This window comes from Budorcas taxicolor, chromosome 19 (assembly GCF_023091745.1).
Source record: "Budorcas taxicolor isolate Tak-1 chromosome 19, Takin1.1, whole genome shotgun sequence".
Taxonomy (NCBI): domain Eukaryota; kingdom Metazoa; phylum Chordata; class Mammalia; order Artiodactyla; family Bovidae; genus Budorcas; species Budorcas taxicolor.
In genome coordinates, this window is record NC_068928.1 from 21,538,013 (window position 1) to 21,609,169 (window position 71,157).

Below are 71,157 nucleotides of genomic sequence, written 5' to 3' on the forward strand. Positions count from 1 at the left end.
GTGTGACCCAGGTCGGGTGTCTGAACCTCTCTGAGCCTTGGTTTACCAGCCTGAACCCCAAGATAACACTAGTGACTCCCTCAGATGGCCATGTGGATTCATCAGGGTTTGCAAAATGTCCAGCACAGCCTCCTGACCTCCTCTTCAACTCCTGAGGTCTTTGTCCAGAAGGAACAGCCAAGGAAAGACCAGCACTCCCTGGAGAACTAAGTCTAGGCGAGGGCAAATGGCTTGCGCAAGGGAATGCTTCATGCCAGCAACAGAGCCCCTGGATTGCCAGGCTCCCCAGTGCCCCCCAACTTGTTTGGAGCCCCTTGAGCCCAGCAGCACAAACACACAGGTCCTTGATGGGCAGTCAGCTTTATTTCTTTCCATGCAGAGAAATACAGAGACGAGAACTGGTAAGTGGGGGCTGGTGGGGGGTGGGGCTTGCTGTTCCCTAGGGGGCCTGGGCAGGGGCTGGTTCAGCACCACAAGCCAGGGGACCACGGTGTTCATGCAGCCAGTGCTGGACCCACGATGGAGCTGGGAGGCAGGGCCACTGTCCCTTCGTCTTCACCAAGGCCTGGGGGTGTCAGGTGCCCTGTGGGTGAGGGGCAATGAGGAGCTTCTCTCCCAGTCTTACTTTCGAAGGGTTTCCTGTCCTCAGATCCTTGGCTCCTCTTTGCCAGAAGGGCCAGCCTCTTGGGGCCTCTGAGCTACACTCTTGGTATGAGTAGAAAACTCGAGTCATTCTTGCCCAAATGGAAGGGTGCTCCTGCAGCTGTCTGCAGCGGCTTCTCTCTTTCTCTCCTATTCTGGGTTTGGAGGAGGAGCCAGTGAGGGTCTGCTTTCATGGGTGTGAGTATGGACAGCGGGACAGGGTGTGTGTGAAGGTCCCGGAGCACACAGAGGCCACAGCCCTGCCTCTGCCCATGAGACCACTCCTAAACAGTCTCGTTCACTGCTGTTGTCTCCCTGGCGGGCTGAAGCTGGGGACCCCTTGGGGCCTACCAGGAGACACTCACTCATGACCCCTCCTTCCAGAGCTGGGGCCTGTGAATGTCAGATTCACAGACCACCTAACTCCCCTAGCCTGAACTTGAAAGTGACACAAAGACTCTGGGCTCATCCCTGTCCTTCCCCAACAAACAGGGGCATCTCTGTTTTGGCTTAAAAGGTCCCATGAAGCAGATCCAGCAGGCCCCTCCTTTAGGGGCGAGAGAGGCTGGGGTTATTCCCAGGTGGGGCACTGATGCAGGAATGCCAGCCCCAGAGGGATCTACACAGTACTCCTGGGCCCTGAACCCGCCCTTCAATTCCCCTCCATCACACAGGCCCTCCTAGAAGGCTCAGAGCGGCACCCAGGACCCAGAGCTCTCCCCAGAAGACAGAGCCTCTAACAGTCTCCCTCCCCAGGAACCTCTGAGGAGGGTGGGGGAGACAGGCAGGAGCCCTAAAAGGAGGCATGAGGGTGCTGATCAGGTGCAGAGAAAACATGCTCAGCCAACTTGGAGCCAATCTGCCCTCCCAGCCTCCTGGAACCCTGGCTGCTAGGCAGGGCATCCTGGGGTGGGGGAGCCCAGAGCACCACATTACCCAGGGCTTGGGGGCTGCAGTCAGCTGGGAAAGTGGGAGCAGGAAAGACCCAGGGGGAAGTCTGAGGGGCCCTGCTTCACTCCGGTGTCCCATTAGGTCCTGAGACACAGGCCACGGTGTCCAGGCCCCTGATTCTGGGCATGTGTGTTCTCAAGCCCAGGTTCCTGAAGACAGGACCCTTCAGCCAGGCTCTTCCCTCTCTCTTGAAATTCTCTAGAACCAGCAAACAACAAACCTTCATAAAAACTCTTGGACCCACATCCCTAAAGGAGGCAGAGACATCCCTAAGGGCCTGGGAGGCTATAGGAATTTCCCCCAGGGGTGGTCCCAGGGCTGGCTCCGGGGAAAGCCTTTGCTGTTAGTGGCTGGTCAGGGGCGCAGAGTGAGGCGTAGCGCATCAGGGGCAGTTGGTGTGGGAGCTGGGAGCCATGCCCCGCCTGAGCCACTCTGCATGAGGACCTTCAGCCCCTGTGCACAGGGACCCTGAGCCCCTCCGCATGGAACACTGAGTTTGTGCTCCAACCAGGTGGTCCCCGAATGTGAGCTCAGGCCTGAGTTCCTCTTCACTAGCCAACCTGGAGATGGAGTCAGGGCCCCGGGAGTTCTTGATTGGTGCCCCAGACTGCAGCCCAGGTCGGGAACAAGAGGCAGACTTGGGTCATACTGGGAGATGTTCTGGGACCAGGCTTCTCAACCGAGATGCTCCTGAGGCTGAAATGTTTGAGAAGAGGTCCATGGGTCATGCTGTTCCCATTTCTGTCTCTACCAACACTCCTGGTGGTGCCCTCATCCTGCGATGAAGGATTTAAGGGTGGCTGTTGCCTCTCTCTAGGACAGCTACATGTCCCATGTGTCCGAGGGGTTCCAGGGCAGGTGCTAAGCAGCAGTTCAGCCTCTGAGCTCAGGACACCGGCTGGGATCGTTGCAGGCATGTGGCACAAGGCATGCAGACCGTCTTTTTTTCATCCCACCTCAAGAAAAATAGAAAAGATAAAGTCTGTGTCTTTGCTCTTGGTCATCAGACACACAGGGACTCTCTCCCCACTGTGGTCTCGCTGGCGGGAGTGGTTTATTCTCACTCTGGCAGTATATGCCTGCTTGGCCAGTCCCAGGAAACCACGGGGATGAGAAACCAACCAGAACCCCGGGGGTTAAAATACCGGGACGTGCCCAGGAGACTGGACCACATTATTCATCTGTTTCAGAGTCCTTTCCTTTCCTTTCTTCCTCTCATTTTCCGCCATTTGATGTGGGCTAGCAATGGGGGGACTTGGGGTTTTCCCTCCAAGTTTGTGCTTTTCGAGCTGGGGGATCATCCTGTCCTCTGTGAGGCGTGTGGGTGGAGCTCTTCAAAGGGCTGGAGCCGCCTCTGCTAGCACCGCTCCCTAGTTAGTTTCATTTCTTCGGAACTGTAAAGAAAAGAACAGTGATAGCAGGACGGAGCTCAGAACACGGGGTCACCCGGTCCCTTTTTGGAGGATTTGGGTTTTTGATTCCCAGGGGAAGTGGTAACAGTGGTGATTCGGTTTGAGGTTCCGGGTGGAAGTAAACTCCTGCCAAGGAGAGGACTGGAGTCTCAGTGATTGTTTCACAAGTGGGCCCAGTGACCCCTGAGGCTAGACCCACTCCTGCTTGAATGTTTTAGTGAACGCTAAACAGTCCCCTTGCAAATTTGAGTTCAGCAGTTGTTACTTGCCATGGAATGTAACACAGGCTTCCCTGGTGCCTCAGATGGTAAAGAATCCACCTGCCAATACAGGAGACCCAGGTTTGATCCCTGGGTCTGGAAGATCTCCCGGAGAAGGGAATGGCAACCCTCTCCAGTGTTCTTCCCTGGAGAACCCCATGGACTACAGTGGGCTTACCGTTTCTGTGTCTGCAGAGTCAGACACAATTGAGTGTCTAACACTAACACACATGGAAAAGGTCATGGGTCAGCTTCAAGCGGAGCAAGACAGGGAGACTGAGGCACTGGAAAGCGATGCTGAGGCTCGTGCCCTGGGCTAGTGGGCTCCCGCCTCGCAGGGACCTGCATACCTCTCAAACTTTGTGGAACATGCTTCTGCTCAAACAGGTGAAGGAGGGGACCGGTATTTTTGAACCCAGGCCAGCTGATTACAAACCTGAACTCTTCCGTCTCATATGAAGCCATGACCCTACAGCCAAATCCCAGGATTTCTGCCCCAAGATGAACACTATATTCTAGGCCAGTACCTCCCAAACTTTAATGATGGGGTTGGGAATCTTACTACAGTGCAGATTTTTATTCGGAGGGTCTGGGTGGGGAATGAAATTCTATATTTACAACCTGTTCCCAGTATCAGCAGCCAAGCTTCTGGTCCATAGAGCACAGGTGGTGGCGCAAGGTCTTTAGGGGAAAAGCGTAGGTTGGTCACTAGAGGGGCAGAGATGGTTGGAGGCTTCCAATACAAGTGTGTGATTAGAGGGAAATGGACAATACTGACCTGCAGAGCCCAGAAATTCTCAAAGCTGCTGGGCTTTGTGAGTAACACATCTGTAAAGGTTGGTCACCTTGCTTGGATAGCTTGCCTGGACCACCTTTGGGTGTTCCCGAAAGTCTCACTTCCTGACTTCCAGCACAGGCACGGTTTACTTCCAGTAAGACCTGACTGTCTCAGCAGGGATGCTGTGTGGCAAGCCCCCGGGTTACAAGTCAGAGTCACTTGCGCTATCTCAGGTGATGCTCACAAAAGCCTCTGTGCTGGAGGTGTCTTCCTCCCACTTTCGACATAAAAACCCCAAGGCTCAACCAGGCAGACCCTGGTGCAGGACCATCAGAGCCAAGACTGGAACTTGTGGCCTCTGCCTCCTGGGCCTGTGCTCTTCCCATGACCTTTCCTGGTGATCTACTCTCCGGCCATTGGAGAGTCAGAAAGCCAGTCCCACTCAGCCGGTCCCTGCAGGAGACTGGAGAGCTTGCTTTTCTGGGGTGTGAGGTGAAGGCTGTGGCGCCCACAAGCTCTTACCCTTCTCCCTACCACCACCCCTGTCCCGGGTGGTCCTCACACCAAGGGAGCCGGGGTGCCGCTGGGCCTCACCTGCAAAGTTGACAGTCACAGCCACGATGATGATGATGATCCCCATGATGATGAAGGTGATGCTGAGCATCCCGGCCAGGCGGCCCAGCCTCCGGGCCCCGTCCAGGTCCCCCTGTTGCACGCTACTTCGAGACTGCAGAGAGAGGGTGGTAGAAACCCTGTCCTCAGCAGCCTTGCAGGGGGCCCCTTGCCTGAGCCACCGAACACATCCCGGTTCAGCTGGGGACAGCTGGAAACATAACCGAGCAATGCTGGGCATTATCTCAGGATCTTAGTTCCCCAACCAGAGATGGAACCCATGCCCCCTGCAGTGGAAGCACGGAGTCTTAACCACTGGACTGCCAGGGAAGTCCCCAGGGTGTTATCTCAGGACAGGGATGGGCAGGATGGTACAGTAGAGACTGCGGGCCTGGGAGGGTGAACCATGTCCAGGCCATGCTGAGCTGGTGGGAAAGATAAGCCAGGCCCCCTTGAGCCCCCGCCCAAGGCTCACTCCTGTAGCTGCACTAAGGCAGCCTCTGTGACTTTTTCTACGGCCCAACATACCTGCCTCCTTTCCTCTGTGAGCCCCCTCTTCCCATAAAAGGAAAGAAATCACTGGTCCTCCCTCCCCCAATTTCCCGCCCACATCACAAGCCCACTTCCCAGATCACACTGGAAAGGTAAGGTGTCTTGAGTTTGAACCAGGAAGGCTGGGGCAGGGGTGGAGCCATGCACGGCTTCACAGGGACTGTATCTGATTATTATTATCCTCAGTGAGCTCAGCTTCTCTGGGGCCTATTTGGTTGGGTTAAATCAGGTGGGTACAAGGAGGGGGATGAACAGAGGATGTAGAGACAGAGGGTATCCCGAGGGGCCTGGGAGTGGCTCAGTAGGAGGTATGTCCCAAGCTTGTCCCTGGAGACCCCTCACCACTGCCCAGGGCTGGCTGGTGACCTCTAGATTCCTCCAGCTCTAGAACTTGGACCACTAGAACAGAAACAGGAAGGAGTCCACTAAAGGTGGTGACTGCTTTCACATCTTGGTTTTTTTTACTATTAATTTATTTAGCTGCACCAAGTCTTAATTGTGGGATGCAGGATCATTTTTAGTTGTAGCACGTGGGATCTTGTTCCCTGACCAGGAATCGAACGTAGGCTCTCTGCTTTTGGAGCACTGAGTCTGAGCCACTGGACCAGTGAGGAAGTCCCAATTTGGTTATTTTATGTTCTGATTATTGGAAGCTCCTGAGTTCAGCATGGAAGGGTCAGGTACCTTGATGATGATGGTGAACAACGATGATGAAGCCTTATTGAGCCCTTGTTTTGTGTCACGTAGCTTGTTAACGCCTGTGCCTAAATTACCTCGTTTAGGCTCTGAATCATCCTGTGAGATTGGCGGTGTTGCCCACTTTTGAAGAAGCTGAAGTTCAGAGCAGCAACCCTCCCATCTGTGTTCTCTTCAGTGGTGCACCTGGGTCCTACCTTCATCTCTCAGAATTCTAACTGATCCCTCAGCCCCACCCCCTGGTTCCCTCTGCCAAGCTCCTTCCAGGCCAGCACCACCTGCCCGCTGCAGCATGCCCTCACTCCCTTTGCCCCAAACCACAGCTTCCTACTTCCCAGATCTGCTCCTTGCCTAGTTCTCCTCCTTCCTCTTGCTTAAGCCCCAATTATTATAAACAGCCTAGAGTTCTCCCACTGAGTCATAGCTCCCCTCCCACCCCAACATAGTAATTAATTTCCTCCCCTAGTCAATTCCATTGCAACTGTCCTCTGGAGCTTTGCTGCACCTGCCTTAGTTCCAGGTGCCACTTGTCACTCAAGCCAAGGCAACAGCCTCATGAATATGCCCCCTTGGCTCCAAGCTCTCTTCCTCTCCTTTCTACCCCCCACACCACCAGTCCATCCTGCAGAAACTCATGCCAGGCCTGGTGTTAGGACCCTGGGAGGCAGCAGTGAACGAGCGAGCCCCCAGCTGTTATGCTCATGGAGCTTGCATCCCAGTGGGGGTGGCAGGGCACCATCATGACCCCACAAAAGTAAAATTGCAACTGTGGGTAGTGTCTCAAAGAAGAGGTGCCTGGTGCTATGAGAGTTTGTAAAAGGGGAGATTCGGGCAACATTTCCTAAAGGGAGGATATTTGGATTGACATATGAGATTGGAAAGATGCTAAAGCTGAAGCTTCAGTACTTTGGCTACCTGATGCAAAGAGCCGACTCATTGGAAAAGACCCTGATGCTGGGAAAGATTGAGGGCAGGAGAAGGGGGTGACAGGGGACAAGATGGTTGGATGGCATCATCAGCTCAATGGACATGAGTTTGAGCAAACTCCAGGAGATGGTGAAGGATGGGGAAGCCTGGTGTGCTGCAGTCCACGGGGTTGCAGAGTCAGACACGACTGAGCAACTGAACAACAAGACGAGAGATGAGTCAGAATTAAGTATATTTTTTTCAAAAGGAAGAAGAGTATTCTGGGCAGAGAGAATAGCATGTGCAAAGGCCCTGGGGGAGGCCCTACATGGCAAATATGTAGATGATCAATAAATTGTTATTGACCTAAGGGAGCAGGCGGGACTAGACAAAGGCCAGTGTGGCTGGAGACAGTGAGGAAGAGGAGGCTGCAGAGGTGGGCAAGGCCAGGCCAGGTAGGGCTCTGCCCACACAGGAAGGAGGCTGGTCCTTATCCCAGAACAATGAGAGCCCGTGAAGATGGAAACGTAGGGGCAGAGGATGGTAGGACTGGATACAAGTTTCCAAAAGACCTCTACCCCTGCCATACCCCAGCTGTTGTGGGGGATCCGAAGAGAGTTAAGAGCTGATATAAAAGCTCAGCGAGATAATGGTGGCTGAGGCAATCACTCTTCCTCAGTATCTCCCGTGGCCTCCCATTGTCTGCCGAACAAAGTCCAAACTCAGGTTAGCCTTGTATTTCCTGGTTTGAGCCTCTGCTATTCTCTTCCACGACCTCTGGACCTGAGCTACTCAGGGTATGAGCACTGACTTGCTTTTGCTCATGCTATTTCTTCCGCCTGCATTCCCGCTCCCCCATAACACCACACGTTCAAATCTTCTCCATCCTTCAATGGTGGGCTCCAATTCCACCTCCTCTGTGAAGCCCACCAAGATACCTCCACTCTAATGGTCATCCTTAGCATCGTCTGAACATTTACCTCATGTCAGGAACTATGCAAGCTCAAGTCCAGACCTCAGTCTCTCTCTGCTCCCCAGGGACATTAGGGCACCAGCTCTCCTTGGTCTTCCCACCCTCTCCTTCTTAACTGTATCTTTTTCTCTCCTGTCTTGAAGAAATCCTCTCTTTATCTCACCCAGTTGTAAGCTCCCTGCTGCCCACAGGACCAAATCCAAGTTCCATATTGTGACAGGTGGCCCCCTCCTGATTTGGCCTGTCTCCACTTCTGCAGCTGCTTCTCACACCACACCTGCATGGTGGTCTGGGCTCCAGCTCCGCATCTGTAAAGCCTCCTAATGACAATCCCTGCCTCATAGGAGTGGTAGAGGATAAAAGGCTCTAACAGCTGGCAGCTCAGGTCACTGAACTCAGGACATCAACACCAAATCAACAATGGGAGAGAAAGGGAGCAACATGCAGAAAGACTTCTGGGATTTCTAGGAAGTTCAAGTTCTGAAATCCAGGAGCTACCTTGAATCATAATCAAGGGACTCATTGTCGGCTGTAAGTATGGCCTTGGTGGGGGGAAGGGCAGAGGCTTTGAGATGTGTCCTGCACCCCCCAACCCCCATTTTTCAGAAAAACAGTTGTCTGTGCAGCAATGGTTCAGGACCATGGAGAGAGGCACACGTGTAGCTTCTTGGGTATGAGAGGTGAGGAGGAAAGGTGAGAGAGATGTTTTTTCAGTTACACTGAACCCAGTCGCACTTCTTTAACCACAGAGTGATCAATGATACATGCCTTCAAGCATGAGAGGTGCCATTAAGGAGACACCCTGGAAATGGCCAGATGGATCAGAGCAAACCTAATTGTGGCTGCTTTGTGGTGTCAGGCACGTTATACATTCTGTCCAATGTAAATATCACAACTATTCTGTAAATCTTGGCTTTCAGATCTGTAAAATGGAGGGAAAGTAATTGCCTCTAAGTATGCAGCCCTATCTTTATTATTATTATTATTTTGGCCATACCACATGGCATGCAAGATCTTAGTGCTCCCACCAGGGATCGAACTTGTGCCCCTTGCAGTGGAAGCACAGAATCCTAACCGCTGGACCGCCAGGGAAGTCTGGAGCCCTGCTTCTACCCGAGAAGTTCTCCACTGCTAGCTGGCCCTCATTTCTGAAGTTCCTCCCCACCCCCCATGAGTTACCAAATGAAGGATCTGTAAGAAAACCCTCATTTCTCTTTTTGAGTAGATTACCAGCTGTTCTCCATCCCTATCAGCTGCATCATCTTCCTCTTACACAAAACAGCTCAAGTTGAAGGCACAATATAATAATTGCAGTAACAGTCTTAATGACTGAATTAATAGATTGTTTGTGATCACAGGGGTTGTGGGAATGGTGAGTGAGAAAACGATTTATGAACTCAGGTTAATACATCAGTGAGGAAAGACGCTGAAAACAAGCGTGAATATGGGGAAAGGATGGTGGGGGCGGGGAGGATGGGGTGAAGAGGATGCTGAGGACAACTGCCAGAGGCTGAAACCAGCCAGAGGAAGGAGGCTACAGATCTCAGGAAAGAGCTTCCTCCACCTATGAGGCTCAGACCAAGGCCCAGCAGACCGCAAGAGAAGAGGCAAGATGTGCCAGGATCCAGGGCCCACGGTTAAGACTCTGTGCTTCCACTGCAGGGGGCAGGGGTTCAATCCCCACTTGGGGAAGTAAGATCCCACAAGCCGCACAGCGCGGCCAAAAACAAACAGAAAGGACGTGCCAGGACTGATCAGTTATCAGCCCTTCCACAGAGATCAAGCACCTCCCAGCTTCTGAAAGCCGAAAGGTGCGCTTCTCCGTGCCTTCTTTGCATCATTCTCTCTGCAAACGTGCAATTCATCCTGAAAGGCCCCTGCTGGGCTGTAGCATGCTTAGCCATGTCCGACTCTTTGCAACCCCATGGACTGTACTCCGCCAGGCTCCTCTGTCCAGGGGGAGTCTCCAGGCAAGAACACTGGGGTAGGTAGCCATGCTCTCCTCCAGGGTATCTTCCCAACCCACGGATTGAACCCAGGCCTCCCGCATTGCAGGCGGATTCTTTACTGCCTGAATCACCAAGAAACCCTGAAATGCCCTGACTACAGGTTAACTCCTCCATTGCTTGAGAGAAGGGACAGATTGGTGGGGGGAGCGCCCTAGGGGAGGAGTCAGGGTGGCTGCAATGGTGGATGGGAGCAGCTGGGGAGATTTAGGGGCTTGAGACAGCAGCAGTTTACCAGCGGTTTCAGAAGTCTGTTAATATCTTAAGCTATATGCCTGCATGCCAGCTGACTATCAGCCCTGGTCAGGGCGTAGCACTCTCATTGAGGAAAGGGATAAATCATAAATGAATGAAAATGAGCCTGCAACATATCAGGTAAATAATTAACTTGTCAAAAATGCCTAAGTAAGGCAGCGATGAAGCCACTCTGGATCTCCGCATCGCTCCCACATGCTGTGGGAGCAACTTCCAGAGAGGCTGCCACCAAAACCACAGGCAGGGCTGCCCACCTCCTCTGGGGATGTAATGAGGGGTGAGACTCCATTATGTCCAATTTGCTAAAAGCCGCGTTTGCCTGAAAGCCAGATAATCTCTGGGATCTAATGGCTGATGATCTGAGGTAGAGCTGATGTAATAACAATAGAAATATACACAATAATAATAACAGAATGCACTTGAATCATCCTGAAACCATCCCCCACCCCCTGGTCCATGGAAAAGTTGTCTTCCATGAAACCAGTCTCTGGTGCCAAAAAGGTTGGGGACCACAGCTCTGGGGGTTCGCTCTTTCCTCTGACATTGCAGTTTCATTCAGCATTAATAATAACAGCAACCACTTCCATTTATTAAGCATTTACTATGTGCCAGGCTCTGGCACACTCATTAGCTCATTTAATTCTCCCAACAGCCCTAGGAGGTAGATGGTTTTATTACACATATTTTATGGATGAGGAAACTGGAGCTAAGGAAGGAAGCTGAGTGGTTTGGATATGGTCATGTGCCTTAAAAGGGATAGAGATGTGATACACACCCAAGTGTGTCTGATGCTTGCTTGATCAGCAACTGAAGGCTCACTGCTTGGGGTCCAGCATCTCTCATTGACAGGAGTCCTTGCTGGATCAGGAAGCATGGTTATTTCTCAGCTTGACCCGGAAATAAAATGGATGAAGCCAGCCTTGCCCTGACTATCCCAGGAGGCTTATGGGAGGTTGTGGGGCTGAGCAGGGCCAGGTCTGGACACCTGTGATCACAGCTCCTGAGATAGAGCCCCTGGTCCCAGCCCTGGTCTCAGCTGGCCCCTGTCAAAGCCACAGTGGGAAGAATGCTTGGTGATCCATTAGTCTTCCACTGATGGAGTGAGTGACAGGGAGGAGGCCACTGGGAGGCAGGGGAGAAAAAGAGAGAAGGGGAGTATCCCCTCCCTGCACAAATGCCCAGATCTGGCTTCCCTGGGAGAGACATGCCGTCCTTGTTGCAGAGGTAGATGCAGGGTGGGGCAGGTGAAGAGAACGCTGGATCAGGAGCCAGCTGATGCGCCTCTTGCCAGTTGTGTGAGCAAAGGCAAGGCACTGCTCTGCATGCCTCAGTTGCCTCATCTGTTAAATGGGAATGATCAGCCAGACTCTGCCAGCCTCATGTTACAACATGCTCTGCGGACAGTGAGCTCTAGCCAGGGTGTCAGAGCTGCAGGTCTCCTTCCTCCCTGGGGTCAAGGGCTTGATCTTTCACTTGGTAACCAGTGAGGAGACATCAGATGAGGAGCTTTGAAGTCTGTTGCCAGACCTGGAGACACCAGCATAGAGACTTAACTCTCTTTCCTCACTTTCTGGCTCTCCTTCACCCCTGTTGCTATCTGAGTGGGACCACATGTTTCAACTCTAAATAAATATCTGACCCCCTCCCTCCCTGGGGCATGGGAGTGTCCTATGAACTAGAAAAGTGAATATCACAACAAAGCTACTCACACAAATGTTTTGGTTTCTCAGTGTATATAAAAGTTACATTTATACCTTACTGTAGTCTATTAAGCATGCAATAACATTATGTGTAAAAAACAATGTATCGACCTCAATTTTAAAATCTTGCTTAAAAATGCTAACCCTTGGGACTTCCCTGGGAATCTGGTGGTTAAAACTTTGCCTTCCAATGCAGGGGTTTCCTGTTCAATCCCTGGTCAGTGAACTAAAATCCCACATGACTGGAGGCCAAACAACCAAAACATAAAAACAGAAGCAATGTTGTAACAAATTCAGTACAGACTTTAAAAACACGTGCATGCTATGTCGCTTCAGTCTTGTCCAACTCTTTGGACCCGATGGACTGTAGCCCGCCAGGCTCCTCTGTCCATGGGGATTCTTCAGGCAAGAATACTGGAGCGGGTTGCCATTTCCTCCTCCAGGGGATCTTCCCAGCCCAGGGACTGAACCTGCATTCCTGTATTGGCAGGCAGATTCTTTTCCACTAGTGCCACCTGGGAAGCCCCGAATGGTATGCTATGTGAATTTTATTTCAAAGCTCTAAAAGAAAAAACCCAACACCAGGGAGACACTGGCCTAGTTTTCTGCCTCCACGTCCTAGCGCTTACTATGTGCTGGGTGCTTTCGCACTTTGCATGGCTCACAGCGGTGTGCTTTAGGCGCTCAGTCATGTCCGACTCTGTGACCCTTTGGACTGTAGCCCGCCAGGCTCCTCCGTCCATGGGCTTTTTCAGGCAAGAATACTGGAGTGGGTTGCCATTTCCTTCTCCAGGGGATCTTCCCGACTCAGGGATCGAACCTGCATCACCTGTGTCTCCTGCATTGGAGGCCGATTCTTTATCACTGCGCCATTGGGAAAGCCCCTTGTGTGGCTCATACAACTCTATAGTTTAGGTATTATGTTGACACCCATTTTGCAGATGGGAATACTGAGAATAGAGGTTTGAGTGACTTGCCTGAGGTCGCACAATACCTTGTGGTTTTGTCTAGCATGGGCACTTCTTGCAATGTGTTGTTAGGATCTGTTTACAGATTTCTCCCCACTGGACAGGAGGCTTGTGGGAATTGGTGATGGTGTCTGGTTTAGCACCGTATTCCCTGCCCCAGGCCTGGCAACCATCAGACCTGATTCAAGAACCCAAGATGGATGTAGAAATGCACCAGGGGTAGGTTCAGTGGTCCCACAGCTGTGGGCCCAGGTTTCCTTTGACAAAGGCACCTTTTACCCAGCTCACACTCTGCCACCCCCACCAGAAGATGGATTTTAGCAACAGTTTTCTCCTGGACCCTTGTCTGCTTTCCCTCCCCAAAGCTGGTCTCCCGCATGGGGTTTCTCCCAGTAACCAAGAGCTTGTCCTTACCCAGAGCCACTGGCGGCGATCCCTGTGGCCCAGCTCCGCCTCCATCTGCCCCCCAAGAGCCGCAGGCAGCACAGGAATTTCCTCAAAGGCCTTGCCCAGCCCTGGCTCTTGTTCCCACGCAAATTAGCCAATTGCTGGGACCTGAGAATGTTGTCAGTTTCCCCCTAAAGCCCTGGCAGGTAGTGCTGGGGATTGGGGAAGGTGCCCTTGGCTGGAAACTGGGCCTCCGTGAAGTGGAGAGAGATGTATAAGGAAATAAGTGTTTTCTCAGTGGACAGTGTGGCAGCAGGAAAGACCACATCTCCTGGGGACTGGATGACGGATAACTCAATAGTGGAGTCCCTCCAGGGACAAGCAGTCACTGTCTCCCCTCTCAGTGTAACATCCCCTGCTCCTAACCTCATTCTGAAAGTTATTCCCTGCCAGCCTCTCTCTCTGTCTGTCTCTCTCAACTTCCTGAAATATGAAATTCACTTGCCAATAGCTACCAACATTTCCTGGGGCTCCTCTGCCAGCAGCCCGATCCCAACAGCTTGGATTGGAGACGATCAAAGGTTATGTACTCAAAACCCTACAACACAAGCATGGGAGACGCAAAGATGAGCCCCCATGCCCCTCCCTGGCCAGGCCAGCCGTGCCCTCTGATACACATGCGTTCCCACCTGTGGCCCAGACCACCCCTCCCGCCCCTGCAGGAAGACAGATATTGAAATCAGTACAAAGGCAAGGCCCAGAGGGCCCTAGCAAGAAGTTCCCCCCAGAGGAGCAGCCCTGGCAGGGCTGGCCCCTGGGGCCCGCAGTCCATGGCAGGGAAGTTACTGCTCGCTCTTGGAAACCAGAGTTGCCAGAAGCTGTTAGAACACCCAGGAGGCCCTGGGGATGGGGTGGGGTGGGGAGGTGATGCCTGGCTCCCCTCCTGAGAACACAGGGCCCTGATACCCCATATTGGCTGCAATCTCTGCTGATTCACAGCCCCACTCAGGAATGACTCCTTGCGACAAAGCCCCCGGCCCCTGCAAAGGCCAGACCCCCAAGCTGGCTGTCCTTTCCGGGCAGAATTTAGCTCCGGGCATCTCTCTGGGATCCCCTTCCCAGCAGGGATGTGTGCAAAGTCAAGCTGTGATGTCCAGGAGCAGAGATGAAGGAGGACAGGAAACTGAAGCTCTGGGGGCGCTGGACCCCTCTCCAAGGGGGAGTAATAGGCCGGCTAAGATGGGGAGTCTCCCCTCCCCACCCCCCGGGATCCCAGTTTTTCTCTCAACACCCTAGGTAGGGTGACTGGTGCCTGCCAGGGAAGCATGGCTGCTGACCAAAACCAGCCCCCACCCTGCGATGAAGAGCAGCACTTACCATGATGGAAAAGATGAGGGGCATGAGGTTGAGGGGCCAGACGGGGCAGAAGCAGGAGGCGATGGCAAGGATGAGATAATCTTTGGGAACTTCTCCGTCCTGGGCATAAGAGGTGGTGGCCGTGGAGGACGCCCGCCTGGAGCTGGCCCGGGAGGATGAGAGGGGGTGCAAGGCCTCCCGGTGCCCCTCGGATATCACCTTGAAGGGCAGGCTGTGGCCATTCTGCTCCAGGTCCAGAGGCCCCGAGAGGGACTTGGACGGCTTCAGGGGCTTATCATCCTGGCCCCCGACCTGCACAAGGAGCTTCTCCATCTCTGGCAGGTCCAGGGGTGAGGCAGTGCCTGGCTCCCGCGCCGGGGAAAACTGAGGCTGTCCGGGGTTGGCCATGCTGGCCTGGGCCTTGGGCTGCTCCAGCTCCAGGATGGGACGAGGGGCTTCCGAGGGACCTCAGCGCACCATTCCTTGGCCCGGACTGGAGGCCTACAGGTCAGGGGCAGACGTGTCACCCAGGAGAGCCAGGGCCAGCCAGGGGGCTGGGAAGGTCGGCTTCTCCAGGCCAGCTGAACTCAGAGGCGGCGGCCAGCCTGCCACCCCGTGGAGCTCCAGGAAGCCGGAGCCTTCAGCCCCATTCAAGTTTGAGGCCAACCTCGCTGGTGCTGCCGACAGCTCAGATGGGCGGGGAAGGAGCAGAAAGCAGCTTCAGGAGCAGAGAGGAGACTGCTCCTCTCCTGAGTGAGGCTCGGGCTAAGTCAGGGAGGCTGTGTGTGTGTGTGTGTGTGTGTGTGTGTGTGTACACAACACCCAGCCTCCCTCCCTCCCTGCCCTCCTCAGAGATGCTTTTCAATTCACTTCTCCCCAGAGAACCACCCGGCAGCATTCTGCCTCTTCCCCAGCCCAGCCCTGCCCAGGTGGCTTGGACCAGCCTCTGGCTCCCGCTGCGGACCCAGGACCCCTCCTCTGCACTGGGGGCTCTGGATAGGGAAGAAAGGCAAAGTGGGTCCAAATGGGTGTGCCTTCACCTGTCCCGGGAGACTGAGCCCTCGGCTCCTCTTCTCCTGGAGCAGGCTCCTGCTTCTCCTATCTGCTGTGAAACACTGCACTCTGGACCTATTGCATGCCACCTTGAACCTGACCCCTGCAAGCCCCAGAGATGTCCAGACCAGAGCCAGGCTCCAAGCTCTGGAGGGAGGGGTAGAGTGAGTACTCGTGGGGCCCCTGGAGGAGGATTGTGTCTGCACCCTCTGAATGGGTGTCTGAGCAGCTCCCGAGGGGTGGCAGAGGGGCTGTTAGGGAGGAGCGTTGGCCCCATCTCATGGCCCTTAGGGCTTTTCTGAGGTGCTTTTAAAGAGCCAGCAAAGATCCTTCTGCTTCAGGAGCTCCTCGGGGAAGATGCCCGCTTGAAGGGCTACGGTCTTGGCTGCCTGTCCCATCTCTCTCAGTTCTCTCACATCTCCTCCGTTTCTGCCACCTTCTCTATTCTCTGCATCTCTTTCTACATGCCCGATCTCCCGGCTTACGTGGCCTTATAAGGTGACCCGGAACCACCAGGGTTTGTGTGTGCATCTGGATGCTTGTCTGTGGTTTGGAGGAAGGCATAGGTCATGTATTGGGATGGGGTTGAGAAATTAGAGGTGAGAAGGAGTCTCAGAGGTTGTGGAGTTCATCTGAGATCAGAGGTTAGGAAAACGAAACCCAGACTCATTTCAAACTGTATCCCAATTAGGCATGAATCCATCACATCCAGAAACTGGTTTGGAGCAAGATGAGCCATTTTAGCAGAAAAAAGTATCTTTGAATTGTGTATCACACTGGCTTCAGAAATGCTGCTTCCAGCAAGAGCCAAGACAAGGTGGAAGAGGGTGTGATGGGCAGAGAATGGTGAGCTGGCCACAAAGGGGAAGAAGGGACTGGGCAAGGGGAGTGAACTGGGCCCTTCTGCCCAGGAACTTCTAGAAACCTGCTTTTAAAATAAGAGACCTTCAGGAATTCCCTGGCAGTCCAGTGGTTAGGACTCCAAGCTCTCACTGCCGAGGGCCTGGGTTCAATCCCCGGTTGCGGAACTAAGATCCCACAAGCTTTGAGGCAGGGCCCAAAATTAAAAAAACTAAAAAAAATTTTTAAATAAGAGACCTTCTGCAGATGGTGGCAGTTTGGATGCCCAAGGGTCCTAGACTCTAAGTCAGTGTCCAGCTTGGCCAGAATTCCATGTTACAATCTAGAAGCTCACTCTTGGTGGGGAGGACTCAGGCCCTATGGACCTACCACTAAACAGCCTAACCAGGCCAGTTCCATAGCCAGCAGCCAAATCTGGCTATAGAGCCCCTGAAATGTGGCTCATCCACACTGAGATATGCTATACATATAAAACACACACTGGATTTCCAACAGTACCAAAAAAATTTAAAATATCTCATTAACACAGTGTATGTAGACTACATACTGAAATGATAATATTTTTGCTATACTGAGTTACATAAACATTTAAAAAGTTAATGTCACCTGTGTCTCTTTTCTCCTTTTAATATGCCTACCAGAAAATTTAAAACATGGCTTGCATTGTATTTCTATCGGGCAGCACTGGCCTGAAGGATAGAAGAAACCTGACATAAAGAAGCTTTTTTTTACTTAATAAAAACTGGAAGAAACAAGAAAGAGCCAAGAAGTCCCCAGGGTGACCCATAGTAGCAAGACTACCAGGTAAATGGGTTCCCGGACTAGGGAGCCGGGTTTGCTCTGCACTGTGAGATGCTGGGCTTGTGGCGCCATCTAGTGGCCTGGTGCTGATGAGGGGAAGGACCAGAGATGAGAGTGGGGACCAGGGAGGTGGGGGAGAAGCGAGGACAAGGAGCTCCTGGTTTGGGCTCCGGGACTGGTGAGCCCAACGCAGCCAGCTGCTCCGGCTGCAGCCTGGTCCTGCCCCCACCTGCAGGTGCCACCTCCCCTCCACCCCCACCCTCAACTGAAGTCTTCACTGGAAGCCCATGGGCCAGGTCCATCGGGCAAAGTGGGTTTGGTGCGCAACGTGTTTTTTAAAAATCCACTTCACATAAAAACGGGGATTGCAGACTTTCAACGTGAAGATCTGGGAAGCCGGGGCCCACTTTCTGCAGAGCAGCCAGAAGCTAAGCCCATAGCAGCCTTTAGAAGGGAAGGCGCTGAGCTCCCCCCTCCGACTCCGCCTGCAGTCCCGCCGGTGGGCCCCAGGTGCGGGTCTGTGCTATAAGACCCCGTAGCTACACAGGTGGTATCCGCCCTTCTGTTCTGCTGTGGGCTGACCTCCCTGCTCCCTAGTATGGTTGCAGGTCACTGAAGAAAGTCATTCCCCTCTCTCTGCCCCATCCCCAATGGGCTGTGAGGTCTTGGGGAGGGGGCAGGTGTGCCCCCAGCTCCCTCTTCATGCGCTTGGCTCACAGTGACGGCTGACTGGAGGAACCAGAGGAAGATAAAAGCACCAATCAAGTGCCCAGGGTGTCCACACGGCTGCTAAATCCACCTCTACCTGCCTCAACCTGAGTGCATCCTGGGCTTTGAAGAATTCTGAGATGGAAACAATGGTATGGAAAGTGGACCTGGAGTGCGCAGAGACACAAACCTCAGAAGGTTAGGTCAGTTTGAGCCTAATGCAAGGAGAAGAGGTAAAAAGAAAGAAAAACCCTGTAACTGTGACCACAAGCCGTTTTATCCTCAGTATCGCACTGGGTATCGGGAAACCCTGTGGGGCTGACAAGGTAGGAGTAATTAAGCAAATTCCACTTTTCACTGAGGCCCACCTGGGCCCGGCTGCCCTGCTTCAGGCAGCCTTCTGGTGTCTACACACACATACACACATGAGTGCAAAATGTGAGCAAAACTTGATGTGGCCATTCACCTATCAGCAAGCACCCCAGTTTGACATCCAGTGAGGTATGTGTGTGCTAAGTTGCTTCAGTTGTGTCCGACTCTTTGCGACCCTATGGTAGGGACTGTAGCCCACCAGGCTCCTCTGTCCATGGGATTCTCCAGGCAAGAATACTGGAGTGGGTTGCCATGGCCTCCTCCAGGAGATCTTCCTGACCCAAGGATCGAACCCGTGTCTCTTATGCCTCCTGCATTGGCAGGTGAGTTCTTTACCACTAGTGCCACCCTGAGTCCCTCCAAAGGAATCCTTGCTGTCTATGCTCAAAACGTTTCCCCACTCCTCTTTAGAACGTGCCCTGAGCAAACAAAGCTTTCACTTTTAAAAACAATTATCAAGAGCCGAATGGATATTGACCCTGTTTACATCCCCCAAATTCTCTCCAGGTCGCTTCCTGCGCCTACCTGTTGGTCCACACTTAGCAGCAGGCACAGACCAGTTTGATCTGCTTTCCCTGCTACCATTGCTGGCATCCTGTTGCAAATACCTGAGTTTGCTTTGCCCAGGCCTCTCTGGTTAAGTATCTGTGTTGCTTCAAGCCTTTCACTGTTAGATACAGTGCCACTGGGACCTCCTTTTAAAAAAAATTTTTTTGTTTTCCTTTTGAATTACTTTCTTGGTGTATTTTTACTGTGATTTTGCCAAATTGTTCTCTACCAAAAAAAAGAACAGATACACAATACAACTAGAAATCTGTAAATGTGCCCCTTTCTCCACATCTCTGACATTTGGGTCTTAACGATTGTTATTTACTTTTGCTGGCATGTCTCATTCACGATGTAAAAAGTGCTATAATTGTTATTATTCTCTGCCCTTTCCAAGTTAGCCCTTTCTCTCCTTTGAACATTACTTGAGTACTCTGTGGGGATTAATCTTATAGATACATAATTTCTGTCTTTAGGTGTATCAGTCATGCATCTCTTTCAGCCATGGTTTTTACAGCTCTGACTTCTATGTGTGTCTTCTCTTTCCAGAACTTTCCTTTTTATATTCATTTAATACCTATCCTTGTACTATTTTCCACTGCATTTGGATAAACCTATGTGGTCTTGGTTGATAACTTTCATGTCTTCAATAATCAGGGATGTAGCTTCTTTTCACAGCACATCAGTCATCTTGGAGAACGGATATGGTTTTAGGAGGCAAACAAAGAACTCAAGCAAGGGTTCCAGAAAACCTGCTGTTGCTGCTGCTGCTGCTGTTGCTGCTAAGTCGCTTCAGTCATGTTCGACTCTGTGCAACCCCATAGACGGCAACCCACCAGGCTCCCCCGTCCCTGGGATTCTCCAGGCAAGAACACTGGAGTGGATTGCCATTTCCTTCTCCAATGCATGAAAGTGAAAAGTGAAAGTGAAGTCGCTTAGTCGTGCCCAACTCTTAGCGACCCCATGGACTGCAGCCCACCAGGCTCCTCCACCATGGGATTTTCCCGGCAAGAGTACTGGAGTGGGGTGCCATTGCCTTCTCCGCCAGAAAACCTGGAAGGTGCATAATTAAAGATATTCTGGTCTAGCACCCTTTAAAAATCAGGGAGCGGAGGGGGTACCTGTTAGGTCAATAGATACACATGTGCACACACAAAAATTCACATGTCTACACATTTCTGTAAACATGCCAGGCAAATATTTACTTATCATCTTGTAAATATGCAGATATGTGCCCTCAAACAGATAGCCCGGATGAAACAATGTTAATAACTAATGTGTTGCAGACTTTATAAAATACCTTCCCATGCATTCTCTCCATTTAACAGCTCTACAAATGGAATTGGTCTTAATATTAAATACCTTTCATGCAGTGAGTGATTTCGTAGGCCAGGCGCCATGCTAAGTGCCTTAAATGCATTCTCTCTTTTAGTCTGCAGAACAGCCTATGATATAAGGACTTATTTAGTCCATTATACCGGATGTAAACACCTAGGCTCAAAGCCCTTAAGACGATTTGCCAAGGTTACTCAGCTGGTAAGTAAGGAGACAATACTTCCACATCCTCAAACTGCCTTCAGAGTCTGCAGCACACTCCCCATCTCACCTGCAGAGGGTGCCCTCTCCCTTCCAGAGCTGACCGTGCAAGCCAGGGAAGAACCCTCATTTCTTTTAATCCTGGAACTCCGAAAAGCAGGACTTGATGGTCATTTCTATCATGTTTCCAGAGAATACAAACCTGAGGCTGAAGCAAGGTGGAAGCACTGTCCAGGCTTGTCTGTCAGAAAATTATAATATGCAAACACTACCAATTGTGGAACACCTTCTAATTGCCAGATACCGCCTGATGAAAGAAGGTTAATACAGCCATCCTGAGGTGGAGCCACCTGTGTCAGAGGTGAACCCCTCCCGCACCGCCCCGCCCCAGCCTTAGAGAGGTTAAGTGGGCACACATGTATTAAGTGCAGAACAGAGCCTGGATCCCAGGACAGCCTGGCTCTTTCCTTTCTGCTGTCAGACCATGGTACTGCCTCTCCCTGACAGGGGACGCTCAGTGGGCAGGCCTGGGGCCAGGGCCCCACATTTTGCTCCTGGTGGGGCCCCAAGAGCCCACTGCCCCAGAGTCTAAGGCTCTTCTTGATCCGTGACTCGGCCACGCGCCCTGTGAAATGTGGAGCCCTGGGGTCTGTGGGCCTGGGGACCGGATGCCAAGTGTGCCAGCCAGGGTCTCACTTGCAGAAAGCAGAGACACCTGTAATTAGGACGATGAGCCTCATCTCAAGTGCTCTGGGGACCCCTCACTCCTCCCTGGGAGACTATGGGCATCTCTCCAGCCTCTGTGGGGTCCCCCATTCTGAGCTGTGGAACTCCCCCTGCCCCCAACTCTCCAAGGAGACCAGCAAGCCCTCAGGCTTTCCCTGTCATGTCTGGGTCCTCATAGCGAGCAGCACCAGCGATGTGAGCCTGGTCAGTGAGGCTGGACGTGAGCTCGGGGTGCTCATCTTAGAGACAGAGCAGCTGTCCAGCCTTCTCAAGGGGGGCCAGCTGCCGCTCCCTCTTCTGCAGCAGCCTTGGCCCAAGCCCCACTTTCCTGGATTCCAAATCTGCCCCTCATCACAGAGGCACAGTCCACACTCCCACTCTTCCCCGGGAGCCTCATCCGCCCATCGCTTGGGGTACCAGCAGGAGTTGCTGATGCCCCCCAAGTCCTTGGCCCTGCCCCCAGCTTCCCTCCCTGAGAACGGCCCACAGCCTGCTCTTACTGCCACACTCTCTGCGGCTCACGGCAGACAGCAGTTCTGACCACATCGTCAGCCTCCCAGACTCGCTCCTCATCTCCAGATAACGTCCTCTCCCACAGGGCTCCCTCACAGTGCTTGCTCACACCTGGGCTCTTGCAGGAACCAATGTCTCCTAGTTCCTACCTGTGGGCTTCAGGCCAGGGGCCCATCATTCCAGAGTGAGGCCCCAGGCCTCTTGGGGCCTTCCCGCCACCCTGGGTTCCTGGGCCCCGTGGAGTCCTGCTAGCAGACAGAGATGACAGCTCCTCCTTTTTATTTGGCTGCTTCTGATGGCCTCCCCCAGACCACAGACTTGGGGCATCAGCACAGGCAGGGGGAGGGGACCCACGCTGAGTCATCAGACCCCATCAGGTACCTCCCACATAAACCCCCCACTTTGTCCAAAGGTCTTCATTTCTCCTCAAAAAAAATTTTTTTTTGTAAAGCAAGAGACAATAGGACTCAGAGGCACCGAGATGCAAAAGTCACTTTCCAAGGAGAGTTCACGTCCAAAGGTAAGAGCTCAGAAGAATCCGGCTCCTGGCTGGGTTCCCGGGATTCTAGGAGGTGCGGCCCAGTCTCCAGAGTTCCTTCCCACCGACAAAGCGTGTCCTTTCCCCATCAGGCTTCAGCCCATTCGGTTCTGCCAGGGATGGCTTTCTAATCTTCCCGTTCTGTGGTCATCCTGCCGCTGGCTCCTTTCGGGCCCTTCAGTGCGCTCGGTGCCTGGTCAGGAGTGTTGGTGGCCCAGCCCGGGGCCCGCTCGCAGGAGGCCCCGCGGCCAGGCCGAGGGAGCCCCGAGGCTTCGGCGCCAGCTTCCGTGGGAGGCCTGGGCCCAGCCCGGCAGCGCCTCGGCCGCCGCCCTGGGCCGCCCCAGGGGCGTGTGCGGGTGGCACGAGGCGCAGCGCGGCGCGAAGGGCCCGGCAGGCGGCGGCGGCGCCGGCGGGCTGGAGCCCAGGTCTCCTGCGTCCCCTCCGCGCGCGGCCTGCCCATGGCACTCCTGGTGCCCGCAGGGCCAGCGGGGCGCGGGGCTGGCGCGCAGCACGAGGGAGAGCGCGGCGATGCGGTGGATGGCCCTGCGCAGCGTGGCGATCTTGGAGAGCCTCTTGCCGCCCAGGTCGTGCCGCAGCGCGCGGCGCAGCGCGTTGAAGGCCTCGTTGTAGTCCAGGATGCGCCTGCGCTCGCGCACGTTGGCGGCCATGCGCCGCGCCTTGGACCGCACGGGCCGGCTGCGTTTTCTACTCCCGGTCACCTCCTCCACCTCGCCCAGACCTCGGGGGCCGCCGTTCTCTCTCAGCACCCCAAAATCCCTCCCAGCTTCCAGGCAAGAGTTCCCCAAGTCCTGAGGAGAGCCCTCAGCCCCCTTCAGGCCCCTGAGGCCTGGTCCTGGCGCGCCTCGGTGCATGGCCTCCTCCCGGGCCTCGCTGTCCCGGCTCCGGCTCCCAAGGCTGACAGTCCACCTTCTGAGCGTGCACTCCTGCAGCCTGGACACTCCAGGACAGGCCCTCTCTAGCTGGGGCTTTATGGCACCACGTGGCTCTCCGCCCTCCTCATCCATCCATCTCTCTCCTCCTCCTGCTTTATGACCTGCCTCCAGGTAGGTTGGTGAGGGAGGAACCCAGAGGGAGGAAGCATGCAGATTCTTGTAGGAAGGGGCCAGGTGGGCAGCGGGACCCGCCCAGGGCAGTGCTCCAGCCACGGAGAGACCTGGCCCAGCTTCACTCCAGGGCCTCTCTGGGGTGGCTGGGGTCCACATTCTTCGCCCTGAGTGCCAAATCTGGCCTGCGGGCAGGAGAGCTGATAGGTACACAGAAGGGACCCAGGGGTAGTTAAGTGTGTTTAAAGAACCCTGAAAGTTTTGTCAAGGCCTGTGGGCAACCACAGGGCTGTCACAGAGGGTAGCATGACTGTTCCAGCAGGACCCATAAGAGGGGGCAAATCAGAGACCACAGGGCCCTGCAGTTAAGATGGACCTGGAGTTTCTGGCTCTTTCAGCTCCCAGAGTGAGGCTGGCTGGAATTTCGGGTTTGGGTTTTGCTTGGGCCTTATTCACCCTCTCGGAGAAGGCAATGGCACCCCACTCCAGTACTCTTGCCTGGAAAATCCCATGGATGGAGGAGCCTGGAAGGCTGCAGTCCATTGGGGTCACTGAGGGTCAGACACAACTGAGCGACTTCACGTTCACTTTTCACTTTTGTGCATTGGAGAAGGAAATGGCAACCCACACCAGTGTTCTTGCCTGGAGAATCCCAGGGACGGGGAAGCCTGGTGGGCTGCCGTCTATGGGGTCGCACAGAGTCGGACACGACTGAAGTGACTTAGCAATATTCACCCTCTAGGTTTCCCAGGAGGTGCTAGTGATAAAGAATCTGCCTGCAATGCGGACACCCGTTTGATCAAACTCAATATGCAGCTTGATCCTTGAGTAAGGAAGATCCCCTGGAAGAGGGTATGGCAACCCACTCCAGTATTCTTGCCTGGAGAGTCCCACAGACAGAGGAGCCTGGCAGGCTACAGTCCACAGCGTTGCAAAGACTGAAGCTACTTAGCACAGCACACACATACTCACCCCTTACATCTCTTTAGCTCTCTCTTCTGCAGGCAGAGCAGAGCTGAGTGCTCACTCACAGGGTAATGGAGATTGTCTTGTGGCCCACTGGCTCCCCTTGTGGTCCCCTCCAGGGGCATTTTTGGAGTCCAAAGTCATTGAGTAGCTCTGTCTCAGGACATAGCACTGCTGTGTTATGAACTCAGTTAACCCACCCCCACCCCCAGGGATTTAAAATTTATATAGGGTCTCAGAAAAAGAATAATGCTTAAGCCTAGAGAAAGACCCCCCTCACCACCACCGCCCAGTGGAATTTCAGGCATCCACAAGTAAGTTATATGGAACAGCAAGGTCAATCTCATTCTCGTTCACAATCCAGATGCCTCCAAATTGCCAAGACTGTGGTATCAGCTGGGATGGGTATGGAGTTCACACCCATCTTGCCAAAGAGCAGACCAATAACCCTGTTATTTCAAACTATGACTTGCTCCTTGGAGAAGAAGAATAAGGCTGTTATTTTATTTTCTGTGTTGCCTACTAGTCTCCAAGTACCCTACCGCTGCTAAGTCGCTTCAGTCGTGTCCAACTCTGTGCGACCCCATAGACGGGAGCCCACTAGGCTCCTCTGTCCCTGGGATTCTCCAGGCAAGAATACTGGAGTGGGTTGCCATTTCTTTCTCCAATGCATGAAAGTGAAAAGTGAAAGTGAAGTCATGCCCAACTCTTAGTGACCCCATGGAATGCAGCCTACCAGGCTCCTCCATCCATGGGATTTTCCAGGCAGGAGTACTGGAGTGGGTTGCCATTGCCTTCTCCGCTAAGTACCCTAAGGCCATTGTATTTCTCTGTTCCCCAATCCTGAAGTATCTGTGAAATCTAAAAGTGAATGAAAGCAGCTAGAACTGGATGTTTTGTCCTCTAAAGTCAGTCATTTCCCATTGTCCTAAAAACACACACACAATCGTAGAGAAATGCAGACCTCAAGCAGGATTCGGCCCTAAGCATGGTCACAGGTGTCATGGGTGCATCCAGGGTCTCGTGGGTCTCAGTGTGGGAGGCAGGGGAAAAGGTCAAAGCCCAGGCAGAATGGTTCCCGAGCGTCACATTCCACAGCCACCTCTGCTCCCACCCCATCCTGTGTCCCTTAGCCCCCCCGAGGCTACTCCAGAGAGAGCTGAACCACTTTCCTGCTCAGCGGTCTTGCCGAGCCCCTCAGAAAAGCCTGGCCGCTGGGCTCAAAGGCAGACAGATCAGGAAGCAGCAGGTGGGCCTTTCAGTCCCGGAAGAGCCAGGGAGGGGTGGTTTGTTGGTGAGGCAGGGAGACTTTTCCCTCCTCAACCACCCCCAGCCAACGGCTCCTTCCAAAACTTCCCCCTTCAAGGGCACAGTTGGACATACGAATGCGTATGGTACTAAGTATTTTTTAACATACATTATCTTAGTCTCCTAGCAATCCTGTACAGATGGCTCTATTATTATAATAATACCCATTTTATAGACTAGAAACTGAGACTCTGAAAGTGTGAAGTTATTTGCCCCAAGTCAAAGGACTAAGCTGCCGCCAAGCTAGGATTTCAAATCAGCCAGTGTGGTTCCTATTTGGAGACCAAGCTTTTAACCTCTCTAGGCTGGGCCTGCATTCTGGGTTTCCCAACCAGCAGCCCCCACTGACCACCTGTAGGTGATAGAGGCCTTGCCTCTGCCCTTTGAAACAAGTCATTGAGATAGTCAAATAGTTTCAACCACCTGTGGGGGAAAAAAAAGCGCTTGACTGATACAGAGAAAAGTCGGAAGGGGGAAAAGGAGGGAAGAACCTCGAAATGAAGAGAGACAAGCAGGGAAAAAGTAGAGAATATGGGCTGGAAGCTAGGAGCAATCCAGAGCGCCCAGCTGTGCCTGCCTTCTGGACTGAGATTCACTGCCTGGGATCTCCTTGGCTAATTCTAACTCTGTCCCCAGCTGAACTGACGGCTACTGGACCCGAGGGGGAGCACCAGAGAACATAAGTGACAGGCCAGTGACTACCTGCCAGCCTGACCCCAGACTGCAGGTGAGCCAGGGCCCGGGGAGTCAGGAGTAGCCTGAAGGGACCCAAGAACAGCCCACAGCAACCTTCATGCAGGGGCTGGAGTTCTGGATGCAGTTCAGTGGCCTGCAGTTGGTTACCAGCCTCCACTGCTTGCTAATCTTTCCTTCTCTGGGAAGCCTGCCCTGAACCCTTCACTTCTGTGCATTACCCCATCTTAGAATTTGGCGGAACCTGTCCATTTTTCCCTTCCTATTTATTATTTTTTTAAATTCCCTGATGGCTCCGATTGTAAAGAATCTGCTCGCAATGCAGAAGACCTGGGTTCAGTCCTGGGTCAGGAAGATCCCCTGGATAAGGGAGTGTCTACCCACTCCAGTATTGTAGCCCAGAGAATCCCAAGGACAGAGAAGCCAGGCTGGCTACAGTCCATGGGGTCACAAATAGTCAGACACAATTGAGCAACTGACACATTCACATTTTTCACTTCTTTTCATTGCACTTTTTTCCCCTCTTATTTATTTTTTAATTTTTTATTGAAGTATAGTTGATTTACAATGTGTTTCAGGTATACAGCATAGTGATTCAGATATATATACACACACACACACACACACCACTTTTTCAGATTCTTTTCTAGGTTATTATAAGATACAGAGTATAGTTTCTTGTGCTATAGAATAGGTCTTTGTTGGTTATCTACATATTGTACTTTTATGTTCATGTTGCATCTGTATCCAGGTGACTTCTGTATTCCCAGTTCCTAGCACACTGCCTGGTACAGGGTAGGTCCAAAGAAATGATTGCTGAATGTTGAATAAATGGTGCCTCCCTGATATTAAAATATTTGCAAAACTCTGGAAATTTCACAGTGGTCTGATCAAACAAGCTCTGTATTCAAATCCAGTGAACATTTATGCTCATATACCAAATACCAGGCCCAGTGCTATAGACTGTCACATGTGTTGACAGCCACGAACATGTGCATTAAATATATAGAAGCTCTGTATTAAAATAGAGGGACGTAATCCTTGCAGCCAAAAAGAAATGCCTAGGTATCCTCCACCAACCTCAGGGAAATTTGGAGGTTATCAAAGCTGGGTTCTCAAATGTGGCTGTAATGGCAGCAACAGTCTAACTTCTGGGATCTCACCCCACATCTACTGAATACAAAATTCTCTGTTAAAAGCAAAATGGTTCAAATGCTCAGAAATATATATATGCGTATTCACTCTTTCAGAATCTGATCCAGTGGTTATTCAATTTTACCTTGCTTAAGGAGAACTGACTTCAGGATTGTATACGTAATACCTTATTTAAGGTTAAGTCTTTTTCAGAGATAATTTTTTGACTACACACAATTTGCTTCTTGCACGTTAGCCTTAGAACATCCCCACCCATACTTTGGATGGAGGAGAAAAAAAAACCTCATGGCAATAGACTGCTGGGGGGCTTAAACATAACAAAACAGTCATAGAAAATCAGCAAGGGAAAAAATGAGATGAAACTACAAATTTCTCTGCCGGCCCCCTACCATGAATCCTCAAATCCATAGGAAAGGGAGTTAAGGAAAACAAAGAAAATGTCCCAAGGGCCCAAGATGTCTGATGCTGGGAGTGGGCCTGCCCTTGCACCCCTTCGCTAAAACAGTTCTGGCTTCTCCTTCTCGAGTGTCCTCCTTCTCCAGGCCGGGTCCCCACTCCCGACCCTTTCCCTGCACACTCTGGGCTCCAAATGAGTAATTCTGAGGTCACACTCTCCAGACAAATGGCCGGGGCTCGGCAAGAGAAGCGCCCCCACCCAGCTCGGCCGCCTCCCCATGAATCCCGGGAATCCGAGTGGACTCAGCGTGACGATCCCCAGCAGGGACCCCCGGGGCGTGCAGCTCGCAGCGGGGCTCGAGCCGGGCGGGGGGCGGGCCGACTTCAAAGGCGGGCGGCGGGCAGGCATTTCCGCGGCACCTGCAGCGGCGGCCGGTCCTCCTTCCGCGCGCCCGGGATCCGCCCCCGCCAGGAGCGCCGCTTCTCCCCGCCCCGCCGCCGGGAGGCGGGGCCGCGCCCGTGATTTAGGGCCGGGCGATTCCGCTGGCGGCCGCCAAGGTGCCAATTACTGCTCGGCCGGGCCTGGATTTCAGAAATTCCTGCTCTTCCCCTGGAAGTTCCGGCGTCGCTCCCCTGAGGGAAGACACAACTCCCACCTTGGAGAGAAAACCGGGATCCTGGGACGGGCTGTGCGGAGAAACCGAGCCCAGGGGGGTCCCGGGAGCCCCGTCATCCCCGGAGAGCTGGGCTCTAGAAAGGCCGGCAGCCTCCCTTCTCTCCCAGGCCGGGTCCCTCGGCGGTTCAACTTAGAGATGAACTTGGCTTCGGGGGAATTTGGAATCCGGCGGATTTGGGCTCAGTTTCAGGCTCTACCCCTTCATTCAACAACAAAAAAAATGTGTTGATATCTTCCTAGTCTAGACAACCGGTGCAGCGTAGTGAATGAAACAGAAAACACCTCCTTTGAACACCGTAGAGCAGGGATCTAACGCAGACTCCATTTAAGAGAATACTTAACTGCAGGGACTTCCTGGTGGTCCAGTGGTTAAGACTCCGCGCTTCCAATGCAGGGGACCCAGGTTCAATCACTGGTCAAGGAACTAGGTTCTGCGTGCCACAGCTAAGACCTGGAGCCGTCAAATTAAAAAAAAAAAAAAAAAAAAAGTGGTATCTCACAGTTACTGGGGGGTAAAAAATGAGGCTGCTATAAGGATCCAGAGAGAGGAAGGGCCTGAGCTATGCAGGTGGTTGTGAGAGAGGCAGGCTGGTATCCACACTGGTTTGGAAAATAGAATTGGCATATGGGGGTGGCCAGCTGGATGTTAAGGATGATGAAAGGAAAGTGTTACCATCTCCATATCCTCCTTCAAGAATCTGAGGCCTGAGATTTTTGAGCAGCCCCTAGTGATGGGTTCTCTGAAGTGTAAGATCCAGCTTGGATGTGAGGAAAGACAGAGAGCTGATGACGTTCTGATCTCTTCTTGGCTGGGAGACCTGGGGCACCTGGGACTTGGGGTGAATATTGTTGTTACCATGGTTTGCTCTGCAGCATTGGTTTTTGTTGTTGTTTGTTAATTAAAAAAAAAAAACCTTTATTTACTTTATTTTGGCTGTGCCAGGTCTTAGTTGTGGAATGTGGGATCTTTGATCTTCGTTGTGGCATGAGAACTCTTAGTTGCGGCATGTGAGATCTAGTTCCCTGACCAGGGATGGAACCTGGGCCCCCTGCCTTGGGAACAGGGAGTCTTAACCACTGGATCAGCAGGGAAATCCCTGCTGATTTGAAAAGTCTCTAGGGGAAGGGACACCTCCTTGAGGGGAGAGCTTGGCTGGGAAAGACTTCTGGCAGCTAGAACAGGCAGGAGTCCAGGTTCTTGACACCTTGACTTGAATGTGGAGCAGGGGCCCCAAAGAAACAGGCTCTTGGGGAGAAACTGCCTGTACTGGGCCAGTCACCTCCAGTGTCCTGTGGGGACATCCCCAGGAGGTTACTAGCTAGACTGTGGATCCAGCCACCCAGTTTCCTGTAATTCTGATGAGTTTCCCAAACTTAATCCCATTAAACTTTCCACTGATCCTGTGCGCTATCTCAGAGCTGCCCAATAACTTCCTTTTCCGCTTAAGTGAACCAAGTTGAGTTGTTTACAGCCAAAATCCTGACAGCCTAGAGCAGAGAGTAAGTAACTGCTCTGTTGCTTCTCTTACTCCTAAATCGGTCTCTGAACCTGCCTTGAGACCTGCAGTGGGTAACTTAACCTCTCTGAGCCTCAGTTTCCTCAGCCATAAAGTGACTGGTAGTATTTTGTTCATCACTCAGTGGGTGTCCGACTCTTTGTGACCCCCTGGACTGTAGCAGCCCACCAGGCTCCTCTGTCCATGGGATTCTCCAGGCAAGAATACTGGAGTGGGTTGCTATTCCTTTCTTCAGGGGATCTTCCCAACCCGGGGATTGAACCTAGGTCTCCCACATCGTGGACAGATTGTTTACCGTCTGAACCACAGGGAAGCGAATGAATTGGTAACTGCTTCATAACTGGAAGGCCCTCAGTGCAATGTCTGGCATATAGTTGGAACTTCATAATATTTAGTTATTATTTTTATTATTATCCTTTTTCTGGCAGACTTAGCCCCCCCAAGGGTTCTTTCTTCCAAGTTTATGCAGTGATATTGCCCTCTTCCTTGCCCCTACTCCCAGCCCACAGAGTAACATCCCCCAATCAACCACCTCCCAACAGCATGTTCCTACTTGGTCTAAAGCTGGAATATTTCTTTGCCCTTCACCTACCCTCACTTCTGCTGTGCCTCTAACAATGAACAGCAGAATGGATGTTTGGGCTCTGGAATAAGACCATCACTTAATAACTGTTGGGTAAGATACTTCATTTGGAGAAGGCAGTGGCACCCCACTCCAGTACTCTTGCCTGGAAAATCCCATGGACGGAGGAGCCTGGTAGGCTGCAGTCCAGACTGAGCGACTTCACTTTGACTTTTCACTTTCATGCATTGGAGAAGGAAATGGCAACCCACTCCAGTATTATTGCCTAGAGAATCCCAGGGACGGGGGAGCCTGGTGGGCTGCCGTCTATGGGGTCGCACAGAGTCGGACACGGCTGAAGCAACTTAGCAGCAGCAAGATACTTCATTAACTCTTCTGAGCCTCAATATTCTTATCTGTAAAATGGGGATATAGAGTAATACTGCTTCATCTGATTTGTTGTGAGGATTAAATAAAACAGTATGTTAGACTCTCCTAACAGGTCTCAGCTCCTCTAAGGTGCTCTAGGAACAGTAACTTTCTCCTGCTGCTGCAACTCTGCTCCCTCCCCCCAGGCAGTCTGGCACTGCAGCTGTAAATCATCCAGAAACCAACAGCATCCTCCTCCCTCCCACCCCAGTACCAAACTCCTCCTCACCTCCACCCACTAATGACTTGGTGATTGGCTTCTCATTAAAGCAATGACAAAGAGGCCTCTGTGCTTTTAGCTGGGTTCTAATCGTAGATCGGCCCCAGGGTCAGTCGGGGGTAAAGTAGAAATTTTGGGCTTGGCTTATGGAGAGCTCTGTCTTCCTGTCTCCCCCCCACCCCCCCACCCCCCGCCCCACCCCTCCCCCCGGCCCGGGCCAGCGGGCCAGCAGACGAGGCAGCCACTGCCCTGGCCTGGTATTCTCAGGACAGGGCACCACTATTGTGCGGAGGAAACAGGGCTCCTACCCAGGGTCTGGAAGCTGACAGCCGTGTGTGGTCTGCCTTCCTGAGATTCAGTTTTCTCGTTTGTCAAGTGGGAATAAATGATAATACCTGCCTGGTAGGGTAGGTGTGAAGATAGAAATAAATAAAATGTACATTTCTAAAACTGTGTAGGTGTGCATAAATGGCAGCCATTGTTGTTGTGATTGCTTTATTATTGAATTTTTAAAAGTTGGAACCCAAGTGCCCGTTTTTTCCAACTCCATTTGGTAAATAGTTTATTCTGTCTCCAGTGATTTGTCATGCCACATCTCTGTAATGCCAGCTCCAGCCAGCTCTGTTTAATGCCTGTCTGATCCGGCAATTGCTTGGCCTCATTGTTCATTTCCAGAGTCATCTTGATGTTCTTGGCTCTTTATACTTTCAAGGGAATTTCAGAATCCCTTTGTTTAATGTAATCATTCATGTGATTATTCTTCTGTGACTCTTTTATATCTCTTCTGTGTATATTTCTTTCTAAAGGTGGCTTCCCTCGTGGTGGCACAATGACTGCAAGAGTTCTAGGAATCACACACATACTCCATCGTGAACAAAAGGGGCAGAGGTTTATCCCTCAAATCCTGACCCATTAGAAGCTGTGAAATAACACATGCTCATTGTTATTTTAAGCCCATATGTGGTGTCTCTTAAAGCACATTTCTTCTTTTATTTTTGTTTTATTTATTTGGCTGCACTGGGTCTTGGTTTTGGCACTCGGGATCTTTGATCTTTGATGCAGCACATGGGATCTTTAGTTGCAGCATGAGGATCTAGTTCCCCTGATCAGGGTCCCAGGCATTGAGAACTGCAAGTCTTAGCCACTGGACCATCAGGGAAGTCCCTAAGCCAGTGCGTTTTGAGGTAACTTGTCACACAGCTATAGACAGTGAATACAGCAGTGAACATTTCCCAGCCGTTCCTGCAGTTGGCTGAATTCTGTTGGTATGAACAGAAGTGGTGTGTGTCACTCCCACCCTGTCCATAGTAACTTCCCATGTGCAGCCCCCACACTCCTTCCCTTTTCTCCTGGCTCGAAGACCTGAGGGCAGCCGTGGGAGCCACAAGCTAAAGATGGCAGAGTTGAAGAGGAGAAGGAGCCAGGTCCTTCATTCTGCCTGGAGGGAAACTTCCCCAAAAAACTGCCTGACCAGGAACACTCACCTGAATGACTACACAAGTGAGAAACTTTCATGTTTAAGCCTTTGAGTTAGGGGATTTATCGCCCTCAGCATCTAATATCATCTTCACTAGTACACTTTTCATATAGCATTTTACAGATCTTTAAAAAATACAATCAGTGTTCATTTAAATGTGCTCATATATTTACTCATTTCTTTGCTCTGCATCTCAGACATTCCATGTGGAATCTTCTTTTTTTTTCCTGCCTGAGTTATATCTTGTAGAATTTCCTCCAGTGAAAGCCCACTAGTAATGACTTTCTCACCTTTATTTCTCCTATATAAGTCTGGTCAGTTCTACTTTATTATTATTATTATTTTAAATATTTACTTATTTAGCTGCACCAGGTCTTAGTTGGGGCACTTGGGTTCTTTGATTTTTGGTGCAGAATGCAGGATCTTTAGCTGCAGCATGCAAACTCTTAGTTGAGACATGTGGGATCTAGTTCCCAGACCAGGGATCGAACCTGTGCTCCCTGCATTGGGAGCATGGAGTCTTAGCCACTGGACCACCATGGGGGGGGTCCCTGTTCTTTTTGAATCACTTTGAAAATATGATGTTGTCTTCCTACTTCCATTGCTGTGGATGAGATGTCAGCTTCAGAATAACAGTTGTTCCTTTGAAGGTATTTTTTTCCCAGATTGGTTTTGAAATCTTTTCACTGTTTTTAGTTTCTGATATATCACTATGACACATTGAAGTGTGTGGGTTTAAAATATATATATGTATATCTATATTCTAGGATTTGTTGGGCTTCTCAGATTTGTGGTTTGTTACTTCTCAGATTGGCAAATTTCTTCACTTTTGTCTTTTCAGATATTGCTTCTGTTGCACTTCCTTTTTTCTCTTCTTATGGTTCTTTAATCACACATAGGTCATTCTTTCTCCTTCACATCTATTCGTCTCACTTTTGCTTTACAGATAATTTTGTTGCATGTATAAAAACAATTTTGAGTACAAATGTTTACTCATAGTTTTTTTTTTTAAGTAATTCCTAGAATTCTAAAGGGATTTATATATGTAAATTAGTTCAATGCCCAGTTGTTGTTTATTCAGTCATATCTGACTCTTCGGCAACCCCGTGGACTGCAGCCCACCAGGCTCCTCTGTCCATGGCATTTCCCAGGCAAGAATACTGCAGTGTGTTGCCATTTCCTTCTCCATATTCTACAGATCATTTTAAAAAAGCATCTCCATATGCTTCAGTTTAATTTGAGCCTCCTAATTTCTGCTGTGGGCAGGACAAGATGCCTCTTTTGCCAATAAGAACTCTTTTGTCAGCCAGGCAAAGGCATTTGCCCAAGGTCACACAGGACGACAGTGAATCAAGTGGTAGCAAAGAGGCAGGATAACCTACTCCTAAAAGTTTAAGCTTGGGGTGGGGGTGGGGGGGACAGATAGCCAGGGGTATGAATCCTGGATCTGCCACTCAATCGCCTACTAACCCTGGACCAGACACTTAAATCGCTTCTTGCTTGGATTTCAACGTCTGCAAAATGGGAACCAGAATGACTAACTGGCAGGGCTGTTTGGGGAAGTTCATTAGATAATATATGCCAGATTCCTGGCACTGAATAGGTGCTCAATAAATATTTGATGAATGAATTAATGAAGTGTTTAGCCAGCTTGGCGCACAGTCTCTCAATCAATGTTAGCTATTGCTATTATGCTTATATTTTATTTATTTGTAAATGTATTCATTTAGTACTATTAATTTTGTCATTTCAACAAGGCCCTCTGAATTTGGGATCCTCTCTGGTCTCCGGTGCTACCCCACACACACCACCCCCCAGCCAACCCCATCACCTCTGCCCCTCCAGGCTCTTCTAGACTTTCCCAGCCCCAACTATAAATCAGGCTCTGCAGACCCTGGGTCTGTAATTAACAAGCCGAGGTGGGCGGGTCTGGGGTAGTCACACCCCACCCCTTCCTAGGGGCTTCCTGCTTTATTCTCTCCAAAAGCAGGAGGGAGAATGCAGGCAGCTGGGGGGTCTCCTACACATCCTTGATTTACGGAGCTCTGTGTGAAGGAGATTTATGGGCTATGACCCAGAGCTGGGACTGTGAGGAGGGCGGGACGCAGAGAGGGGACCCAGTGGTCACCTGCCTACATTCGGCGGGGTGGCCACACGCGTCCTGCCACGATTCTGGCTCAGGGGCCCCGGGTCCTGGCTCCTCCTCCACCCGTTCTCCCAGGGCCAGATCTGTCTGGTCTCTCTGAGCTGGGCGATCCATGGGCCCACTGACTTTTGACATCCTGCAGCTTGTGGTATCTGTCACCGTTTTTCAGATGAGAAGACGAAATCTCAGACTTCATTTGCCCTGACTACAAAGCTTCAGGGTTTTTTTTTAAATTCCATCCCTATTACTTCTTGTGGGTCGATATAAAAATTTTCCTCCAATTCAGCTCTGTCCCTCCCCCATAAAGGAAAGAGCCACCTGCTTGGGTTGGGTCAGGGAAATGGGGAGAGGGGGCAGACATTCTCTGGGCACTGCAGAAGCCTCCCTTAGCTTCAGGACAGCCTTTTGCATGACTGGTTTCATGCCCAGTTCATAGATGTGGAAACAGAGCCTCCCAGAGGTTTAACGACTGCTAGGAGGTCAAGTCAAAACTCTTCTCTCTGGCTCCCCATCTTGGTGGATTGAACAAAACCATCATTCACCTGGGCTTCCCTGGTGGCTCAGACGGTAAAGAATCTGCCCACAGTATGGGAGAGATCCCCGAGAGAAGGGAATGGCTCCCCACTCCAGTACTCTTGCCTGGAAAATCCCATGGACAGAGGAGCCTGGCGGGCTACAGTCCATGGGGTTTCAAAGAGGTGGACATGACTAAACAACTAACACACAAAACACACACACAAATATCATTCTCCTAGTTGCTCCAGCTAAACCTCCAGGGACTGTCCAACGCATCTCCCCCACTCGCTGTCCACCACACTCCCATATACTCACAATCCAGTGGTCCAGCTTGTCACCTGTGCATCCCAGGTCCCCGTCCAGTGTTTCCGCTCCTCTTCACCCTCACGGCCACTGCTCTGTCCAAGCCTCATGGTAGAAGAGTCCCTGCACTGCTCTTACTGGCCTTCTTGCCTCAGTCTACCCACCTTTCATGCCTCCCTGCTCCACTCAGTACCCCCTCCACTCAAGGTACCATTTCCAGGCAAATATGGTCACTTGCCTCCCGGCCATGATGGCAGTGTTAACCCAAGCAGTTCACAGAGTTCGTTCTGTGGGTGCAACAAACATTCTCTGGATAAACACATTTGGAAAATGATGGATTTGGACAAAACCAGGCAGGTTTCTTTGCTGACTCCTGGGATTCTCCAGTGTGCTAATACAGAAATGGAAATAGTTTTCAGCTTTGCCAAATTTATTGACAGAAGATCCTCTCCTCACGTCTCCCAGGGCAAGCTTTCCAGCATGCAGACCTGCTGAATAATTACTAACGGGTTGATTGTTAATTGAAACCAGGTGGGAATATGGCTTCAGCTCAGTAGGAAGGAACTTCAGGTAACCTCCTTAACTTCTCTGAGACTCCATTTATTCCTCTGTAGATGCAATGATAATAACAGCTACCTCAGTGCTGATCTGTGCGTGAGACAGCACTTGAATCACCATTCATTGGACAGTAATGGCGGCCGTGTACTCCGTCTTGCCAATGCTTCCTTGAGGGAGGAGGCAAATAAATTAGCTCTTAGCTGCAGAACTAAATTCTTTTACTTAGTTTATTATTAATTTTTTTAATGGCCCTGCCGCGAGGTGTGCAGGAGCTTAGTTCCCCAGTCAACGCTCCCTTCAGTAGAAGTGCGGAGCCTTAACCACTGGACCACCAGGGAAGTCCCTAAATTCTTTTTCTTCAAAGGTGTTCCTTTGGGCTATATCAAAGAGTTTATTGTCCTTCAAATATGACTGACTCAAAAAAGAATGTTTTACTCCTGGAATCAAAGAAACTTTGAAGAGAGAAAACTGGGAAATGGGGGCGGGGGGACGTTGGTGGTGTTTGGGCGCCCTCTGCTGGTCACGTAGTGGAACTCCAAGGAGACGATCAAGCGAGGCCTCTAGGCCTGAGGCCCAAGGCTTTGCCTTTGGCTGCAACACAAATCTGGGAGGTAAGAAGAAACTGCTTTCTGTCCCTGGTCGGCTTCCTCCTGCACTCCTCTCAGGGCTTCGCCAAAGTTTCACCACTTGCTACCTTTTTCCGTAGGCCCTCTCTCACCTGGTAATCCACCCTCACCTTCTGCGTCATAAAGGAAACATTGAGACCACTGGATGTGAACTCTCAACTTCCTGCCCCCCGCCCACAGAAGTATCTGTCTGTACCCGCGTGTGCCTCCTTCCTCCTGCTTGCTGAAGCTGGTTCCCCGCCAGGCGGGGAGCCCCTTCCCCTCCAGTCTCTTACAAAACCTAGACTTGGCTTCTCTCTCCAGTATTTTTTTCTTTAAAAATGAGTTTAGATTTACAGAAAACTTCAGCCTAATACAGAGTTCTCATATGCTTTGCACTCAGTTTCCTTAATTATTAACCTCTTACATACTACATTTGTTACAATTAATGAACCAATATCGAAACGTTATTAACTCCGTATTATTAATAGCTCCGTATTAACTGCATTGTGTGTGTCTGTGTGTCAGTTGCTCAGTGGTGTCCGACTCTTTGTGACCCATGGACGGTAGCCCTCCAGGCTCCTCTCTCTATGGAATTCTCTAGGCAAGAATACTGGAGTGGGTAGCCATCCCCTTCTCCAGAAATCTTCCCAACCCAGGGATCAAACCCAGGTCTCCTGCATTGCAGGCAGATTCTTTACCGTCTGAGCCACCAACTCATCGAGTTGGACGCTTTAAATATTTGCAATTTTTATTTAAAATATGTAAATAAAAGAAAAAAGGCATCACCATAAAAGAAAGTAAAATAAACAAAATGCTATCAAGATACCCCTTCTCTCACTTGAAGATACAATATAGTGAAAATAGTTGCTGGAATCCCCAAGCATTACAAACTTTTGCTCTGGTTCCTGCTTCTGGTGAATTCATAGCTGTGAAAAATGGATAGTTTCCTGTTTTTTTTCTTTTTTCCTTTTCTTTCTTTAAGGGAATCTGTCACCTAGATCAAATAAGAACTTGATTAAGAAAATAAGACTCAGGGAGATGCCTTCTCGTCGTTGCTGCTGCTGCTGCTGCTAAGTCACTTCAGTCATGTCCGACTCTGTGCCACCCCATAGACAGCAGCCCACCAGGCTCCCCCGTCAAGGGTCCCCCAACAAAACAGAACCAATAAGAGTTTATGATATTTTGATTTTTTAAAAGAATTTTGTCATAATATTACTTCTGTTTCATGTTTTGGTTTCTTGGCCCCCACGGTATGTGGGATCTTAGCTCTCTAACCAGGGATTGAACCTGCACACCCTGCATTGGAAGGTGAAGTCTTAATTAATGGACCTCCTGGGAAGTCCCTGTGATATTGTGACTTATAATAAGAAGCATGTACTTGGTGTTCATCCCCATTTCTGGCACACAGCTCTAAAAACACTTGGAATTTCCTAAGTGATAAATTCCTTTCGATGTATTAATGAGATGACTATTGGACTGTATGTAAGGATAGGGGGCTGGTTGCTGGGAGAACCAACCTTGTGATTAGAGTACTGGAATTTTTACTGCTAATCCCCTGACCTCTGGGGAGAGGGGAGGGGCTGAAGTTGAATGGATTGCCAGTGACCAATGGTTTAATGAATCATATGTCTAGAATGACACCATCAAACTCCAAGTGACTGGTTCAGAGAGCTTCCAGGTTGGTGGACTCGAGATTTGGAGAGAGTGGCACTCCATGCCTTCTGCCCATACCTTCCCCTGTGCATATCTTTCTCCCGGCTGTTCCTGAGTTATAGATAATAAGCCAGTAATATAGTAAGTAAAAGGCTTCCCAGGTGGCTCAGTGGTAAAGAATTTGCCTCCCAGTGCAGGAGATGCAAGACGTGGGTTCGATCCCTAAGTTGGGGAGAGCCCCTGGAGGAGGGCACAGCAACTCCATATTCTTGGCTGGAGAGTCCCATGGATAGAGGAGCTTGGCAGTCTCCAGTTCATGGGGCTGCAAAGAGTCAGACATGACTGAATATAGCGCAGTGTGCGCACACACACACACACACACACAGACCGCAAGTAAAATGTTTCAGTGTTCTGTGAACAGATCTAGCAAATTAGTTGAACCCCAGGAGGCTCACTGAAACCTCCAGTCTCTAGCCAGTCAGTCAGAAGCACAGTTGACAACCTAGACTTTTGATTGGCATCTGAAGTTGGGGAGGGGGTCAGTCTTATGGAACTGAGCTCTTATCCTGTGCCATCTGATGCTGCCTCCAAATATATGGTACCATAATCCAGCTAGTGTCAGATAATTTTTTGGTGTGTGGGAAAGGCCCACACATCAAAGTTGGGTGCAGAATTAGAGATTTCTCTCTCTCTCTCATCCCTGGTGGTTCCATCAGTAAAGAATCTGCCTGCAATGCAGGAGACCAGGGTTTGATCCCTGGGTTGGGAAGATCCCCTGGAGAAGGAAATGGCTACCCACTCCACTATTCTTGCCAGGGAAATCCCATGGACATAGGAGCATAGCAGGCTACAGTCCGTGAGGTTTCAAAGAGTCAGACCTGATTGAGCGACTAATGCTCTCTGTCTTTGGGGTGATCGTGGGACATCCATGTGGAGATATTCACAACAGGCAGAGGGTTCTAGAAGCGCGAAGCCCGAGGGAGAGGTGAGCGTGGAGATACAGATGGAGAGTCAGCAGCAGATGCTGGTGGCTGTTAACGTCAGGTTGATGCCAGCGGATCATAGTGCCCAAGGGAAACATGTCGAGAGCTGTGGTGAGTCATTAAGGTTGTGAAAGTAGTGGGTGATAAAGAGGAGTCCTCAAAGGAAGCTGAAGACGGAGGTCAGAGAGGTGGGAAGGGTAACAGTGAGTGACACATTTCAAGAATGCAGCCACAGTCGTGAGCCAAAGGCTCAAGAGAAGTCAAGTAAGATGATCAGCCACTGGGTACTGCTGGATTATGAGCTGTTTCAAGATGCAAGGAAGGAGCGATTCTCCCAGCAGTCCAGTGGTTTAAGACTCTACCTTCCACTGCAGGGGGCGTGGGTTTGATCCCTGGTTGGAGACTGAAGATTCTGCATGTCACAAGGTGTGGCCAAAAAGTAATAAAAATTTCAGAAAAAGCCACAACCAAAAAATGAATGGAACTCATTAACGAAGGAGAAAAGCAATAGATAAAGAATATGTACTTATATATAAATATATGTACATGTATTTGCATAAAGAAATTCTTGAAGGATAAATGAGAAATTAATAATAGTGGTTTCAGAGACTGGAGTGGAGCAGAGCTGGAAGGTTGGAGAACAGAGGTGGGAGATAATCCCTTTATGGAACACTTGTTCATGCTTTTGCTTTAAATTCATGTATTATGGCTGTGCTTGGTCTTCATTGCTCCTTGGGCTTTTCTCTAGTTGGGGCTGCTCTCGAGTTGAGGTGTGCGGGCTTCTCACCCAGGTGGCGTCCCTTGTTGCAGAGCACAGGCTCTGGGGCATGCAGGCTGCAGTAGTTGTGGCTCCCGGGCTCTAGAGCACGGGCTCAGTAGTTGCGGTGCATGGGCTTAGTTGCTCTGCAGCCTGTGGGATCTTCCCAGATCAGGGATCAAACCTGTGCCTCTTGCATTGGCAGGGAGATTCTTTACCGCTGAGCTACCAGGGAAGCCCTTGTTCATACTTAAAAAAAATAATAATAATTGGACCATGTGATTCTATTATCTTTTTTAACTTTGGTATTGGGGTATAGCTGATTAACAGTGTTGTGAGAGTTTCAGGTGAACAGTGAAGGGACTCAGCCGTCCATATACAGGAATCCATTCTCCCCCAACATCCCTTCCCATTCAGGCTGTCACGTAACACTGAGCAGAGTTCCATGAGGATGCATTCTTGTATACGTATGGCTGAGTCCCTTTGCTGTTCACCTGAAACTATCACAATGGTAGCTTCCATTATCTTTTTAAAACAGACTTTATTTTTTAGAGCAGTTTGGAGTCACAGCAGCATTGAGCAGAAGGGACAGAGATTCCTCATATGCCCTTGCCTCCACACATGCACAGCCCCTGCCATTACCCACATGCCCTATCACAGTGGTGCGTTTGTTGCAATGGATGAACCAACACAGACACATCACTCCCACCCAAAGTCCGCAGTTTCCATTAGGGTTCTTCCTTGGCTTTTTCCATTCTATGGGTTTGAATAAATGTATGATGACATGTACCCACCATCATGGTATCATACAGAGATGCCCTTAAAACCCTCTGTGCTCTCCCTATTCATCCTTCTTTCCCCCATCCCTTACCCCTGGCAACCAACTGTTATCTTTTTAAAACTTAGTTTTTTTATTATTAAAAAAAAATAGACTAGTATCTTCAGTCTCACTGGCTGGGTTTGGATCTCCTCACTTCCATGGCTGTGTATGCTCTGGCAAATGGACGAACTTGTCTAAGCCTCCGTTTTCTCATCTCTAAAGTGAAGTGCTAACAGTATCTATATTGCAAGACTGCTGAAAAATAAATAAGATAAAATTTGAGAAGCGTTCAGCAGAGCACCTGGCACTTGATAAACATACGTCCAAGTACATACAGTTATCATGGTTATCCTTTGTCCTCTTGTCATCTCTGAGGAAGTCGCCTTCCATTGTCCCATTGAGTATCTCATAGCCATCCCTCCAGAGGAAATCTGATTGGGTGATGTTGTTGTTATCTGGTGTGGAGCATCCCTATTGGACAGACTCTCACAGACCCATATCATGGCTGGTCGGTCATTTTTATGTCCAGCCTATCCATAGCCACTTTGTGCTCAGACTCCATCCCCAGGCCAAACCACTGTCACCAGAAGAATAGTCCAGTCATATGACACGAGAGGAAACAAGAATACTCCCCAAAATAACCACTTTCCTTGGAGGAGGACTCTGGGGGTACTGGGCACTCAGAACTATTTGACTGTGCGATACAGTTGGTTGGGAAAGGAAAAGAATCCAGGAAGAGCCTGGAAGAAAATGAGGGAAAAGCGATTTAAAACTCTATTATTATTGGTTTAGGGTTGTTGAAAGGATTCATGAAATCAATCCACATACACTCTCTAGCAAAGTGCTGGGCGTGTTGTAAGCACTCAATATGCAGTAGCACTGAGGATGACAGTGATGATGGTGGTGGTGGTGATGATGATTTTGACTGTTATCATGTCTATTTGAGGCAGAAGAACAGCTACAGGTAGAATGATGGGGAGAGGGAGCTAACGGACAAGGATGGTACTCAAGACAGCGGGCATGAGGGTCTAAGATTTCAAAGCAGGCGGTTTCTGGGGATGCAACAGCCCAAGCCCACGTCCTGCAGGTGGGAGTGTGGCAAGCACGCTCCTGGCAGCCCCTTCCTCCCCGTACCTACAGACAGATCCACACTGCCTGAGCTCTATTCTCCTGGGGTCTCACCCAGTGCCGTGGTTCCATGGGGAGCCCTCTGCTACTCCCTGATGCCTGCTCAGAGGTATCCAGTTCTCTCCCCTCCCAGGACTTCACAGAGGGGCCTGTGTGTGAGGTTTTTCTACCTCAGAGAAGGAGCGCTCCAGCAGAGCCACTGGGTGGCACACACTGGGCATGAGCCACTTGGTGCAAGCTTGGGCTGCAGGGGAGGTTCCAGAACATGGAGCTATTCATAGCCTGGCACAGATGCCCAATTCCCAGCTAAGGGAGGGGGCGTGGTAGATGGGACGCAATCTTGCTCTCGTCATTTAGTATTTTATTAACCACTTAGGATGCTGAATGCAGTGAGCATCATCTGGTTGCGTCCCTCAGTTTTCCTGTTGGCATCTCCTTCCTGGTTGTCACTTCAGGAACAATATCCTTCCCCAGGGGCCAAAGAGGGGCCAAGGAGAAAATGAAATTGACCAAGTGACAATGAATGAGGGCAAAGAAGGGATAAATATTCATCCTGCTCCATCAGCAGTGGGAGTGGGGCCAAAAAAACACTTAGCCTCACAAATTGCTCACTTATCCTCCCCATGGCGAGTTTGCTCCAAATGGTTTGGAAAACTATTGCCGCTAATCAAAGGCATCAGGCCCGTTGCTGGAAGGGGGCCAGGATGGGCCCAGCAGGAATCTGAATTGTGCCTGGATTCATTATCTCTATCTAGTCCAGCGTTTTAGTGATAGGTCTTCTTTTTTTTTGGTTTGATTTCAAAGTGAGATAGTTAGATCATTATTTGTTAAATTATAGCTTTTAATTAGCAGCTCTATTGAAATGAAAAGCCTAAGAGAAACTCACATGCCTCTACGTTTTTGTTTGGAATTTATAATTGTCGCCAGTTTGGAAAAGATTAGTTGGGGGCGGTTAAGTTTTTTTTAAAGAAAATCCTCAAATTATATGCTTTTGGAGGAGGAGTGACGGGAGATGCCAGTAAGGTAGATACATGGACCTTACAAGTGATGCTATCTGTTATTATTATCCTGCCCAGGGTCCTTGTATTTGCAGAAACAGAGAGGGGGAAGATGTTTTACAGTCACTCATATGTTTTCCCCTAGGTTGAGCCCAAGATGGCAGTTGAGGCGTTAATGGGGTAGTGAGTTTGACGGAAGAGTGGTTAGCCAAGCCCCTGGTTACAGAGGGAGTTTTGTTCACACTGGTCACAAAGAGTCCGACACAACTGAGCGACAGAACAACAACAACCCATTCCTGATTCCCGTGGAAGATAGGGAGGATGGGGGGCCCTTGATCAGCATTGGTAGCTATTTCCCCTTGGCTACTTGGTTTCAGCATTTGGGAGGAACGAGGAAATTTCCTTATTCCTTGTTTCAACTTTGCCACCTTCCTCTCCCCTGGGTTTGCCCTTGCTCCGCTAGTTGCAGAATGATCTTGGATCCAGCAGGGGGCGCGCCACTGCCTGATTTAGAGCTTGCCCCTCCATATCTAGCGAAACCACACCCCCACCATCTGCACCAACTGTGTGCTTTTCTTCCCGTCTCTGTGTCAGTTTTCCTTCTCTGGTAAGAGCAAGGATGTAGTTTACGATCTTTGCGCGTTGGGCCTCGGGCCGGGAGCGGCTGTCAAGGTGAGCGCCCTGGTTTTCTTCATCTTTTCACAACCAAGGAGAGCATCACCACCTACTGCATTGGGGGCTAAGGCAGCAAGAGCCCCCGCCCCCCAGAATCTGAACCGTTTCCCTCAAGACTCCTTTGCTGTGTGCTTTGCAGGTCCTACAGAGAGCAGAAGGAAAGCCTCTCTAGTGTGTGGGGTGAGCCCACAGCCACTGTCCCTCCTCCGATTTCCTGTGGTGCTTGGACATCTTTGTACTATTGGGTCACAAATCGCATTAGAACAGAGACCAGGGTTGTCCTCTGATCTATTATCCACATTTAGCACCGGGCTAACACGGGTACATGATACATAATGAATGAATGAATGAATTAATGGAAACTGTTCTTTTCATTCTTTCTTTCTTTCGTGTACTGAGTAGGCACTCTGTGCCAGGCGCTGAGGAATCAGAGATTGAAATATATAATTTCCTGTCACCAAGGAGATTATAATCTGGAAACAGAGACAGACACACATCTTGGCAACTAGAATTTCTAGGTTCCCTTAGTTAGTGGCTAAATAACTTCATTTAGCCAGGAAGATCACGGCAGCCACATCATAAGGGTACAAACCGGTTGGAGGTGACAACATCCTTTGAAATTCAGCCACTTCTTTCAAAAAAAAAAGAAAGAAAAATTTTGGCTGTGCCTAGCATCTTTGGGGATCTTAATTCCCCATGCAGGGATGAACGCGAACCGCCTGCAGTGGAAGTGTTGAGTATCAACCACTGGACCACCAGAAAGACTCCAGCCACTTCTTATCTTGACACGAACTTTCCTCATACTGTTTCTCGGGGTTGTGGGGGTAGGGCAAGATTCCAGGTTAGATGCTCTTAGTCCCCTATTACTTTGAAGCTCCAAATTACACTTTAAATCCCATACCTCCTATGAAATCAGGCCACCTTGCAGAGGTCACTTTAAGGCTGTCCATCAAGGTCTCTGTGAGTGATTTTCCCTCAGAAAGGGAGAGGAGAAAATAACCCGTTAGTAAATAGCATTTTGTCCTAAAGGGCTTCTGGGCTTGTGTTGTTATTGAGGTTTTGTTTGTTTATTCTGGTTTTGCTTTAGCGTGTAGATTCAATGTTCCACCTCCCCATCTTGCTTTCATCTTTATTCTTAATGATCATAATTTACTCTGCTTCTAGGAGTAATCAAAGAGGTGAAACCCTCTCCCATTGGGGGAGAACAGCACAGATATGAAGCCCAGAAATAGGAATTGTTTTCTGATGAGCAAATGTCAAATGTTATAGAAGATTAGCTTTGGGTATTGGAGGAAGGGTTATCATTATGGCCTGAAGCAACTATATGTATCTGTACAGCTCTGATGGCCAAGAAAGGCGGAATAAATGTTTGGGAAGTGGTTTAAGGCACATATTTTGATCTCTGAAAAAGCTAGAGCATGAAATAAGTAAATGAAAAGACTTATATGCTTTTTGACTCTTGGAGCAAAACAGGAAAAAAAAAACACAAATATTTAATCTTTATAATTTCATGGTATTGAAAATTTACTAGAATTAAATTTTTTTAGATCACACAATTACTGCAGCTCCAGCTGTGTGCACTGGTGTGAACAAAATACTGTCTATATTGTAGATTACATTTCTTCCCTTCATAGCCCCCGAGCAAGGGTCCCAGTGACTGCAATTAAAATCATTGCACTACATGGTTTCACAGGGGAATTCTACCAAACCTTTCAAGAGAAGATAATCCCAGGGCTTTTGTTACATGTTACTGAAATGTTACATGTTACTGAAAAAGAATAAAAATTTCCAAAATTTTTAGAAATATGAGCACAAGTCCAGTGAAGATTTCACTAAATATATAAATATAGGTGCAACTCATTAATTAATATTAATGCAAAAAGCTCAGTTACAGTATTAATTAAAAGAATATAGCATATTAAAATTAATATGTCACATGGAGTTCATCCCAAGTATTCAAGGGTGGTTTGATATATGGACTTCTACCTCCTAACCCAGAACTTCCTCTTCTGGTGGTAGTGGACTAGGTAATTTAGAAGAAAACTTTCCACAAGGAAAAATCTTGGTTAGACAAAGAATAATGAAATTATTTTTTTAAAGCATCAAAGGGTTAATGAGATAAGGATCAATTACTGAGTGAGGTCTGGGAGAGGTTGGGAATGCAGATTGGTGAGCATAGCACTTGGGATTGCATTTTCCAGAAAATTTGCTAAAGGTCTAAAATGTGCTTTTTTGCAGTCCCTTAGTGATTGGGCTCAAAAGATGGAATCCACCTTGGATAGGGACTCTGGTAAACCACTCCATCCCATAGCATTTAATTCAAATAGAATCTGGAAGCAGTGAGGGGACAGATGGATTTTTTAACATGTAGTATTGGAACTAGTGGGTAGTCAGTGGAAAACAAAATTGGATTCAGACTTCACATTACATGTGAGGATAAATTCCAATTAAATCAAAGTTTGAAGTGGAAGAAAAATGAAATCATGACAGTAATAGAAGAAAATATGAGAGGATTCTCTTGTAACTCCAAAGGAAGCAAGGTCTATCTCATATCACAAAATCCAAAAGTCACTAAAAAGAAATCGATAAATTTGGCTACATAAAAATTTTTCTGGGACTTCCTTGGCAGTCCAGTAGTTAAGACTCTACGCTTCCCTGCAGGGGACTCAGGTTCGAGGGTTTGATCCCTAGTCAGGGAACTAAGATTTCAAATGCAGCAGGTTGCAGCAAAAAAATTGCAAGGCAAAACGTAAAGTCAAATGACAAATGATAAACCAGGAAAAATATGTTCAACTCAAGTTATAAGCAAAGAGTTAATTTCCATACTATTTGAAAAGAAGATTACTAGCCTAAGAGAAAAATGGGCAAAAGATATAAACAGATGGACCACAAAAAAAAAGAAAAGAGAAATGGCTCTTATTATAAGAAGATGCTCAACCCTAGTCATATGAGAAATGCAAATTAAAACCACACTGAGATTTCACTTTTCACCCATTATGCTGGTAAAAATCCATAAATTTGATGTCACTGAATAGGCCAAAAAACAACCATTCTCACACATTGCCAGTAGGAAAGTAAATTGACTCCCCTATCAAGGGCAATTTGTCAATATTTATCAAAATTACAAATGTTTATATCCTCTGATCTAGTCATCACAGAATTTTTTTCCTTCAGATATCCTTACACATGTGCAAAATGATATTCATACAGGCTATCCATTATAATTATGTAATGGCAAAAGAATGGATACAGCTAAAGGTTCAATAATAAGGAATAAATTATGTTTCTGCCATGTGTTAGAGTATTATACAGCTATAAAAAAGAGAGTTAAGGAAACTCCTTATGTATTTGATATTTTGTGGAAAGTTCAGCAAGACACATTCTAACAACAACAACAAAAAGGTCAGAGAAGAGTGCTACCTTTTGGGTTAAAAAAAAGGGGGGGAAAAATAATGTATACCCATAGTAGCTTGATTTCCCTGGTGGTTTAGATGGTAAAGAATCTGCCTGCAATGCAGGAGACCCAGGTTTGCTCTCTGGGTTGGGAAGATCCCCTGGAGAAGGGAATGGCTACCGACTCCAGTATTCTTGCCAGGAGAATTCTACGGACAGAGGAACCTGGCAGGCTACAGTCCATGGGGTCACAAAGAGTTGAACATGACCAACAACTAACACTTTCGTAGTAGCTTGTATGCATATACATATACACATAGATGGTTAAAAAAATAACTAAAACCAGGACTCACCTATTGAAGGACATGGCACTGGATGGATGGGAAAAGGGTGGGAGGGAGCCTTTTTACTACCTGTGTTTTGTTTTATTGGATGTTTGAACCGTGTGGGTACCTTGTTACTTACACCTTATTTAGCTTACACTGAGGTGTAAGCTTCAGTGTTATTGCTGTTCTAACCCACTATTAGATGGATTCTATTTCCCAGCAACCAGAAGAGATTGTCCCGAGACGATCTCTCTTCTGGTCAAAGGTACTAATTTCTAATCACCAGCTGGGCTTGGGTTGGGGCTGATGAGGTTTCTGAGACAAAATAGAACTAACAGGCCCCAACATAGATGTTTATCTCTAAGTTTGATTAAGAAACCATTTTAAATTGTGTGTAAAATATACAGAATATAAAATTAGCCACTTTAATCATTTTTAAATCAAAGTATAGTTGATTTACGGTGTTGTGTTAATTACTGCTGTACAGCAAAGTGATTCAGTTATACATATATGTACATTCTTTTGTATATTTCTTTCCAGTTACTGTTTATCAGAGAACACTGAATATTATTCTCTCTGCTATATAGTAGGACCTTGTTGTTTATCCATTCTATATATAAAAGCTTACATCTGCTAACTCCAGCCTTCCACTCCACCCCTCCCTCAACCTCCTCCCCCTTGGCAACCAATAGACTGCTCTCTATGTCCATGATTCTGTTTCATAGACAGGTTCAATTGTATCATATTTTTGATTCTGTATACAAGTGAGATCATATGGTATTTGTCTTTCTCTTCCTGACTTACTTCACGTAGTATGATAATCTCTAGTGGCACCCATGTTGCTGAAAATGGCATTGGTCCATCCTTTTTCGTGGCTGAGTAGTATTCCATTGTGTAGACTGCACCACATCTTCTTCATCCATTCATCTGTTGATGGACACTCAGGTTGCTTCCCTATCTTGGTTATTGTGAGTATTGCTGCTATGAACACAGGGGTGCACATATCTTTTTGAATTATAGTCTTGTCTGCATTTTAACCATTTTTGAGTTTTCCACTTTTTTCATTGCATTTTAACCATTTTTAAGTGTATAATTCAGTGGCATCATGTACATTCAAAATGTTGTGCAACCGTCTTCACCACCCATCTCCAGAAATTTTCCATCTTCCCAAATAGAAACTCTGTACCCATTAACAATCCCTCTTCCCTCCTTGTCCCTAGCCCCTGGTAACCACTGTTCTACTTCTGTCTCTATGAACCTGACTACTCTAGGGACCTCCTAGAAGTGGAATCATACAGTATTTGTCCCTTTGTGTCTGGTTTATCTCATTTAGGGTAATATTTTGAAAGTTCATCCACATTGTGTGTGTTAGGGTATTAGTCACTCAGTTGAGTTTGACTCTTTGCAACCTCATGGACTGTATCCTGCAAGGCTCCTCTGTCCATGGTATTCTCCAGGCAAGAATACTGGAGTGGGGTGCCGTTCCCTTCTCCAGGGGATCTTCCTGTCCCAGGAATTGAACCTGGGTCTCTTGCATTGCAGGCAGATTCTTACCATCTGAGCCACCAGGGAAGCTCTCAAAATGCAGTTAAATCCCAGGGTTTTCCTCCTTTCTATTTGTGATCATTCATCAGAGGCAATGGTGTGGGAAAGCCACATCCATTCTCCAATCCTGCTTCAGAACAATTTGCTCCCCTTTCTAATTCTCACCTCAGCCTCTGAGCTGAGACCCAAAGCACCAGAGATGGTCAGACTGCTGCTGTCAGCTGGTAGAATTAACTGCTCACCTTCAGGGAAAGAAGATGCTCCCCCTCCAACTTTGCAGCTATTGTGAATAACGCTGCTATGAACATTGGCATACAAGTATCTGTTTGGTATTTGTTTGATATCCTTGCTTTCAGTTTTTGGGGGGAACATATAGCTGGGAGAGAAATTGTAGAATCCACATTGTAGCATGTACCAGAATTTCATTCTTTTATGACTGAATAATATTCCATTGTATAAATCACGTTTCAGCTCCTCATTCATCAGTTGATGGGTATTTGGGTTCTTCACACTTTGCAGCTACTGTGAATAACACTGCTATGAACACTGGCGTACAAGTATCTGTTTGATATTTGTTTGATACCCTTGCCTTCAGTTTTTGGGGGGACATATACCTGGGAGAGAAAACAAAGACAAAACCTTGTTTTGACTTTTAACCACCTGTGCTAACTAGAGAACCACTCCTCAAAGATTAAGGACTGGTTGTGAAAACTCTTGACTAAAAGGAAAATCAGGAAGTTAAAATACAAACAACATAAGACAGCCAAGCACGGGCTATACATAAATACATCACAACCAAAATGAACTGGAGGCCACTGAATGCCACGAACTTTGACGTCTCCCACTTTTTCCCCTACAAATGATCTGCGGCTGTGTTTATATTTCAGGTCAGTCTTCATCTCAGGGCTGTCAGGATTTCAAAGGATGCCTGGCACTCCTCCTCTCCCTTCCCCCATGGGAAACACAGATGAGCCTTCAGCTTCTGCCTGCTCACAGGTAAATTGGAACCTGAGCTGTGCCTCTTAATAGCATGGGATTTTTGGCATTTAGCAAAGATGCCCTGTGGTGCCCTAATGTATCGCTTGCTGTGATACTGTGAACTCTGAAAAAGGCTGGCAAGCTTAGTGATTTGCTGATTGTGTTCTGACCTCTTCTGAGAGAGCTTCTGGGCAGGGACATCCTAAATAGCATTAAAAATGAGCCGAGGCATCCCTGGATTCGTGAAATAAGCATTCTGCCCTGCTCACTTCTCTGGCATCTGTTTCTACTCATCCTGAACAGTGTGTGAGTGGCTGTTGTCAAGGCTGCTTCCTCCACTCAAAACATTTCAAAACGCTCCTACAAGGACTTCCCTGGTGATCCAACCGTTAAGACTTTGCCTTCCAATGCAGGAGAAGTGGTTCAATCCCTGGAAGGAGAGTTAAGATCCCACATTCAGAAGCAATATGGTAACATGTTCAATAAGGACTTCTAAAGTGGTCCGTATCAGGACTTCCCTGGTGGTCCAGTGGCTAAGACTCAGCGCTCCCAATGCAGGGTCCTGGGTTCAATCCCTGGTCAGGGAACTAGATCCCATAGGCCACAACTAAAAATCTTGCATGTGGCAATGAAAAGTCAAACATCCCATGTGCCACAATTAAGACCCGGCACGGCCAAATAAATAAAAATAAATATATTTTTAAAATGCTCCACGTCAAAAAAAAAAGTCTTCAAAACCCTCCTAGAGTGGGTCACTTGAGAAGCCCAACACTCAGCCACTAAGTGTCCGTTAGGAACACAGCCACCTCACGCTCACCCTGTGTGCAACTGGCATTGTGGCTTGTTGCCAGGAAGATGGCAGAAGAGGCTCACCCTTGTCTTCAGGAAGACGGGGAGGGATCTTGATGCAAAAATAGCTTGCTCTGCCTGAGGAGGAGAAAGAGTGAAGCAGTGAACCCTTGGAAATGGGAGAGCTCTTAGAGGACCCTTAGCTTAACCCAGAGCCTTTTTGTTTGCCAACTCTCTTCTGTCAATACCGCCCTAATTTCTCAAGGGAGATTAACCCTTCTCTGGTTCTCAACCATGTGGTTTAAGTACAACTAACCCCATCTCTCAGTTCCAGGGATGGATCCTGATTTAGCTTAAGACAGAGTGTCCTGACCCCTGGATTCAATGATTGGTTTAAAATGGGTAGTTCAGTTCAGTTCAGTTCAGTCGCTCAGTCATGTCCAACTCTTTGAGACCCCATGAATTGCAGCATACCAGGCCTCCCTGTCCATCACCAACTCTCAGAGTTCACTCAGACTCACGTCCATCGAATCAGTGATGCCATCCAGCCATCTCATCCTCTGTCGTCCCCTTCTCCTCCTGCCCCCAATCCCTCCCAGCATCAGAGTCTTTTCCAATGAGTCAACTCTTCGCATCAGGTGGCCAAAGTACTGGAGTTTCAGCTTTAGCATCATTCCTTCCAAAGAAATCCCAGGGCTAATCTCCTTCAGAATGGACTGGTTGGATCTCCTTGCAGTCCAAGGGACTCTCAAGAGTCTTCTCCAACACCACAGGTCAAAAGCATCAATTCTTTGGCACTCAGCCTTTCTCATAGTCCAACTCTCACATCCATACCTGACCACAGGAGAAACCATAGCCTTGACTAGACGGACCTTAGTCGGCAAAGTAATGTCTCTGCTTTTGAATATGCTATATAGGTTGGTCATAACTTTTCTTCCAAGGAGTAAGCATCTTTTTATTTCATGGCTGCAGTCACCATCTACAGTGATTTTGGAGCCCCCCAAAATAAAGTCTGACACTGTTTACACTGTTTCCCCATCTATTTCCCATGAAGTGATGGGACCGGATGCCCTGATCTTCGTTTTCTGAATGTTGAACTTTAAGCCAACTTTTTCACTCTCCACTTTCACTTTCATCAAGAGGCTTTTTAGTTCCTCTTCACTTTCTGCCATAAGGGTGGTGTCATCTGCATATCTGAGGTTATTGATATTTCTCCCGGCAATCTTGATTCCAACTTGTGTTTCTTCCAGTCCAGCGTTTCTCATGATGTACTCTGCATGTAAGTTAAATAAGCAGGGTGACAATATACAACCTTGACATACTCCTTTTCCTATTTGGAACCAGTCTGTTGTTCCATGTCCAGTTCTAACTGTTGCTTCCTGACCTGCATACAGATTTCTCAAGAGGCAGGTCAGGTGGTCTGGTATTCCCATCTCTTTCAGAATTTTCCACAGTTTATTGTGATCCACACAGTCGAATATGGCATAGTCAAATATGGGCTGCTGGCCAAAGGTTGCCCATCCTCTGTAAGTGTTTTGTACTTACAGAGAAGGGGAGTGGGATGGGGTAGGGGGAGCTGAGATTTATAGGGTATTTACCACACACCAGGCACTATACTTGCACCTTCATACATGGTAATATATATATATATATATATATATATATATATATATATATATATTTTTATAGCCCATATTGGCATAGTCAATAAAGCAGAAATAGATGTTTTTCTGGAACTCTCTTGCTTGTTCCATGATCCAGGAAAATGGGTAGTTAACTCAAGCCAATAAGATGCAAGAAAATGTTTGCTGGGGTTTCAGGGAAGGACGAACATCCTTTTGTGTCGTGGGGGGAAGTATGCAAATAAAAAAGGATTACCCTCAGGAATGCCTGGCAGCCATTTTGCTACCATGAGGGAGAGCGTGCCTAAGATTAAAACTGAGGATCTTGAGAAACCAGCAGAGAGAAGTTGGGTTCTGGGCACATTGTTTGAACCTATATCAAATCCCACCTGAAGTTAGTCCCATCTCTGAACTGTTCAGTTACATAAATTTTTGTTCAGTTAAATGACTAATTTTTTAAGCCAATTTGGGGTGGAATTTATGTTATTTGCAACATAAAGTTGTCCAGCTAATTCAAGCCTCCATAATCAGTGCTACGAGAAATACAGATCTTCCAGTGAGAGAAAATTGTTAGCTGTCTCCATGACGTGTTACTGGATGTTCAGCAGAGGGTAAGGATGGGGGAATGGAAAGCGTGTGAAGAGGAAGTTTGGTGTCTGCCCCAAGGAAGTGAGAGTCCCTACTGAAGACTTCTTATTCGGGGGTAGGGCGGAGGAGCTGCCGTGCCCCAGGTGACAGCAATAGGGCCATTCTTTTATAAATTAAAGAAAGAAGACAGTTCGGTCGATCTGATTTCCCCTATTATTCTCGCTTCCTCTACAAAATGAGGACGTTGGATTTCGTGAGCTCCAGCATTCTACACATCTTTGTTTCTGCAGAAAGAGCACAGGCCTCAGAACCTCACATACATCACATACCATATCAGATGCTGCTAACAGCTGAGCGACCTCAGTCAAGTTATTTAACCTCTCTAAGCCTCAGTTTCCTCAGCTACAAAATATGGACCTTGATTATACCTTCTACACTGTGATTTTTGTGACAACCAAATGAAATACAATGTATGGCCCTTCCCTGGCAGTCAGTGGTGGTTGGGACTCCATGCTTCCAATGGAGGGGGTACAGTCTCCATCTTTGAGGAACTAAGATTCCACATGCCATGTGTCAAGGCCAAAAAATAAAAAATACATATATGTATATATTACCATGTATGAAGGTGCAAGTATAGTGCCTAGTGTGTGGTAAATACCCTATAAATATCAGCTCCTCCTAGCCCATCCCACTCCCCTTCTCTGTAAGTACAAAACACTTACAGAGGATGGGCAACCTTTGGCCAGCAGCCCATGTCTGGTTCCTGCTTTTGTACATAAAGCTTTATTGGAACACAGCTGTGCTCATTCATTTACCCGTTATCTATGGCTGCTCTCTAGCCCTAAGCAGAGGGTTGAGTAGTCAGAACAGAGGCTGTATGACCCACAACACCTAAAATATTTACTGTCTGGCTTTTTACAGAATAAACTTCCTGATGGAGAATGTAGGGCCCGATCTAGTTTAAGGAACCTCAGCTATTTTCTCAGCAGGGAGGAGAACTATTGGGAAGGTATAAAGAAACTTCCCGATGCCCCTTGAATCTTTCACGCTGACTCTGGGGACATGCGAGGGTGGCAGCCAGTCTCAAAGGAGAATAACCTATGGCAGGAAAACAACACCCAGGAAAATAGTCAAACATGATCTAGGATTCAACCCTTCCCCAGTACTTGAGGGAAGGGGCCCAAAAGGAAGATTGTCTCTCTAGATAACACACACACCCCACCCCACCCCCCAAGGAAGTGACCAGAGATTTTAAATACCAACACAAAATAGTAAATATGACAGTAGGTCTTGGACACTGTTCTGGTGAGAAGATAAGACTTCCTCTGGAACAGAACGGCATCTTCTGTGGGCGTGGCATGTAGAAGAGATTATCTATGTCAGGGTTGTGTGCGTTGGTTGATCACAGGATGCTTGGGTAGCCACAGCACTGACCGTTTGGAGCTGAGCTTAATGCCCCACACAGATCACCTGACCCACGGTCCAGAGCGACCTTTGGCTTCCTCTGCATCTGTAGCTATCTGAGAAAACTACCCACCCCATGGGTCCATCTGCTGCTCTTAGAGATGGTGCGAGCCACCTAGCTCACCGTGATGGTCCCTGCAGACTGAGTGCAGTTTACACCCCTCTAAGCTGCATGATCATCCGCATAGAAGATACCATCACGGGTAACTCAGCTTTTCCTCCTACAGAGAACATGAGGCACACATGCCGCCGAACAATGTATTGTTTTTCTTTCCCTTTTAAAAACTGAAATATGACTGACATGCAATGTTCTGGTAATCTCAGGTGGTGATGTTTTTCTTAGCAAGACACACCTTGTTGGCTGAGGCCAGGGGCCTCCATTCTGTGCCCTGACTAGTGAAATACCTCAAGGCACTTTATTTGGTTTGTTTTGGGTGGATTTTGTTTTGTTTTGTTTTTTAGCCTCTGCTCTGTGAGAGAAGTTCACCTCTGTGTATTCTTGTGTGTTCAAGGCTGGAGATCACCCTCCGGCTCCATCATCCCCACCTCCTGGAGAAACAGCTTTGATTATCTTGCTCTCCTTTGCTCTTTTCCTTTCTTGCTGTGTTAGAAACACAGAAACCGTCTGCCCACCTGATGGCAAGTCTCACCCTCTGGTGGTGATCACACAGCCCGCACTGTCCTGACCTCAGCACCTCTGGGATCTGGACGGGGCTATGTTAACTCTTTAGCTGCCCTTTGGCCTCCCTGTGCTCAGGAGCCAGTGACCTGCTTAGCTGTCAGTCCTCTGCCAGTGACAAGAGAGAGGCCTGCTGGCGGGGACTGGAACCACCCACCACCAGTCCTGAGCCAGGAACTCAGGTGGGAGCAAACGTTTCTAAACTAGGAACTCTCAGTGCACGAAGAGGGAAGGGGTTGACATACCTTGCCTTCAAACCTGGAAGAGATTTCAAGTCATTTCCTCCAACTTCTGCATTTTACAGATAGGGGAACCAAGGGCCAGAGGGGATGGGGGTGGTTTCCCCAAGACCAACAGGTGGCTCTCAACAGTGTTGCAAATCAAGTCCCAGCTTCTCTTTTCTGCATCAGATGGTAAAACACACTGTTGCTATCGGGCAGCTGCCTCCAGTGAGGGTGGGCATTTGGTCTCACTTCTTTCAGAACGTGGTCTTTCACATGAAAGGTATGTGGGCATAGGACCGTGACCAATGTCTCTCCTCCCGTTTCCATCACAGAATGTCAAAACCTTTAGGGTAGTGATTTCCAAAGCTTGGGGCTCAAACCACAGGTGAGATTTCAGTACCTACCCACTTTTTAAATTTTAAGAGTAGTGTGTTTATGTTCATGTGGGTTAGGGAAGTGTATAAGTAGACACCAAATCTGTTCATGTTCATGATGTTTGTATATGGCTACTGGGGTGGGGGCTCAGAAACTAAAAATGTATTCAGTCAATAATAGCATGGGTGATTTGTTAATTGGGGAAAAAACATACTGTATAAGCAAGTGGCTGAAATTCTGGAAATGCTGTCATGGAGAATACCAACAATTGGGAAGAGATTTAAACCAGGGATTTGCTGGTGATGAAAAAAACACACACTCAGCTTCATTAATCACCAGAGAAATGCAGAATAAACCTAGAATGAGATACAGTTTTTCTCCTTTCAGTTTGGTAAAGATCATGAATTTTGGGGACTTCCCTGGCGGGCCAGTGGTTAAAAGTCTGCACTTCCACTCCAGGGGATGTGGGTTTTGTTCCTGATGAGGGAACTAAGATCCTGCAAGCCACCTGGTGTGCCCCTCCAAAAAAAGATTATAAAGTTTGTTCTCACTTTAGCAGCACATATACTAAATTTAGAATGTTACAGTGAGGATTGGCATGGTCCCTGGGCACAGATGACATGCAAATTCATGACAAATCCCGTGGGTTGTTGTATGAAAAACTAATCAAATTAGTATTATTGAGAACAGGGCTCTTTATTGAGGAGGAAAAAGGAGAAAGAGAAAGTGAGATCATTGAGAGTAAGTAAAAATTCTGTCATCCTGAATATTAACTTCAAATCGCACTATAAACTCATGACATAGTTTAAATATGTAATGAAAAGACCTATAAGTAATGACCTGTCCAAAGCAATAAACACCTCTACTACCCTGACTGAAGTCTTCAAATGCCATCTCCCACTAAGAAGAACCGGAGCACCCTGGAGAAACAGCTGATTTTTTGTCTGGGACAGGGAATTTATCAGATAAGCCTGAAACATCTTGTGAAACAAGAAAGCAACAAAACTATCAGACTACTGGAATGCTGTCAAAAGGCCTCAGAAGTTAGCTTGAAGAATCTCCCTCTGGCCAAAGATGGGACGATTTGAATGTCGAGAAGGATAATAACTGCAGTAGAACAAAGTCCCTAAATACACTTAAAATCCCTGAATTTATCATTACTTTAAAAATGCTTCAGAACAAAAGAAAACCTCATTGGTTGCCTTGGAGGATACTACTGAACCAACTCATTGTTTTTAAAAATTGGAAACAAAGGTAAAAAGTAATCATTATGTGTTTCCTGTATGAACTGTGCCTCTGGGTAAACAAATAGCTGCTGAGGGGCAATTTCTCTGCTATGAGAAGGAATGATGGCATTGAACAGTGTTTGCAGTCGTCACGAAGGACTGCTAACAGCACAAGAAAAGACACGATGGCACGATCGCCATCTGAGGCAAGAAGACAACGCCACTTACAAAGCAGTCCTGGTGTGGTGTAGTCGCTACGTCATGTCTGACTGTTTCCCCATGGACTGCAGCCCGCCAGGCTCTTCTCTCCATGGGATTCTCCAGGCAAGATTACTGGAGTGGGTTGTTATTTCCTTCTCCAGAGGCTCTTCCCAACCCAAGGATCGAACCCACGTCTCCTGCATTGGCAGGCAGATTTTTTATAGCTGAACCACCAGGGAAGCCTCACAGAACAGTCCTGCCCCCTTCCCAAATTAAATCTGATCAGGATTCTAGGTCTAACTACCAGTTCACAGGAGGGACATATTAAAAGATACCATGAGGTTCCCAACAGCAAAATACAGACTGGGAAACTCTACAGGATAACCCATCTAATTTCTTTAACAAATAAATCTCATGGACAGAAGAAGGAGGGGTTGAGGAGACATGGAAGGAGAACTTTTAAAAAGAGGCTTATAGACTGTAATATGGAGTGTTTTGAACCCTGATTCAAACAAATTGCCAATAAAATTATGAGATAATAGGGAAATTTAAGACTGATAGTTGATGATATTAAGAAAATTTCTTTATTGAAATATAATTGATTAATAATGTTTTTTTAATGTTTTAATTAAAATTTTCATTTCTGCTGTACAGCAAAGTGATTCAGGTATATATGTATATACATTCTTTTTCATACTTTTCCATTACAGTTTATCACAGGATGTTTGATATAGTTCCCTGTGCTATATAGTAGGACTTTGCTGTTTATCCATTCTATATGTAATAGTTTGTATGTGCTAATCCCAAACTCCCAATCCACGCCTTCCCCCCTGCTCTCCCTCAGGCAACCACAAGTGTATTCTTTGTGAGTGAATCTGCTTCTGTTACCTAGAAATTCCATCTATAAGTGATCACACATGGTCTTTGTTTTTCTCTTTCTGACTTGCTTCGCTTGGTATGATAATTCCTAGTTATAGCCACATTGCTGCATTATTTCATTCTTTTTCATGGCTGAGTAGTATTCCATCATTTGTATTACATCTTCTTTATCCATTCATCTAATGTGGAATCATTGTTGATTTATTGAGTTGTCACCTCGGGATTATGATTATTTTTGTTAAGATCCCTATAATATAAATACATACTGAATCATTTACAGATGAAATGTTTAATGTCATGGGATTTCCTTCAGAATACTCCAGTGGTAGTAGGAAGAGGATGGAAGTTTAGATGAAATAAGATTGGCCATGAGTTCAAACTGGGTGATGGGCAATAAGAAATCCTTATAATCATCTTTTTTTGTATATGAAATTTTCCACAACAAAATTTTTTCTAAAAGTTGAAACATCCAATTTCAGTAAAGTAAAGTAAGTAAAGTCGCTCAGTCGTGTCCGACTCTTTGTGACCCCATGGACTGTAGCCTACCAGGCTCCACCCTCCATGGGATTCTCCAGGCAAGAGTACTGGAGTGGGTTGCCATTTCCTTCTCCAGGGGATCTTCCCAACCCAGGGATCGAACCCGGGTCTCCCGCATTCTAGGCAGACGCTTTATTTAACCTCTGAGCCACCAGGGAAGCCCAAATTCAGTAAGGGTCTAGTGAAATGGTCTCTTTCATATACTACTGATGTGAGTACAGATTGGTACAGGATTTTTAAGGACAATTTAGCAGTGTCTATCCAAATGTCCAGGGAACATGCACTCTGACTCAGGAATTTCACTTTGGAGAATGTAACCTAAAGAAATACTCAACAAGGATGTTTCCTGTGACATTGTTAGTGATTGGAAGAAAATGGCAAATAACGACAACAGCCATCAATAGCGGATATTTCAATAAACTCAAACTACTGTTAGCATTTGCAGGAGTAGGCAAACATCTGCAATGTCTGTCAACAGGAGATGTTTAAATAAATGATGATATATCTGTACAATGGATTGCCATGAAGCTATTAAAAATAATGAGGAAGGTCCATACCTGTGGTAAAATAAAAAATATATATTTATTTTTTGTCTGTGGCTCAGAGTTCCTAAAACCCTTGGAATTTATTTTCTATTGTAAGTTAGTGAGATGACTCCAGATTGGGGGCTAGATAACTTCAGGATGGGGACCCATGGCCAAAGAAACCAACCACAAGATTAGAGGCTTAGAACTTCCCGCCTCCCCTCCCCCCACTAGGGAGGAGAGAGGACCTGGAGATTCATCACCAATGACCAGTGATTTAAACTATCATGCCTGCATAATGAAACTTCCATAAAAACCCCTAAACAGCACAATTCAGAAAGCTTCTGAGTTGGCAAGCATATCTGTATCCCAGGAGGGTGTGAGTCCCAACCCTATGGGGGTAGAGGCTGCTGCACTCAGGACTTTCCAGATCTCCCCTTATACACCTGTTCACCTCACTGTTCATTTGTATCCTTTGTAATAGTACATATAATGTTTTCTTGAGTTCTGTGGGTTGTTTCAGCAAATTATCAAATCTGGGGTGGGGCATAGGAATCCCTAGATTTGTAATTCACTGGGCAGAAGTGTAGGTAGCTTGGGCACCCCATTTGTAGCTGGCATCTGAAATAGGGAGTCCCTTCCAAAGTGGCTCAGATGGTAAAGAACCCACTCCAGTTTTTTGCCTGGAGAATCCCTTTGACAGAGGAGCCTGGCAGGCTACAGTCCATGGGATCACATTTTCTGAAACAGGGGCAGCCTTGTGGGACTGAGCCCTTACCCTGTGGAATCTGACTTCAGGAAGTTGGTGTCAGAACTGAATTAAACTGTTCGTGTCTGAGAATTGTAAAATTGATTGGTGTCAGGAAAAAAAAGTCACACAATGTGTATTGTCATAGAAAGATCTCCAAGACGTATTTGAGCTTATTTTTTTAATACCAAATTTTAATTCATTGGGAAGAGTGCAGATTTTCTTATTGTAAAACAAAATGTTTACAAAGCCACAGTAAAAAAAAAAACTGGTGCTGGCATAAAAGACAGACCCATAGTCCAATGGAACAAAATACAGAGCCCAGAAATAAATCCTTACATTATGGTCAAATGATCTTTGAAAAGAGTTCCAAGGGGACTTCCCCAGTGGTCCAGTGGCTAAGACTATGCTCATAATGCAGGGGGGCTGGGTTCTATCTCTGGTCAGGGAACTACATCCCACATGCTACAACTAAGACCCAGTGCAGCCAAATTAATTAATAACTAATTTTTAAAAGACAGGTAAACCTAATTTTTACAAAAAATGGACAAAGGGCCTGAGGAGACATTTCTCCAGAGTCGGTATACAAATGGCCAACAAATATATGAAATAATTCTCAATATCACAATCATTAGAGAAACACAAATCAAAATGACATTGAGATATTATCTCATAACCCATTAGGATGACCACCAGAAAAACAACATCCAAAAAAAAAAAGACAACCCACCATTGTTGGTGAGAATGTGGTGATACAGCAACATTTTTGTGCTGCTGGTAGGAATGTAAAATGGTGCACACACTATGTAAAGCACTACAGAGATTCCTCAAAATGCTAAAAATAGAAATATTATATGATCCAGCAATTCCACTTCTGGATGTATATTGAAAAGAATTGAAAGCAGGATCTCAGGAGATATTTGCACACCCATGTTCCCTGAAACATTATTCACAATAACCGAAAGGTGAAAGCCCAAATGTCCACTGATAGATGAATGAATAAAGAAAATGTGGTATATACATACAATGGAATATTATTCAGTCTTAAAAACAGAAATCCTGTCACATGCTACCACATGGATAAACCTTGAAGATGTTATGGTGAACTGAAATAAATCAATCACCGAATGGCAAATACTGTGTGGTTTCACTTATATGAGATATCTAGAGTAGTCAAAATTATGGGAACAGAAAATAGAATGGTGGTTGCGAGAGAGAGGGGAAGGGGAAATGGAGAGTTGATCTTCCGTGGATATAGAGTTTCGATTTTGCAAGCTAAAAAGTTCTAGAGATCTGTTACACAACAATGTGAATATAGTTAACATTACTGAACTGTACACTTAAAAATGGTAATGAGAGTAATGTTATATGTTTTTATTACAGTTGTTAAAAATAATAAAACACTTAAGAAAAATTTAATCAAAGAGGTATAAGACATATGTTAAAAACTATTAAACATCACTGAAAGAAATCAATTAAGACTTACATAAATTAATTAAGACCTATCCCATGGTGACAACCCACCTCCCAGTGCAGGAGACATAAGAGATGTGGGTTCAGTCCTTGGGTTAGGAAGGTCCTCTGGAGGAGGACATGGCAACCCACTCCAGTATTCTTGCCTGGAGAATCTCATGGACAGAGGAGCCTGGTGGGCTACAGTCCACAGGATTGCAAAGAGGCAGACATGACCGAACTTAGCACGCACGCATTCCATGGTCACAAATTGGAAGACTTAATATTGATGGGATGGTAATACACCCCAAATTGATCTACAGATTCAGTACAATCCCTATTGAAAGCCCTGATTTTCTTTTGCAGAATGACAAACTGATCCTGAAATTCATACGAAAATACAAAAGGCTCAGAATAGACAAAACAGTCTTGAAAAGGGAGAAAAAAGTTGGAGGATGCACACTTTTTGATTACAAAACTTACTACAAAGTTACAGTAATCAAAACAGTGTGGTAATAGTGCAAAGATAAATGGAATAGAATTGTGAGTCCAGAAATAAACCCATATGTTTATGGTCAATTGATTTTCTATTTTTCTTGAAGTATAGTTGTCTTAAAATATTATATTAGTTTTAAGTGTACAACATAGTTATTCCATACTTTTAGATTATACTTCATATTGGTTTTGGTGGTTTAGTCGCTAAGTCGTGTCTGACTCTTGCAACCCCATGGACTGTAGCCTGCCAGGTTCCTCTGTCCATGGGATTTTACAGGCAAGAGTGCTGGAGTGGGTTGTCATTTCCTTCTCCAGAGGATCTTCCCAACGCAGGGATCGAACCCAGATCTCCTGCATTACAAGCAGAATCTTTACCTACTGAGCCACCAGGGAAGCCCTGATAGCTTCGTATTAAGTTGTTATAAAATACTATAAAATACTTCATATTAAGTTATTATCAAATATTGGTTCTATTCCCTGTGCTATAAATTATATCCTTATAACTTCTTTATTTTATACCGAGTAGTTTGTACCTCTTTATCCCCTTTACCTATCTTGCCCCTCCTCCTACCCCTCTTCCCCCAAACTCCCTGGGAACTACTAGTTTGTTTTCTGCATCTCTGGGTCTGTTTTTGTTTTGTTATAATCTTTTGTTTTATATTTTATTAATTCAAAAAATCTTTGGCCTCACTGTGTGGCACATGGGATCTTAGTTTCCTGACCAGGGATCGAACCTGCACACTCTGCATTGGAAGGTGAAGTCTTAACCATTGAACTGCCAGGGAAGTTCCATAGTCAGGAGATTATTCCAGGAAGCAGGAGTGAGGGAGAGGGAGACAGACAAGAATGGAAATCCAATAGAGAGCCCATTATGGCTTGGTTACCACTGTGAACCAATTGTCATTCCTCTTGAAGATCCCTGAGCAACGATGCAGAGTATATGCCTCAGACAGGCTCTCCAAAGACAGGAGCCTGCGGCATTTATTAACCAGTTCCCGTTTCCACCAGCCATGGATGCCCTAGGGATAACTTGCCCCCTGTAGAAGCTTCCATCTGGGATGCTTGAGAAACACCCTAGGGCACAAAAGTGGAGAGTAGTAGGGGTGGGTGTTTGCGGTGAGACTCCAACAGCCATGGGAACTATCTGCTGCACCTGCTGCAGAAATCCACGATGGGCCAAAGGGAGGTTGCACAGAACACAGAAAGTGTCTTCTTAGAGGGTTACTCAGACTGGGGACCTGAATAGGTGCAGCAAGCAGAAGAAATTCAAGAAATGCGATTGGACAAGTAAGCTGGGGTCAGAGGATCCATTGTGAAGAATCTGATAAGCCAGGTTACAAAGTTTAAACTTGATTTGCCAGTCTCTGGAAGTTAATGGTGCTCAACAAATATTTATTGAATGAATGAATGCTAATGACAGATGCACCTGGGCCAAACCAAAGCTACTGAGATTTAGACTCTAGAAAATTAGCTGTATGACCTCTAACCTCTTTAATCTTCCATTTCTCTCTCTCACTACCTTGACAATAACACCTTCTTCACAGGGTTGTGGTGAGAAATTAAATGCAATCAAAGCCATATGGCCACTAGAAATGTGGACTCAATAAATGTCAGCCGCTCTACCCTTGCCCCCATGATGACCCAAAGCCAAGTAATAAAACTGAACTACCCACCAGCTAGAGACAATGAAGTTTGCTCCTGGGATCTGTTTACAGAAGATGAATGTTGGCATTTCTGGCTATATTGGTCCTTGTGGAAAAAAAATTAGTGGTATTGGTAACCACTTCCTTTGACCAAAAGGGAATCCAACTGCTGCTTTAATTAAAGGACAGAGTTGAAGCTATCCTCCCAGGGAAATTACAAATTCAGAAATTGATGCTTATATGAACTTGTAGGGTTTTTTCCTTTGTATTTAAATATGGAAACATCCTCCAATCAATATGCTGTTGACTGGGGTTATCTGTCTCTGCTATGTTGCATTTCTCCCCCATTCTGAAAGCTTTTTTTTTTCTGCACCATGCAGCATGCAGGATCTTAGACGAGGGGTGGAATCCATACCCCCTGCAGTGAAAGCTCAGGGTCTTAACTACTGAACTGCCAGGCAAATTCCACCGTTCTGAAATCTTGTTGTACAGTTGCTCACTCATGTCTGACTCTTTGCGACCCCATGGACTGGAGCACACCAGGCTTATCTATCCTTCACCATCTCCCAGAGTTTGCTCAAACTCATATTTAGTAAGTCAGCAATGCCATCCAACCATCTCATCCTCTGTTGCCCCCTTCTCCTCTTGCCCTTAATCTTTCCCAGCATCAGGGTCTTTCCCAGTGAGTCGGCTCTTGGCATCAGGTGGCCAAATTACTGGAGCTTCAGCTTCAGCGTCAGTCCTTCCAATGAATATTCAGGGCTGATTTCCTTTAGGATGGACTGGTTAGATCTCCTTGCAGTCCAGGGGACTCTCAAGAGTCTTCACCAGCACCACAGTTCAAAAGAATCAGTTCTTCAGCACTCAGCCTTCTTTATGGTCCAACTCTCACATCCATACATGGCTACTGGAAAAACCATAGCTTTGACTAGACGGACCTTTGTTGGCAAAGCGTTGTCTCTGCTTTTTAATACGCTGTCTAGATTTGTTACAGCTTTCCTTCCAAGGAACAAGCATCTTTTTAAATTTCATAGCTACAGTCACCGGTGGCAGTAATTTTGGGGCTCAAGAAAATGAAGTCTGTCACTGTTTCCATTTTTTCCCCATCTATTTGCCATGAAGTGATTGGATTGGATGCCATCCTCTTAACAGAGGCCAAGATGCTTGTGAACTCTGCTTGATGGAAAACCCCTGCACTGGCTGGCTGTGTCCAGTGCTTCAGTCCCTCCCAGTGGACAAAGATAGTGGTGGCCTCAAGAAGGTAGGGACAGTGTCTTCAAAGCATGAAACAAAGGTGGGAGAAAAAGCAGCAGCTTGAGGGACTAGGTGAAGCACTGAGAAATCACAGGAGCTGGACACTCAACTCATGTATTTGAAAACATATCCATTTCCCCATGACAATCGGTCACAAAGACAAATAGTAATGAGTCATACCAGTGACACACCAAATTAAAAAAAAGAAGAAAGAAAGAAAAAGGAAGAAGGGATGTTGGAAAACTGAGTAAACACAGACTTTGTCCAGGAAGGAAATGCCAGAGTTGAGAAGTCTCAGTGGGAAGCACATTAACTCCCAGCCTGGAGTGATTCACAATTGGAGTAGGAATTGCAAGGTGAGAATCCAGTCATCTGCCTGTTCATTCATTCATTCATTTCATTCAACAATTATCAGCTATCTCTCAATCATGCTCTGCAAGAAGCAGCAAGAATACACACGTGGAAAAGACACAATCCCTGACCTTGAGAGCAGGTGTGAAAGAAAGGGAAACAAAGATGTCACTGATAATTGCCATAAAGTGGAGCAAGGGCAAAAAGATAAAGACTTGTATAAGATGAAGTGTGTGACACAAAGAGGAGGGAGAGGGACCAGAAAAGGTTTCTCAGAGACAGAGCTGTATCTTAAAGGAGAGTTGGCGTCCCCCAGGCAGCAGGTAGTTGTGCCTGTGTGGAGGGACAGGAGTTCTAAGGAAGAGGAAAATGGTACATTTAAGAACACGATGTCTTTGGGACTTCCCTGGTGGTCCAGTGCCTTCCAATGCAGGGGCCTCCAGGTTCGATCCCTATTTGGGACCCTAAGAGCAACAGCGGGGCAACTAAGCCCGAGCGCCACAAATAGAAGTCCATGTGCTGCAAGTAAAGATCCCACGTGCTGCAACTAAGACCTCACACAGCCAAAAATAAAGTAAGTAAATTAAAAAAAAAAAAAGAACAAGATGTCTTTGGGGACAGCATGGAGTTGATAAAGCTAAAGCCTACAAGGAAGGCAGAGAGGTGGGTAGAGACCAAAACTGGGAAGATCTCCTTTGTGGGAGAGGAGTCTGGACTGCATCCATCCTGGAGGTGTGAGGAGCCACGGGGTGGGGGTGGGGGGTGGGGAAGGGTTTGAACAGAAGAGCGATGCTATCTCGTTTGTGGTTGCATGCCTGCTCGTTCGCTTTGGTCATGTCCGACTCTTGTGACCCCACGGACTATAGCCCACCAGGCTAATCTGTCCATGGGATTCTCCAAGCAAGAATATTGGACTAGATTGCCATGCCCTCCTCCAGGGGCTCTTCCCCATCCAGGGATCGAACCCTGGTCTCCTGCTTTGCAGGCGGATTCTTTATTGCTGACCCACCAGGGAAGCCCCATTTGTGGTTAAGAAATATCTTTCTGATACCTTTTTCCATTAATCAGCCTTGAGGGACAGCCTGAAAGGGATTGAAAGGTGGGAGAAGGATGGTCTGTTCAGATGGTTTATATGAGCAGCCAGTGGCGAGAACTTGGAGAGGAGGGGTCACTGAGTTTAACTCCAGTCCCCAAAGGGCACTGTGGCCAGGAAGAATTCCTAGCTGCCAAATCACTTAAGCCTCCTACAGGATCAAATTCCTCATCCTTAAAATGAAGAAAATGTGAGTCACCAACAAGGTCCGCCCTTGCAGAGAGCATGGGACAGTAGATCAGGCCCTCTCTCCGCAGACAGTGGGACCTCACCAAGGACCCTGAGAAGGGGTGCAGCCAGGTGTGAAGAGGTGGTGAGGCGGGAGCCCTCCCTCCGCCCCAATCCCAGTGTCAGTCCAGCCCCCGGTCCCCAGCTCCTTTCTTTTTCTCTTCAGAGGAATTGTTGAGGCCACAAAGAGGAAGCAAAGTGGACGGTCCTCTTAGACGCCCAGGTCAGCGTCTAAGCCCCTGCCAGCCCTGGTTTGATTGAGTCACAAGGAGTCACACGGGCATATCCTCAGCTTTGAAGCCACAGGGGCCTCTAAGCAGAGCCACTTGGAGCTGTCATCCTTGCCCGTGTCTCCCCTGAAAAGCTCTAGTGAGCAGTGGATAGAAAGCTTTAATGGATCTCAAACACACACACACACACACACACACACACACACACACACACACACAGAGTCTCATCCCCAGTTTTGGATTAAGGAGCTCTGTGATTTTGGACATGTTAATTGTGTGTGTGTGCTTAGTCGCTCAGTCGTGTCCGACTCCTTGCGACCCCATGGACTGTAGCCCACCAGGCTCCTCTGTCCATGGGGATTCTCTAGGCAAGAATGCTGGAGTGGGTTGCCATGACCTCCTCCAGGGGATATTCCCAACCCAGGGATCGAACCCAAGTCTCCCTCATTGGAGGCGTATTCTTTACCGTCTGAAGCACCAGAGAGGCCCGAGTTAGTTCTACGCCCTCAATAAATTCCGGGGGGTGCGGACAACCCGGCCGGTTCGCCGACGGCTCCCTTGGACACGGGCCCTCGCCGCACGGCCACATAGCCTTTCCCGCACCTTTTCCTTCTCGGTCCCAGGCGCCGCCCTGACCCAGACAGGCGAGACTGCGGAGGGCCTGCGGAGGTTGGCTGCGGCCCAGGGCGCCCCCGCGCGCTCCCTCCCCGCCGCTCTCGCCTCCCCGGCCGCGCGGCCCTGCGCTCGGGAGCGGAGAGCCTGTGCGGTCTGAGCCGGCGGCGGCGGGAGCTGCACAGCGGGACTGGCCGGGAAGGTGCGAGTCGGGCCCACGGAGGCCGCCTACGGGGTGGGCTGCTCCACAGGCCCGCTCCGCCGGACGCTGTCGCAGCCTCCCAGCTGCCCGCGCCGCCCAGAGGCGCCCGCGAGGCTCCGCCCCCGCCGCGGCTCTCCAGACGTCGGAGCCCGGGGGCCGCCGGGCACGGAGCCCGGGCCGCAGACCGCGGGCTCCTCGCGTCCTGCCCCCGGGGGCGGACCCAGGGCCCCGGGGCCCCCGCCTCCGCCGCCGCCGGTGGCCGCTGACGTCAGGGAGGCGAAACCCAGAAGAAGAAGAAAAAGGCTCGAGGGCGGAAGGGGAAAAAAACTTTATTTTATTATCATTATTTTTTCCCTTATTTTCTATCTGGAGCAGAAGTCAAGAGCAGGCGACTGCGTCAGCGCGGAGAGAGCCGGGCGCGACCCCAACCCGCTGCGCGCGGAGGCGCTGGGCCCCGGAGGCCCGAAGGGGCGCCCGGCATGTGGGACCCCCAGGACTTTGAGCGCCACTGGCGGGCCGAGTTCCCTGGGGAGGAGGTGCCCGTTATGCAGCTGGACTCGGTGCTGGACATGGAACGCGAGCTGGAGCGCAGCAAACTCAAACTGAAGTGGCTGCAACAGGTGCTGGCCGAGGAGAAGTTCAAAGCCGTCTACCTGCAGGCGGCCCTGGAGAAGCGGGACTTCGGCTGCGGGCGCCCGGAGGGCGGACTCGGCGACTGCGGGGGGGCCTCCGCGGAGGAGCCCGCGCCGGCCCGACCGGAGCGGGAGCCGCCGCCGCGGCCGCAGCGCCAGGAAGAGGGCGCAGCGGGCGGCGGTGATGGAGACCCCCGGGGCCCCTCGCTCCCCGACCCGGCGGTGGCCGCCAAGACCGAGAGTCCCCCCTACGCGCGCCTGGACCTTCCCACGTGGCCCGGGGCGGCGGGGGCCGGGGGCGCGGTGCGCAGCCTGACCGCCGCCATCCACCAGCAGCTCCTGCAGCCTCGCCTCCTCTTCAGGCCCCGGGAGGACTGCGCGCACCCCGGCCACCATGGCACGGCTCCCAGCGCCGGGAGAGAGGAGCGGTCCGCCGGGCTCCGCGCGGGGCGGGGCTCGGAGGAGGGCGAGGCGGACGCCGCCTCGGGCGCGGACGATGGGGGCGACAGCAGTGACCACGATTTCGAGATGGTGGATCTGAACGAGAAATTCGCCCTCAGCCAGTTGCTTGTGGCCCCTTGCCGGCCCGGGACCTGCGATGAGGCCGAAAAGCCGGCGCGGGCATACGGTTCCCATCGCTGGATGCACCTGATCCTCGGGGGCCGGCGGCAGGTGCGCGGGAGTCGGGACCTGGAGCAACTGGAGGCAGAGGCCAAGGACGGGCGGGGCTCGCCCCCGGCGGCAGAGGAGCCCCCCCGGCGTCGGGCTCGCGAGCACCTCCCCCAGTGGCGGCGCAAGAGGTTCCTAGGGCTGCCCGAGCGGGACTCGCCCAGCCACAGCTCGCCCGAGAGGGGCAGTGACTGCAGCCGCAACAGCTCCGACCACGAGGACGGCTCTTTTGCAGGTAGGCGCACCCCTGTGTGCATCCTCGCCTCTTGTATCCTGTATCTTGAATCCCCCACCCCTTCCTGGCACACCCAGATGGTCCTGTTTGGCCTCAGGCGCCTGAGCAGAAGGGAGATAAGATTTATGTGTTTACCTTGAAGGCACTTGTAGAACTTAAAAAAAAAAAAAAGATGGTGCAAAGTGGATTTCGGTTGGGCGAGTTTAAGAAAATAAACATTAGGACGATGACAGGGGATGAAAAGATTAAGCCCTCGACCACACCGTGGGAGGAATCTATCGCTTGGGACCTCAGCCTTTCTACTTCATCGCAGCATCACCGCCACCCCCACGTCCAACTCATCCTCTCAGGTCGGCTAGGTTCCCCGGCGCCACAACTGAGGATATCCCCTGCACAGACTCCAGCGGTTCCCATTTCCCCAGATTCCTCGATATGGAAGTCTCAAACTTCCACTTAATATTCTGAACGGCTTTCAAATCTTCTCCAGCCTATAGCTTGTGTTCTGGCCAAAATGAAGGAAGCTCTCACGGTGGGAGAGGTCCATTACCCTCACCACCCCCTTCCTTTGCTGACGTCCTCTTCCTAGAAGGCAGCGTCTGGTCTGTCAGCTTCCTAGGAGCCTGAGTGGGAAGGGGAGGGCTTAGAATCATAGAGTTTTTGAGCTGGCGGAATGGCCAGAGATCATGCCTACAGCCCGGCCTTCATTTGATAAAGGAGGAAACCTAAGCTCAGAAAGATTAAGTGCTTGTTGGAGCCAGCTGGGACCTCCCCTGGGGCCTCTTGTCATTTTCTTGTTTCTCTTCATATCTGCCGTCTCTTCTGAGGACAGGACCTGGGCTTAGCCATCTTGTGGCAGAATCCCCTTTCAGTGGTCATCATGGTGCCTTGCATATCAGTTCAGTTCAGTGGCTCCTGTCTCTTTGCGACTCCATGAATCACCGCACACCAGGCCTCCCTGTCCATCACCAACTCCCGGAGTTTACCCAAACTCATGTCCATTGAGTCGGTGATGCCATCCAGCCATCTCATCCTCTGTTGTCCCCTTCTCCTCCTGCCCCCAATCCCTCCCAGCATCAGGGTCTTTTGCTCAATACCTATTTATTGAATAAATGGATGATTGCATTGAATTGAATGCAGTCTTCTGGCCACCCAGCTCCCCACAGGTCAGGAATGAGAAAGGGGCCCAAGAGGAAAAGACAGATAGGAATGTGGGCTGTCCTGTGACCAACCCTCTGTTGCCCCAGGGACTGTCAGAGTCTCCTCAGCCATAGGGAAGGCATAAACTGTCCTCTGGTTGGGTCAAGCCAGGAACTTAAGATGTTTTCCCTGTTCAGTGAAGGATTAAAAAAAAAAAGAAAGAAATCACTGATGCTGGGATTCTTCCAAAATCTCCATTATTAGATCTTATCTGGGTGAGCTTGCATTTGAATGAAAAACTGTCCACTTTGCTAAAAGCACATTTGGAAGGGCCATCAAGTCATCCATTGTGATCAATTACGCTTATTCATTAGCAGAGATTGGCTGCTTCTCCCATAGGCAATGCTTTTGCTGCCCATGCTAGTAACATTTTTATGTGCCCCCTTTAACTTAGAGTCTGAAGATTTCATTCTAGTGCCAAGTTCCAAATGCCCTCCATAGAGACTACCCAAGGGGCCCCGGGCCGCTTTAGAGCTGGCTGCAATCCCATCTCGCCCCGGACCCACATCAGTCACTCTGCCAGGTGTGCCTGATGAACTGCTTTTCCCCCAGGTAGTGGTTTGATTTCTGTGCTCTCCTCTGTCCTTAAGGGCACTCTAGCACATAGAGCACCTTGATTCAGATTGGGAACTAATTCCCTCTGCCCTAACAATTTACAAGAGGTGGTCTCTCTGAGTGGACCAATGATAAAAAAAAATTTCCCTTCCTCTGAACTGGACTCCAGCCAGGGCACATGTCTGGCACTCGTGGCATTGGCCTATGGTGCCTGGGCTGGTTTTCAGGCTCTATTCCAGGACCCTTCTGCAGGGCAGGCTTGTGTAGGGAGCCCTTGGAAAGCTGCGTGTGGGGCCCCTGCCTCCTGTCTCCCAAACCTCCTCAGTGAGGAAGCGAATAGAGGTGGACATGCATATTCATACAGGCATGCAGCACATCCATGCACGCCTATAACAGGTATACACACGTGCACGTGGTCATATGTGAGTGTCACGTGCACAGAGTCTAGGCAGAAGAGCCTTCAGACATACAGAGGGTGCTGGAGTGGAGAGGTTA

The 71,157-nt window shown here is 48.6% G+C and overlaps 2 protein-coding genes and 1 non-coding gene across 3 annotated transcripts; 1 reads left to right on the top strand and 2 right to left on the bottom strand.

The window, feature by feature from the left end:
* Nucleotides 1-494: 494 nt before the first annotated feature.
* On the bottom strand, nt 495-14,862 carry TRARG1 (trafficking regulator of GLUT4 (SLC2A4) 1). Its single transcript, XM_052657844.1, has 3 exons — nt 14,476-14,862; nt 4,566-4,770; nt 495-583 (listed from the first exon to the last, which is right to left on the bottom strand). The coding sequence occupies exons 1-3, from the start codon at nt 14,860-14,862 to the stop codon at nt 495-497; spliced, it is 681 nt and encodes a 226-aa protein (XP_052513804.1).
* A 7,443-nt stretch (nt 14,863-22,305) lies between these two features.
* On the bottom strand, nt 22,306-22,980 carry BHLHA9 (basic helix-loop-helix family member a9). The gene has a single exon (XM_052658875.1). It carries the CDS (start codon nt 22,978-22,980, stop codon nt 22,306-22,308), a length of 675 nt encoding a protein of 224 aa, XP_052514835.1.
* Nucleotides 22,981-56,242: 33,262 nt separating this feature from the next.
* LOC128065710 (U6 spliceosomal RNA) lies at nt 56,243-56,349 on the top strand. Its single transcript, XR_008201092.1, has one exon. It is a non-coding gene; the product is annotated as a U6 spliceosomal RNA (small nuclear RNA).
* The last annotated feature ends 14,808 nt before the right edge of the window (nt 56,350-71,157 follow it).

Bases quoted from the DNA above. Each gene is read 5' to 3' on its own strand.
- TRARG1 (XM_052657844.1), bottom strand. From the start codon at position 14,862: ATGGCCAACCCCGGACAGCCTCAGTTTTCCCCGGCGCGGGAGCCAGGC. The intron at 4,771-14,475 runs GTAAGTGCTGCT...CTCTCTCTGCAG, and splicing joins CCCTCATCTTTTCCATCATG to TCTCGAAGTAGCGTGCAACA. The intron at 584-4,565 runs GTAAGAGCTTGT...CCTCACCCACAG, and splicing joins GGGTGGTGGTAGGGAGAAGG to GGCACCTGACACCCCCAGGC.
- BHLHA9 (XM_052658875.1), bottom strand. From the start codon at position 22,980: ATGCACCGAGGCGCGCCAGGACCAGGCCTCAGGGGCCTGAAGGGGGCT.